This window comes from Peromyscus leucopus, chromosome 12, assembly GCF_004664715.2.
Source record: "Peromyscus leucopus breed LL Stock chromosome 12, UCI_PerLeu_2.1, whole genome shotgun sequence".
Taxonomy (NCBI): domain Eukaryota; kingdom Metazoa; phylum Chordata; class Mammalia; order Rodentia; family Cricetidae; genus Peromyscus; species Peromyscus leucopus.
Window position 1 is genome coordinate 63,167,122 of NC_051073.1, and position 71,102 is coordinate 63,238,223.

Sequence of the window (71,102 nt, forward strand, 5' to 3'; positions counted from 1 at the left end):
ATTCTAGGCATGGGAACAGAGTCAGCCAAGCAAAAGCATGTGATAACAAGACGTTGTTGGCAAAGCCAATCAGCCAATCCAAATGTCCGCTGCACAGGTTTAGCCACCCATCACAAGACACTCCTTCAGTGATATTTTTCCCAGAACCTGCTTGAGTTCCACATAACCACTCTGAGGAAGGTTTACCAGGGCTGGCCCCTCTAGGCTCCTAAACACACTGAGGCTCAGCAAGGTCAACCATTTACCCTCTGCCTCCATGAAATCAGAACTGGGCCCAGTAGGGAATGGAGTCATCCTGGCTGGTGGTGGCCCGAGGCCCAGGTCTGCCTTGTGCTCCTCATGTCTACCTTGTGCTCCCCAGGTCTGCCTGTGCTCCCCAGGTCCGTCCTGTGCTCCCCAGGTCTGCCTTGTGCTCCCCGGGTCCACCCTGTGCTTCCCAGATCTGCCTTGTGCTCCCCAGGTCTATCTTGTGCTCCTTTGTGCTCCCCAGGTCCTGCCTTGTGTTCCCCAGGTCTACCCTGTGCTCCCTGGGTCCACCCTGTGCTCCCCAGATCTGTCTTGTGCTCCCCAGGTCTGCCCTGCGCTCCCTGGGTCCGCCCTGTGCTCCCCAGATCTGCCTTGTGCTCCCCAGGTCTGCCCTGCACTCCCTGGGTCCGCCCTGTGCTCCCTGGGTTCACCCTGTGCTCCCTTCCTGGGTCCGCCCTGTGCTCCCCAGGTCTGCCCTGTGCTCCCAGGTCCGTCTCTGTGTGCTCCCAGGTCTGCCCTGTGCTCCCCAGATCTGCCTTGTGCTCCCCGGGTCTGCCTTGTGCTCCCCCAGGTCCGCCCTGTGCTCCCCGGGTCTGCCTTGTGCTCCCCAGGTCCGCCCTGTGCTCCCCAGGTCTGCCCTGTGCTCCCCAGGTCCGCCCTGTGCTCCCCAGGTCTGCCCTGTGCTCCCCAGGTCTGCCCTGTGCTCCCCAGGTCTGCCCTGTGCTCCCCAGGTCTGCCCTGTGCTCCCCCAGGTCCGCCTGTGCTCCCCAGGTCTGCCCTATGCTCCCCGGGTCCGCCCTGTGCTCCCCCAGGTCCGCCCTGTGCTCCCTGGGTCCGCCCTGTGCTCCCTGGGTCACCCTGTGCTCCCCGGGTCCGCCCTGTGCTCCCCAGGTCTGCCCTGTGCTCCCCAGGTCCGCCCTGTGCTCCCCGGGTCTGCCTTGTACTGCTTAGCTCCTGAGAGAGCAGCCAGCGCCCTGTAAATGAGGTGGCAGGAGAGAAGCAGGTCAAGCTTTGATCTTCGGAACGCTCTCTATGGGTGCTGCTCTGGTTCAGGGGTCATCAAGATCCTCACAGCTGGAAAGTCTCCCAGCTGTGCGACCTGGGGCAGCTGCTCCCCCGCTCGATTTCCGGGTTTGCTGGCCAGTCTCTTCCTGCTCTGAACCGTCGAGCTTTGAGGCGGGCTGGGTGGGTCTCTAATTCTGGAGGGTGCTGGCGCAGCGGGGACTTGGGGCTGGGACTGAAACAGCCCAGGAGCCAAAAGGAACAAGGAAGTAAGGAGATGGATGTCTCAAGCTCAGTTTCCATCTAGCTTGCTCTGAGAAAGGGGTGGGAAGTGAACCATGATGGTTTTCCGGGGAGTGGGGCGAAGGGTGACAGACAGGCTCGTCCCTGCTCCCGTCTGCTGGGAGGAGGAACACAAGAGGCTGTGTGCTCGCTCAGGTCCTCTGGGTACGCAGAAGAGCTAGATGAGGTGCCAGAGGTGGGGAGGAACACTCTGTGGACGGGTCCAGCGGGCCCCCACGGCCCACACAACCAGGAAGGGCCAAGGGAGCAGGACTAGGGCAGTGGCTGAAGTATGTAAAAACTGTCGTGAGTTCTAGACCTTCCTTCTATTACGCGGATTCCAAGAAAGCGCATGCCAGCAGCCAAGCCGCTTCTCAGCTGTGAGAGTTCCGTGCGGGAGTTTCCCCCAAGGACCATCTCTGCTCTCTCCACTGAGGTCATTCCAGGCAGAGCTGAAGCCACTACCCAGCCCCCCCAGGCAAGGCCTGTGTGCAGCGTCCAGCAGCCTACCTCGCCCCCCACCGCTGCCCATCCCCAGGTCCCTCCTGCCTGCTCCATCTGCCTGTGGGACCCCTGACTCTGCTCTCCCCTCCTGGACACGCCTCCCGCTTTCTCTGATCTTCTTTCTGCACCTCTGGCTTTTCGCCATTGCTAATCTGGCTGCCCCATGATAACCCCTCTAACCCAGAGCAGAGTGGACCTTCGTGAAGGGTTCATGGAGCATAAACTCTAACAGAGTCTGAAAGGCCTCCGTGGGAGGTAAGAGGAAGGCGCCAGGAGGGTATGCTCTCTGCCTAGGGACAGGGTCCGGTCTTGTCTCTCTGGGGCAACAATTTCCGATCTCGAGGTCCACTCTCGGCCAGCTTGTGAACTCCCGGACTGGCCAAACGCTTGTTGTTTCTTTTTCCTCTGTGTGGCTCTCTGAATCTTGGTTGCAGCTGCCCCTCCTGCAAGGATTAGCACCCCTGAGAGTGGTAAGGACTCCCCCTTTACAACTTCTGGGTATCTAAAAATAAGTTGGGTAGGCCTAACAAGCCTAGAGGGCAGAGAGTAAGGGACATGTCCCCAGGGCAGGGCACTCTGATGTGAGCTACTTATCCCTGGAGAACTCCACAGCCAGGTAAGCCTGCAGAGGGCTGCTCTGTCTGGGCACGGGCAGTGTTCTCCAGCTTCCAACCAGGGTGTAAACAGCAGGTTAGAGAAATGCGAAGCTAAGTGTTGACTTGCTTGGCTGTACGCAAGGGGAAGGCTGGCCGGCCAGCACTGGCGCCAGATCTCCGAGGCGTGCAGAGTGGGGTTTCTATGTCCAGGGCTTCTTCCCGTAGCCAGTCCTCTCGATCCCAACTCCTGTCTTTCCATCGCCACCACCAAAGGCAAAGTCTTCATGCTTGGTCTCAGCATCACCTAAGCTGGGGCAGGGCTGCCCCACCCTGACGTCGGCCCTCAGCCCTTCCCGAGCGTGGGGCAGCTTCCACACCAGCACCAGAGCCGGGAGGATGCGCTCCAGAACAGGCTGAAGGAATTACAGAAAATGAACACAAACTACAGGTGCCCTGGGCTAGCAAAAGAGCAGGTGTCTTGAAGGGATTTAGACGTGCAGGTGTGAGCCGCAGCCAAGTTTGGGGGTGAGGCGGGCAGGGTCCAGTTCCGCCTCCGCCACTGGAATCCAGAATGTCAGGGCAATCGGGAAGTGAGAGGGAGGGTGGTGTTGGGGGGGACCACCTTGCCAGGGGTGACGATGCAGCGCTGACAAATAAAACAGACCAGCACATGTCACATGTCAATTTCACATTCAGCGACAGAGCCCGCTGTTTCCAGTAAGTGCTCCTACAAAGTCTCAAACATGTGTGTGCGAAGACTGCTCAATGACACTCAGAAGAGCACAGCTCTCCTTCATTGTATCCGGTAACCCTCCTCAGCGACGGGAAGGGAACGTTTTCCAGCTCTGGGGACAAATGGCAGGAGGGGCCAGGAGCAGGTGACAGTGTGACCCTGGGACAGGCAGCTGCTCGCTGGGCAGTGTGGCCGTGGCCTGGAGCCTGCAGCCGATGTCCTGAGTGCCCTGTGGAAGGGAGGCGTGGGCACGGTGGTGAGAAAGAGAAAAGACAATGTCTCGTAGTCAGCTTGGCACAGGGGCAGAGGAGGAAGCCCTGAGGCAGGATGCCGGCACTTGAGGAGGTGCTGGAGCATCGCCCCCGACCTCCAGGGTGTCAGGATCTGTCTCGTGAAGGGGATGGGACCCGATCAGTCTTTTCTCTAGACCCCAAGGAAAAGGTGACACTCAGTGACGTCTGCTTCTCCTTTGGGTCTGCCCTCGCACCTGCACAGGTCTGCATACCATCTCCTCCTCACAGGTTGCTTTTCCTCAGAAACAAGTGTTACCTTTGTAACCAGCGTAAAGGGTCATGATGGTGAATGTGTGGAGATCCAAGAACAACTTGCAGGACATGGTTGTCTCCCCCACCATGGATGCTGGGGACCGAACTCAAGGCATCAGGCTTTCACAGAATGTGTTTTTACCCACTGACCCATCTCCGGCCCGGGACTGGCTAATTTTTTGTTGTTGTTGTTGTTGTTGAGTCCAGGAGATGGGGCTCTTCAGAGGCTCCCACCGGCTGGGAGGCAGAGGTGGGAAGATCTTCATCCATGATCCATGTCTGGCTTCTGTGAGGGAAGGGGACTGCAGGGCAGCCAGAAGCTAACTGTAGCTCCAGTCTGAGGACATTTCCATCAGGACGGTATCTGAGTGTTTACCCACAGAGACCCGGGTGGTGGTGTGGGGGTGTGGTGTGGGGGTGGTGTGTCACGTGACTAAGTGCTGCATAGCACACTCACTGTGCCCAGGCCTGCCCAGGCCTGCACAGACCGCCACAGGAGGCGCCGCATTGGGGAGGGTGGTAAAGGGGGAGTCACCTGCCATGCTCCCCCAGTGGGAGCTGTTAAATGGATGCTTGCGTCCACGATGGGTGCTACACCAAAGTGTCTCCCCCAGCCACACGGCATGTGAATTGAGCAAAGATATTGCTTATTAAAAGATAACATATGGGGCTGGAGAGATGGCTCAGAGGTTAAGAGCACTGACTGCTCTTCCGGAGGTTCTGAGTTCAATTCCCAGCAACCACATGGTGGCTCACAACCATCTGCAATGAGATCTGGTGCCCTCTACTGGCCTGCAGTCATACATGCTGTATACATAATAAATAATAAATAAATAAAATCTTTAAAATAAATAAATAAAAAAAAAAAAAAAGATAACCTATGGGAGCTGGAGAGATGGCTCAGAGGTTAAGAACACTGGCCGCTCTTCCAAAGGACCCAGGTTCAATTCCCAGCACCCACGTGGCAGCTCACAGAATGCAAACAAAACACCCATACAAATAAAATAACTAATAACTAGATTCTTTTTTAATTAAATATAACACAGGGGAGGCCTGGACATGGTGACGCACCTGTATTCCTTAGCTCTCCAAAGGCTGAGCAGGAGGATTATGAGTTTGAAGCTAGCTTGTGAAATCCCGCCTCAGAAGGAACCAACAAAACAAAACAAAACAAAATGAATGTGTGTTGTGGAGAAGACTGAGGTCAAGGGTCATGCAAACGGAGTGCCCGTGCTTTGCTGTCATCTGTATGCGCTTTCTAAGCGTCCGCTCTGCCTAGACAGGTCTGAATTGCCTGCAATCTCTGTCTCTGTCTCTGTCTCTGTCTCTCTCTCTCTGTGTGTGTGTGTGTGTGTGTGTGTGTTTTGCTGTTGTTGTTGTTTTGGTTTGGTTTTTCCAGACAGGGTTTCTCTGTGTAGTTTTGGTGCCTGTCCTGGAACTCACTCTGTAGCCCAGGCTGGCCTCGAACTCACAGAGATCCGCCTGCCTCTGCCTCCCGAGTGCTGGGATTAAAGTGTGAGCCACTACTGCCTGACTCTCCTCTCTCTCTTTAAAATAAATAAATAAATAAATAAATAAATGAAGTATATAAATATTACAGAAAATCTAACAGTAAAGGGAAGAATAAATATAACCCCCCCTTTTTTTTTTTTACAAAAAAATCTTTAATGTATTTCTGCTTCTAATTTTTAACATTCTTATGTATTTAACATGCCTTATGTTCTGTCAATGAGCTAGGTACCATTTACATTCTGTTGTTTTATTTGCTCTATTAAGCATTTTCAATATTACATATCTTTAAAATTAAAGATATTTGTGCGTTTGTGTGTGTGAGAGAGAGGGGGAAGGGAGGGAGGGAGAGAGGGAGAGAGGGAGGGAGGGAGAGAGAGAGAGAGAGAGAGAGAGAGAGAGAGAGAGAAGAGAGAGAGAGAGAGAGATCCCCTGCAGCTGGAGATGCAGGTAGTCATGAACCATCACAACCTGGCCAAACCTTGTCTGATCTCTGAAGCTAAGCAGGGTCAGGCCTGGTAGTGCTGGAATAAGAGACTAATTTCACCCCCTTTAAAAAAAATCTTGTGTGCTACGCCTACTCAACCCTCCTTTCTTCCCATCCTTCTGCAAACACACATCTTTTGCCACCACAAGAATTTTGTCCTTTGAAGAGGTGTTTTCTAAAATATTGGTCTTTGCTGGATTTAAGAAGAAAGAAATAAAGAAGGAAGGAAGGAAGAAGGAAGAAAGAAAGGAAGGAAGGAAGGAAGGAAGAAGGAAGAGAGAGAGAGAGAGAAGAAAGAAAAAGAAGGAAGAAAGAAAGGAAGGAAGGAAGAAGAGAGAGAGAAGAGAGAGAGAGAGAGAGAAGAGAGAGAGAGAGAGAGAGAGAGAGAGAGAGAGAAAGGAAGCAAGCCCGAGCCCGGTCTGAGATTCAGGACACAAAGGACACTATCCTGGGGAGTGCCGTGGCCTGTCAGCGTGTTCATCAATACACTGACTGATAAATCATAAGGCGAGAACACCCACGATCCATTCTTTAAAGACAACTGGGGAGGAAATGACCCGCTGGTTTTCTTACTCACTCAACAGAAAAAGATCAAAGAGTCAACAGGAGAGATCAAATATTTGCTTTGGGGCTTTCAAATGCACTGTAAGTGATTAACTGAATGATCGAGTAAACCTTTTGTCCCGTTTGATAAAGGAAATGGATTGTTTTTATTTCTTCTGCAGTGCTGGGTACTGAACCCGGGGCTCACGTGTGCTAAGCACACACTCTGCCCCTGGGCTACACTCCAACAGGGGGAATTCTAAATGCAGGTGTGAAATGGGGTTCAGGAGGACAGAGGGACTCCATCTATAATTATCAAAGAAATAAAGATAGATATATTGTTTTCTCAGGGGTTTCAAAGGAAGCTGTGGACTGCAATCTTCGAATTTATTTAATGTTTTAGGGTTTTGTTTTAACTTTATATGTGTGAGTTTGCACGCACGTATAAGTGCGCGGGTGCCCAAGGAAGCCAGCAGAGGGCGCCAGATCACCTGGAGTGGGCTTAACAGCAATTAGTTGTAAGTGGCATTGTGGATGCTGGGAACTGAACCCGGGTCCCCTGCAAGAGCAGCCAGGGCTCCTAACCACTGAGCCATCTCTCCAGTCCTGGTTTGGGGAGCTTTTTGGTGACAGAGTTTTGTTGTCTATTCCAAGCTGGCTTTGAAGTTGCAACAATCCTCCTGCCTCAGCCTCAGTGTTGAGATTAAGGTATGTGCCGCCACCACAAGCTAAAAACATTCTTTAAAAAAAAAGATTAATTTGTGTTACTTTTTATTAGTGTGCGTATGTGTGTGCACAAATATGTGTGAGTGTCCTCAAATGCCAGAAGAGTGTCAGATCCCACGGAACTGGTGTTCCGCGTGGTTGTGAGCTGCCTGCCATGGGTGCTGGGAACTGAATGTCCTCCAGGAAGCAGCAAGTGCCCTAACCACTGCGCTGTCCTGCCAGTCCCCAGACATTCTTACCGGTGAATACAGGAAGATGTCTTTTCAGGCACACTTTAAAACCAATCAGTGGCCCCACATGCTGACACCCAAGAGCCGCTTCTGCAATGCTGTAGCACTAAAGAGCACTAACTCGAGGCCACGATAACAAGTCAGCTCTGCAGACACACCATGCCAGCCGAGGAGAGGGGAACCTTGGACCCTGCTCGTCACTCACTGTCCAGCTGAAAGTACAAACTTGCACGATGAAGAAGCCTAACGCCTGGCAGAGAGGGGCCCTTGAACTTGGGCTGTGTGTTGCAGACCCAGTGTAACCAGCAGGAGCTCTGAAAAAGAACAGGCCGCCGCGGGTGGGGCCACTTGGGAAAGCGGCTTTGAGACTGGCTTCGTGTCTCCCGTCTAGCTGAAGGCCGCTCCTGCATCAGAAGTCATCAACACCTGCTTGATGGGTGAGTCCGCTTGGAGGTTCTCACACAGCCCGAGCCCAAGTTCCTGTCTTCCAAATCAAACTAGCATAAAAAATGCCTGTGCTTTGCTTTTCTTTTTTTCCAGAAAAGCAGAAGCAGTATAAGTGTGTGCGTGCATGCTTGTGTGTGTGTGTGTGGTGTTATATGTGTGTTTATATGTATGTGGGGTGTGTGTGTGTGTGTCATATGTATGTGTGGTGTGTGTGTGCGCATGTGTATGTCATATGTATGTGTGGTGTGTGTGTGTGTATGTGTGTGTCATATGGATGTGTGGTGTGTGTGTTATATGTATGTGTGTTGTGTGTGCATGTGTGTGTTATATGTATGTGTATTGTGTGTGAGTGTGTTATATGTGTTGTGTGTATCTCCGGTGCACGCCTCCTGCAGCATTGTGTATGGAGGTCAGAGTTAGTCCTCCCCTTGCAGGGTCTCTTGTTTGTACCAGGGCTGTGCACTGGGCCGTGAGCTTTGGGGCGATTCTCTTGTTTCCTCCTCCCACCCCCCATGGGAGGCTGGAAGTACAGATGTGGGCACAGCATCCATCTTTTTACTGAGTTCCCGGAATCTGAGCAAAGGTATTCAGACGTCCTCCACCAGGGCTTCTGCCCACTGAGAGCTCTCTCCCAGGCCTGGGATGGTGTTTGTTTGTTTTTTAGGGGGAGAGATTCACTTTATTCACAGGTAGGCAGGACCCAGCCTAACACCTGGAGATGGTGTGTGTGTGTGTGTGTGTGTGTGTGTGTGAGAGAGAGAGAGAGAGAGAGAGAGAGAGAGAGAGAGAGAGAGAGAGAGAGAGAGAGAGAGAATAGTCTTCTAAAACCTGTCACATGAGAATTTGAGTGATTTTTTTTTTTTTTTTTTTGGTTTTTCGAGACAGGGTTTCTCTGTGTGGCTTTGCACCTTTCCTGGAACTCACTTGGTAGCCCAGGCTGGCCTCGAACTCACAGAGATCCGCCTGCCTCTGCCTCCCAAGTGCTGGGATTAAAGGCGTGCGCCACCACTGCCCGGCTTTGTTGTTTATTTTTGAGATCATGTTTTAATTATAACATGGTCCCCCTCCCTCCAAACCTGACATACACCCCTTGCTACTCTCCTTCAAGTCCATGGCCTCTCTTTTCATCAGTTGCTATCGCATGCATATATGTATTGGCATGTACATATATATTCCCAAATACAACCTATTGAGTCCACATGAGGTTACTTGTATGCATGTTTTCAGAGCTGACCATTTGGCACGGGACAACCAACCGGTGTGCTCTCCCCCGGGAATGGCCACCTCCCCAGCTCTCAGCTTTGCTCAGTTGTCCGTGGTTCTTCGTGTGGAGCTGTGCAGGGCTGAGGAGGCCTCCCGGGCTTCTTCCCTGTGCTGTTTGTTGGAGTCCTTGTTCCGTGCACAGTCATGTTGGTGGGACTTTACGGGTGTAGCTTCCGCTGTTCCTAGGAGATTTCAGATCACATCAAAGACACTTCTTAATTGCCATACTCACTCTGAAGAGGACACTTACCTCCTTCAGCACCCAGAGGTGGAGCACATCTTCTGCTCGGCTAGGTAATGAGGTCCCACACACGCTCATGTCTGACGTACAGGACACCAGACTCCAGCTCCACTCTGTCACTGGTACTGTGCTGCCAAGGCTGTACCCACGACCCCTAGGGTGGGGCAAGGGCAAGGCATGGCGAGGAGCTCCGGGCCAGGGTTTCCAAGGGCCCCTGGCTCACCAGGAGAAGGGCTTCTCAAAGTTGTAGCTACTTGGACAGAAATATCATGGCACCGAGAAGGTCTTCTTGCAGGGAGAGAGGGTATATTTTGCCTTCACTTTCCTGTCCTTAATCAACACTTTTTTGACACAGTACAGTGGGGGTATCTTTACACACTTGTCCCAGATCTCCAGCCAGTTAGGCACATTCCTGTAAGTAACATGATGTTACCTCAAACCTTCTAAAGGCACACGAGACATCTCTCATTTCCACAAGTTTCTCTGGCCACCTATATTCTAGAGGTTGAACTTGAGGACCCTCTATTGGGAGTGGCTATACATTTCTCAAATTCGCCATCAAATGGGGCTTCACAAACATCATCTTTCACAGCCTGTAGCAGGCCCCCAGACCTTAGCATAACTGACTCCATGGTGGAAGGGCCATTCAGGCTGTAAGACTCAGCATGTAGACAGCACCACCTGGCAATCTAAAAACAAAGATCCAATCCACCAAAGTCATAGCTCTGGGAAAATATCGATGTACTAACCTCGCTTTTTAGCTTCTGTAGTTCTGCCTCTGGCTGACTGTTCTTGTTACTGAAGTATGTAACCCAGAACATGGTGTGTGTGTGTGTGTGTGTGTGTGTGTGTGTGTGTGCGTGTGCTTCAAAGTTCACCCTGAGAAAGGCTCAGGGCTACACTGGGATCCCGGACACCCACCGTAGCCACCAGCCAGCTAATACTTTCTATTGGCTTAAACCCGTGTCTGAGCAGTCTTCTCTGGTGACTGCCCCACAACAATCTGGAGGCCCCAGCAAGACACCAGAGACCAGACATAGACACACTGGGGTCCCGGAGCCCCTTGGAAGGAGGAAAAGTTAAGTGGTCGGGGGACTCCTGGGGGTGTGCAACCTGAAATGTTTCAGGTCCCTGGGGTTCCCTTGGGGGTGGGGGGGCGGGTCTGACACTTCCACCCCAAAAGGAAACAAATTAGAGAGTTGCCTGGTCTGTCACCTCCGGAGGTAAGTCTGGCTAAGGTGTCTTCTGTTTGGACACACAGGAGAGGTCAGATGTGGCTGCTGATCCGGTGTATGGGAACCACGTGAGACATCACTGGATTCCCCGTCTATTCAGGTATATGAATGTGTGATGGCCACCCCTGGTTGTCTTTACTGTGTGTGTGTGTGTGTGTGTGTGTGTCTGTCTGTCTGTCTGTCTGTCTGCCTGTCTATCTGTGTCTGTGTGTCTCTGTGTGTGTGTCTGTCTGTCTGTGTCTGTGTGTGTCTGTGTGTCTCTGTGTGCATGTGTCTGTCTGTCTGTCTTTCTATGAGTTCCTGTCAGTTCTGTTTGCCTGTATTAACCAATAGGTTTCTCTGGTGTGAGAACCCCTGGCTTAAGACCTGTGCCCTCTCCTGTTGGGGACCTGAATCCTTTTGTCTCTTCCAGGTTTCCCAGAGAAACCTCCCATAAAAAAAAGAAAAAAGAAAACACTGTCTGTCCCACACCAGGAGCAGGAGCACTTGCTTGTTTTATTGCTTGTTTCCTGTTCATGCTCAGGGTTGGCCCTTGTGTGGAGGTGGGGAGAGGCCAGACTTCTCACCCAGGGCCCTGTCATCTAAGTGGAATGGACACAGGGAGGAAGAAATAGCTTCCCAGGCAAGTGTAGGCAGAGTTTTTCTTCAGGACCACTGGCTCCCCAATAATCACACAGAGACTTATTATTAATTATAAATTAATTAATGCACAGCCAATAGCTTAGGCTTGTTACTAACTAGCTCTTACAACTTAAAGTAACCCATATTTCTTTTTTTTTTTTCAAATTACAGGGTTTTAAATTATTTATTTTTATTTTATGTGCAATGGTGTTGTGCCATGGGTGCCTGGTCCCCTGGAACTGGAATTACAGACAGTTGTGAGCTGCCATGTGGGTGCTGGGAATTGAGTACCAGGTCCTCTGGAAGAACAGTCAGTGCTCTTAACTACTGAACCATCTCTCCAGCCCAAATTAATCCATATTTCTTATCTACACTCTACTACGTGACAATACCTTTTGTCAGCATGGTGTGTTCATCTTGCTTCTCTCCACGTCCCCTGGCGACTCTGCCCTCCCTCTTCCCCATGCTCTCTTTTAGTCCCGCCTAAGCTTTTCCTACCTAGCTATTGGCCAGTCATCTCTTTGTTAAACCAATGAGAGTAATACATATCCACAGCGTACAAAAGGATTATTCCACAGCAGGTGAGCATTCCCTGGGCTCTGTGCCTATGCTGAGCAGCCCCAGAAGGAAAGTCCCCCTGGGCTGAACCTGAACTGAAGAAAAAGAGAAAGTCCCATTCTTTTCTCTTTCATGATTTATGCCTTCTTTTCAACCAATTGATCTGTAGAGTTGAAAACTCAAAACCCCACCATTATCTAAAAACAAACCTGGGTTGGGCAGCGGAAGGATTGATGCCAGATGGTGTAGCACAGGGTTAGACATCTGGAGGTCCACTCCAGCAGCTGTGGGGACATCTGGAGGTCCACTCCAGCAGCTGTGGGGACATCTGGAGGTCCACTCCAGCAGCTGTGGGGTGTCTGGGCCATGACCCCAGCTCTTAATGTCAGGTCTGTGCTCCCTCCAAGGGATCCACACCACCTACCCATGCTGGTCTGTCAATGGGGGTCCAGTTAGAAGCAAACATACCTCGAGGGCCCAGGCAGAAGTAGAATGGAAACTGTGAATATAATTTTAAATGTTCTATTAACCACATTAACTGTTTAAAAAAAAATAGGTGAAATCACTCTTAATAATTCTTCTTTATTAAAATAAATATTATCATTTCAATATAGTATTATTTCAATTATTATCATTTCAACACTCATGATATAAAAATCCTGAGTGAGACATCTTATGCTTTTCTCACAAGGTGTCTTTGAAATCCAAGTGTATTTCACTTACACCACTCGGTCTGGTCTAGTTATATCGGATCCAAGTGACAACAGCAGCGGCCAGACAGGACGAAGGAGACCTTTGCAGTGCCCGAAGAGCAGGCCCACAGCTGGAAACAGCTGGACGTGGTGCCCTGAGGACTGAGCATGTTCCCAGCTTGCTTAGCTATCTTCCCCCGGCGACCCAGGGTCAGGTGGAGGCTCCTCCCTTGGTCCCACTGGGACTTCTCAAAGGGCTGCCACTCTGGGGTACAAAAGGGCCCTGCCACCTTTCTCCAGTGGTCCCATCTCCTGGGGAGTATGCACCTCTCACCCCCAGGTTGTTCACTGTCTTCTCTGCAGCCCCTCGGTGTGAATTTGTTCAAAGTGAATCCATCTGTCCACCAAGCCAGGCTCTAGGTATAGGAGGCAAACGTGGTTCCCGCCCCTGGGGCGCTCCGTCTCAAGGGAGCTTCTCCCCACACCTCCCACCCCACCCCCGAGCCTTCTCCCTTCTCCCCTTCTTGCATTTTCTTCCTTCCTCTCCCAGGCCTCACGCCTGATCAGCCCCCCCTCCCCCAGAACAGCCATTCTACTTTAGGTTTAGTTTCTATTTCAGAGTTTGGCCTGGTCCCTCCTCATCCTGGGGAGGTTTCTGAGGTGTATGAGTCACTTGCCTCAAGGATCGCAGGGTGGCGAGATGATGGGGTCACCAAGAGGATAAGGAGGAAATCTGGACTGCATGTAAGGTCACAGTTCTGGAATGACCCACACCGAGCTTGTCCCAAGAACGACACTCCCCTAATGTGGGGAAGGACAGAAAGACCCCCCATCTCCCGTCAGCCTTTTGACTGAGGTCCAGGGTCGTGTGCTGGTGTCAATTTAATATCTGACAAGTACCACACACCCAGGGGAAGATAGTCAGCGGATATTGGAGCAGGGAGAAGCAGCAGGCGGAAGCTGCAGGCACACTACCAATGGTGTCGCTGTGGCTCCACGCGGCGGCTGGGTGAGGGGCTCTGCAGGGGCCAGTGGGCAGGGAGCGTGGCTTCCGCGGCCGGCCATCACCATAAGGACACATTCCCTCTGAGTCTGTCCGCGTCTTTACACTTTCCCAGTGGCTTGGCATGGCTCATGGTCAATAGCTAAAGATGTTGGAGGAGGTGGTGGGGACCTAAGCCAGGGCCTGGCACGGACTAAGCCCAGGCCGACATGCTGAGTCTCCTCCACCTCCTGGTAAACACTGTAGTTCTCTTAAAAGAGTTCAAGGGTTCACTGAGCCAGCGATCTTGCTGGGTCTATGGTACACGTGCAGCCTGGGGAGTCTGAGAAACCTGCCCTTGCCTCGTGTGTGAAGACAGAGTGTTCCAGGCAGCCACAGTCTGGAGACCCAGTGTTCCCAGCCATGACACCCGTGAGACAGCCGTGGGAAGGGACTTCAGACTACCAGGCCCTCTGCAGCCCTGTGAACCCCGTCACGTGTTTGTAGAGTGGTGTCCTCCTCCTCTTACCTCCCGGGCAGTGACAGGACAGAGAGGCATGCACAATCTTCCCTAACTGTTAGGGCCACTGGCCACTCCTCTCTGCCTCCTCCTCCTTCCCTCAGGTTCAGGCTTGCGTGGTAGTCTCAAGCCTCTCTCCTCTTCCTCCTGGTTTTCTCTCAAGCACTTACGTCCCCTAGCGTGATCTTCAGCATTAACCCCAACTTCATGACTACTTAAAAGCTCCGGACCAACACAGCCAACCCTGCACTTTCACATACCCTCAGCCCAGCCAAACACGGCGCCCTGGGGAAGCATGCGTTATCCCCAAGGAAGATGCACAGACAGGACACCCCAGTAGGAAAGCCCCAGCAGGGCACCCCCAAGCCAGGCATTGCCCAGCAGGGAACCTGTGGGAGCCCAGCTCCCACCTTTTCCAGGGTTCTTTTTTTTTTTTTTTTAAGATTTATTGATTGATTATGTATACAGTGTTCTGCCTACATGTATGCCTGCAGTCCAGAGGAGGGCACCAGATCTTATTATTACAGATGGTTGTGAGCCTCCATGTGGTTGCTGGGAATTGAACTCAGGACCTTTGGGGAAGCAGCCAGTGCTCTTAACCACTGAGCCATCTTTCCAGCCCTTTTCCAGGGTTCTTATGATGAGGAGAGATGGATAAGAAACTTTTAGATAGAAAGATAATGAAGAGGAAAAAGACAGAAACACAGGATAGCTTCAGGAGGACCTGGATCAAAACCCAATGGCCTCTTCTGTATTGGAGAAATTATTTTGGCCACTCCACGTAGTTAAAAGGATATTTATTTAATGGCATAACTCACAAATTAAGTGAAAGGTAGGTCGCAGGGTCTGGGGAGGTGTATCGCAGTCCAGCGGTGTTCTCCGGAGCTCTGCACAGTCCACCTTCACCATTCAGCGTCCTGGCACAGAGAGAGCGCACAGAGAGAGTGCTGGCCCATCCAGCTCTCGGGTCTCCAGGCCCCTCCCCTGGCCCTGCCTCATAGGCGTGACAGTTGCCAGAGTCTCAATGGGCGTTGGAACTTCCAGATCCAAGCTGGAATGGCTACCCACTACATCTCCCCCTTTTTGTCTAAATAAGAAGGTTCTAAACTAATACAAGACTATATACAAAGGAATGGTTATCAAATATTGTCCAGAAATAATGAGGGATAATGACCTAGATAAGATGGAACTACAACCAATGCAAACAATATCAAGCAAGAAACACTTGCTAAAATCCAGAGGAGTATAGAGCATAGGTAAACGGCATATTATAAAGATCATTCAAAGGTGTCCTATCCTAAAGAACCTGAATCTAATACTTAATATGTTCTATCTAAGATATTATATATACTAAGTTGTAACTATATATATATATATATATATATATATATATATATATATATATATTTCTATTCTTGTTTGAGGTATTATGTTTATGTAGCTCATTTAAAATTGTAATGGATAATTAAAAATAGATTAATAATTAGTCATCTATGATAATCATATTTGTAGCCATGTTAGTTAAGTCTTCTAGGTATACATAGATATATTTCAGATAGATAGGTAATCTTCAAACACTTCATAGACCTAGAGAATATGGCATTTAAATAACTTAAAATTCTGTTGACGTGAGACACAATTGCTCCTGGCTGCACCAATTTGATCCGGAGAGAATGTTGGGCTTCTAAGACATTTCCATTTGGAAGTTTATCTTCTTGGCACAAAATGGCCTACTGGGCAAAGAACTGCCCTTGCCTTGACGGCTGACAGTACGAATGCAATGCTGTCCTTTCTGGACAAGTGGGACACAAGAAAAGCGACCATTGTACTCTGCCAAGACAGGGTAAGATGGTCTTTCAGAAGTCCTGCTTCTAAAAATGGTCTGTCAGATACTCTAGGCCTGTAGCCAATTTGAATGCACCAACAATGCTGAGAAACATTAGGTGACTGTCCAGGCTGCCAGCTGTCTTGGTCTACTCTTGCAAGATTCCCGGAAGTTGCTTGCATCCATCTACCATTTCTCAGGTACCATTATGTTCCTTCTCAGGTCTTTGATGTGGTTAAAGACTAGATAGTTATAATTTCCTCAGTTATGATAAAAGATAAGTTAGATATAAAACCTTAAACTCACAAATATAAGATAGATAGGACATCTTCTTTAATATTGTAACTGTAATTCTTGCTCGATAATTGTTTTGTTATATGTAATTTTACCATGTTAAAGTTAAAACATTCATTCCTTTTTAAAAAAAGAAGAAAAGGGGAAGTGCTGTGGATATCACTCTATATAAATAAAACACTGATGGCCAGTGACCAGGCAGGAAGTATAGGCGGGACAAAGAGAGAGGAGAATTGGGGAAACAGGAAGAAGGAGGAGAGACACTGCAGCCACCGCTAGGACAAGCAGCATGTAAGACGCCGGTAAGCCACCAGCCACGTGGCAAGGTATAGATTTATAGAAATGGGTTAATTTAAGATATATGAACAGTTAACAAGAAGCCTGCCACAGCCATACAGTTTGTAAGCAATGTAAGTCTCTGTGTTTATTTGGTTGGGTCTGAGCTACTGTGGGACTGGCGGGTGACAAAGATTTGTCCTGACTGTGGGCAAGGCAAAAAAACTCTAGCTACACTTCTGCCTTTTCAAAGGGCTTTTTATAACAATGCCAAGGAGGGGGGCAAAAGACCTCCCCCTTGCTAGATCAAAGCAAGCCACACAGCCAAGTGCAGACCCTTCCAAACACGTGGTAACCACACCCGTGGTCAAATCATCCCCTTATGCAGTCCTGCTGGGTAAAGCAAGCTCAGATTCTCGGACCCTGAGTAAGTTCTCAGTAGGAAACCTCTGTGGGTCTCCACAGGAATCCCCAAGCAAGGTGCTCCTAGCACAGCTCTCCAGCTCCCTAGCTCAAGCTCGTGGGAGACCCTCCAGCACGGAATGCACTTCCCTTCGCCTCCCGGCTCAGCCCTCTCCTCTGCGTCTTGGTGTTTCTCGTGGATACCTGCCAAACAGCCATCCTTCAAAACCTGGCTCAAGGTCAAATTCATCATTTAAAGCACTGCCATGGTTGAATCCTGGCGGCTTGTCAGGACTGCATGGAGCACTGTTTTAAAAAGGTCTGGCTAAGGCTGTCGTCGTAGAACTGGCCACCACGCCTGCCGATCTGAGTTCATGCAATCCCTGGTAGGAGGAGAGAACAGACTCCCACCACAAATTCTGACCTCCACACGTGCACTGAGACATGTGCACCACCACACCACCACCCCAGAGAATAAACAAATAAATGTAGGACTGGAAAGCTGGCTCAGTGGTTAAGAGCATTTATTGTTCTTGCATCGGATACAGTTTCAGTCCTCAGCAACCTTTTGACAGCTAACTCCCAGTCTCTAGAGATCTGGCGCCATCTTCTGGCCTTTTAGGGTACTGCATGCATGTGGTGCACAGCCATGCATGCGCAAAAACACACACATTAAAATAAAGAAATCTTTAAAAATAATAATAATAATAAGTTTGACTGTCTCCAAAGAGACCAGCATCTCTGAGATGTGGAGCCCAGCAGTGGACTGTTTATCCTCAGGGTCAGGAACCACATGGAAGTATTTGAGGCAAGCTAGAAGAATCCCATTGCTCTAATTTAAGATGTTGCCATAGCTCAGTCTGGGAGGAAGGGACTGGACCTGCCTGGACTGAGTCTACCAGGTTGATCACAGTCCTCTTTCAAGTCAGACACTGGCAGTATCAGGGAAGGTGTGGGTGGTAGCCATGCAGGGCCACGGGGCCCTTCCGGGGGGCTCCTGGAGCTCACATGCTTGAGGAGGACATAGACAGCAGAGAACAAAGACATCTGAGTCCCGGTCTTAAAGGATGTACGTGCTTCTTCTCTTCCTTCCGGAAGAGGATGTGAGAAGAATGCTCAGCAAAGAGCAGAGGAATGCCCAGGGCTAGTGAAGGGCCGAGGAGGAAGGTTTGTTGGCAGCGTGCCACCTGAGCTGGACACAGTTACTTCTGCTTCCTGGGGCCCACGTGGAGTGTGAGAGCAGCCAACGGACTTACGATCTGGCTGCGGGCCTCTTCGGGTCCCTCTGCGGTATAGGGACAATCGCCTCAGGGTGAGGCTGAGGAAGGGGGCCTGAGACTGCTCCATCCACCCACCAACCCAGGCTCCGGAGGCCTTCAGAGAGGATAAACTAAAGAGAGGACACACACACACACACACGCACACGCACACGCACACACGCACACACACCTGTGCACCCGCACGCACACTGAACATGGATAACATCACCCCGTGGGATGGGGCTCTGGATAAAACACACAGCAGGAAGTGAGCAGATGGCCGGCATCCATCTCTTTCTGTTTCTTGACGGTAAATGCTATGTGACCAGCCACCGCATGCTCTGCCCACCAGGAGTGAGCTTTACCCCTCAAAGCTGACCCTAGGCATTTACCACAGCACCGAGGAAGGTAACCGATAGCTCAGATGAGGCGCCCAGAGGAGGCCCAGCAGCTCTGGGGCCCAGTGACCCCAGCTCCCTTCTGCCCACAGGAGCGAATGAGCCAAAGCGCAGTTACTCTTGACTGGTAGAAGGACCTGGAACAGAAACCAAGGGTCTGACTGAAGGCCACCCCGGGGTCCAGACCCGGCTTGCTCTCAGACTCATCAACTGTGTGACCCCTTGAAGATGTCTGGGGGCCCAGAATTTTGGTTTTCTTAACCAAGGGGGGGAGAAGGGCACTGGTATTTTAAGCTGCTGAGAGAATCCAGTCAATAGATGCAAAGTTCCGAGCGCAGGCAGTCGGAAGAGAGTACTCGTTCTTGGGGAGGGCAGTGGCCACCCCCTAGGGGACAAGTTGGGAAATTCCCAGGCTATTTTTAGTTATCCCAATGCCAGAGACGACAAGAACAGAGCCCAGGGACCCCACGACACAGTCATGCCTGAGAAGAAATGCCCGGCCGCCTACGTGTCAACGGAAGGTTGGGACGGTTTTTAGACAAACTGAATTTTCCAGGAACTCAACCATTGTGCAAACCGAGGGAGTTGTGTGTTTTGTTTGGCGCGTCACCAAGAGCTGTTGACTTCATGGAAAAATCTCACCCCTCCCTACGGCTCGGCCGATGTGGTAGGGAGGTGACGGTGCTGGTGCCAGGCGTCCACGTCGGATCAGCAGTCTCTTGGGCACACCCATCGGACCTTCTAACTGTTCTTCACCAGGGCTTCCCACACTCGAAGGTGCACTCCCGGGGGATCTCGTGGGAACACAAAGTTCCCGGTGGGAGGCTGGAGGTGGGACACGGCCCTGGGAGCTGCCCGGGTCTCCACAGCCCGGTGCAGCGCGGTAACAGGTACAAGACAGATTTCATCAAAGGTGCTGCTTCCTCTCTTCCTCCTCTGGGTGACAGGCGCCATCTTGGGTCCAGTTCCCCAGTCCAGCAGACAGACAGACAGAGCAAAGCTCAGGCGGTTGGTTGGTGGGGTGTGTCTCAGAAACACAAGCAGGTCCACACCAGGTCCACTCCTGCAAGATCCCACAGCGGAGGAGGTGGAGTTGTGAGACTGTCACAGCCTAGGCCTCGGCTGGTGTCCTCCCTCTGGAGTGGCCCTGGGGTGGCCTTCGGAGAGCTCTCAAACTGAAGCAGGCGGCTGAGGCATCTGCCGGTGTGGTAGTTTGAATGTAATTGCCGCCATAAGCATTATTAGGAAGTGTGGCTTTGTTAGAATAGGTGTGACCTTGTTGGAGGAAGTGTGTCACTGTGGGGGCGGGCTTTGAGGTCTCATGTGCTCAAGCCATGCCCAGTGACACAGTTCCCTTCCTGTTGCCTGCAGATCAAGATGTAAAACTCTCAGCTCCTTCTCCAGCACCACGTCTGCCTGCATGCTGCCATGCTTCCTGCCATGTTGATAACGGACTAAACCTCTGAACTGTAAGCCACCCCAATTAGATGTTTTCCTTTCTAAGAGCTGCTGTGGTCATGGTGTCTCTTCACAGCAAAAGAAACCCTAAGACAACCAACCACTGAAAATCAATGTCTAAAATTTCCTCCCACCCTGGGAACTCCAATTTGGGTCTCTTTGTGTGTGTGTGTGTGTGTGTGTGTGTGTGTGTGTGTGTGTGTGTGTGTGTGTGTGGTGTGAGGTGTGTGTGTATGGTGTGAGATGTGTGTGTGTGGTGTGAGGTATGAAGTGTGTATGTGTGTGGTATGAGGTGTATATGTGTGTGTGGTGTGAGGTGTGTGTGAGGTGTGTGTGAGGTGTGTGTGTATGTGTGTGTGGTGTGAGTTGTCTCTCTGTGTGTAATATGTATGCTGTTATGCCTGTGCAGACACAGAGGCCAGAGGAGGGGTTAGAATCTGCTCTATCATCCTCCACCTTATCTCCTTAAAACAAGGGCTCTCTCCAAACCTGGAGCTAGACCCTTGGCCAGCAGGACCTGGTCTACCCTCCCCACAGCACTGGGTTATGGACATATGTGTGAACATGCCCTTTTTTTATTTGTTTGTTTGTTTTCCGAGACAGGTTTTTCTGTGTAGCTTTGGAGCCTGTCCTGGAACTCACTCTGTAGACCAGGCTGGCCTCGAACTCACAGAGATCCACCTGCCTCTGCCTCCCGAGTGCTGGGATTAAAGGTGTGTGCCAGCGCCGCCCAGCACATGCCCATTTTTTTATGTGGGTGCTGGGACTCAATCCCCAGCCTTACACTTGCACAGCAAATGTCCCGCCCCTCTAGGGTCCCTTCTCCATGCCCGCTTTGGCTCTCTGACCTCAGCTGAGGGCCGTCAGCACTCAGGCAAGTGAGGGAAGGGGAGGGGTCAGATGGGGGCTGGGGCGGCACACCTGGCAGCCGCTAGTGTAGCATGAATCTTATAGAGAGTCTTATCAATAAAAATCAAACCTGAGCCAGGTATTGGGGTGAACTGGAAGACCAGAGAACCAGAACAAGCCACAGCTATCTCACCTGGCCAACTTCTCAGCTGATCCTGTTTCCTCAGACTGGAAGCTTCTGTGTCCTCATCCCAATGGCTCTCAGCTGAACTGCTGCTTGAAAGCCTGAAGCTTAACCAGCTAAAAGCTTCTAGTTTCTGGTCCTCACGCCTTATATACCTTTCTGCTTTCTACCACCACTCCCTGGGATTAAAGGCATGAGTCACCATGCTTGGCTGTATCCTTGAACACATGGATCTCTGCCTCTGGAATGCTAGGATTAAAGGTCTGTGCTACCACTGCCTATCCTCTATGTTTAATATTGTGGCTGTTCTGTCTCTGACCCCAGGTAAGTTTATTAGCATGCACAATATTTTGGGGAACACAATACCACCACACACTAGAGCCATTTACTAATTTTTAAAATAGTGTACGGGGACAGACTATGTCGTCCATGAAATCCCATCACAGCATAGTGAGGGTCTTTCCAAACAGGTGACATGGGACTTAACAACCTGAGAACCTCTGTGCAACCAATGGCAACAGCTTCTCGTAACAGAAGTGGGAGTTCACCAAAGGAGCAAGAATTCATCATATCCAGGCACTGGGTTAGGCATCTGGAGGCTCACTCAAGCCTCTGGGGGGGTGTTCAGACCGTGACCCCAGTTCTTGATGTTAAGTCTGAACCTCCCTCCAAGTGATCCACACCACCTACCCATGCTGGTCTGTCCGTGGTGGTCCAGTTAGCCACAAGGGGCCTAAAGCTCCAGGGAGAGGGGCTTTTCTCTGACAAGATAGATAAGTCTATGGCTCAGAATCACGGGGATCCCCTCTGATTTTCTCTCTATCTTCCCTTTGCTGGGCCCCAGGGGAAGAAGTGCACACAGTAGGGCAGAGACAGAAGCCATCACTTTGGGGCCAGACAGGTAGGAAGCCAAGCTGGACTCCAGTGAAGGACGGCGACAATGGAGCTGCCCAAGTTAGGGACCTCAGAAAGGTGTGTAGTCCAAGGCCAGTGCATGGCTCTTACCCATCAGAGGGGCTGGGACGGGAGCCCGCATCCCTGATTGGCCACTGGGTGGCACATGTGTGAGACAGAGCCAGAGAGATTAAGCAGACCTGGAAGTGAAGAGACATTGGAACCACAGTTCACAGAGGCTGAGAGGAGGCATGCATGGTCAGGGGTGTGGGAGACGGTTCAGTGATGGGGTGCTGGCCATGCCAGGGTAAAGACCCGAGAATGGACCCCAGATCTCATGTAAGACCCTGAGTGCGGGCTAGAGTGGCCTCCATGCCCGATGCCCTGAGCTCCATCCTGGGGACACACATGACGCAAGGAGACAGCTGACTTCAAGCTGTCCTCCACACTCATGCCATGGCGTGCCTACGTACACACACACATAGAGAACTCAATATAATTTTAACAGATTTTTAAAGCTGGGCACAGCTGTATGCAGCTATGATCCCAACACTGAGGAGGCAAAGATAAAGGAGTCCCTGGAGCTGAGTGACAGTCAGCCTAGCCACAGAGAAACCCTGTCCCAAAAACAAAAACAAATACACACACACACACACACACACACACACACGCAGCAGCTTGTAATTAATTCATACCAATGCCCTTACTTTATAAGATAATACATACATATGTGCACAGATAAAACTAACATCAAACTTCAAGTAGTTTTCTCACTGTACTCTGCTCACGGTCCCAATTCCACAACGGGGGTTACGACAGTCATAAGAAGAACAACAAAGGCAATACAGTGGACACCCATGCACCCCGAGCGGAGGGGTACCAGGACTTCCTGGGGAGTGACCGCATGCTCCGGAGCCCTCAGCATCCCAGCACATGGCGGGAGGTCACGTGGCTCAGAACATCCCTCCTTCGGAGCCTCCGAGACTGTTCACAGAAACAGGAAGGATTCTAACGTCCTTTCTCTTTACCGTAGACCCTCGCGGATCCCCATCTGTTACTAGATGCTGGGAAAACCCATTCCCTCCCAAGTTTCCCTGGGTTTAGTCCCCAAAGCACCCATGGCCCTAAGCAACAGGGTTTGGACTCTTTTTGGGGGAGGGGATTTCAAGCAGGGTTTCTCTGTGTAGTTTCTGTGCCTGTCCTGGAACTCACTCTGTAGACCAGGCTAGCCTCGAACTCACAGAGATCTGCCTGCCTCTGCTTCCCAAGTGCTGGGATTAAAGGCGTGCGCCGCCGCCGTCACCACCACCACCACCACCACCACCACCACCACCACCACCACCACCACCACCACCACCACCACCCGGCTTTAATTTTTTTTTTTTTCAAGACACAGTTTCTCTGTGAAACAGTCCTGGCTGTCCTGGAACTCACTCTTTAAATGGTTTTCTGGGCAATGACTTCATATAATCAAATGTAGCTCAAGAGTGCAGTGTCTCTGTTTTCGGATAGGTGGCGCTGCCGGCACAAAGGTGCAGCTGCTTAGGGGTTCTCAAGGTGGGTTGCAAATATCATTCAAGCAACCCTTGATGCACACAGAGCATCCAAATATAAGGTCTGGGAGCAAAGTCACCAACTAATACAACCAAAAACGAAGGGAGACTTGTCTAAGAGACGTTTTAGGAATGGAATACATTTAAAGAAAAACCTCACGATTTAGTCCTGGATCTCATCATTTCGTCCAAAACTTGTCAACCCTGGGACAGCCTTTGAGAAGCTCAGGAGCAATTCTCCAAGTCCAAAGTTCTGTAAAAATTAACCTGCTTCAAATTAAAAACACCTTTTGCCTCCAAAGTGCAAGGGGGCTCGTGCTAGATTTCTCTTTCCTTTGGGGAACACTAGGTCCTGTTAAGCAGATCCACCCAGCTTAAAGAGAGATTCTATCGTCTCTGTCTGTAAAATAAAGGGAACCCAGCAGCTTCAGGACCGAGGCCTGGCATTCACCAGGATAGGGGAAGCACCTTCAATCTATACCCCCCCCAAACAGGAAGAGATGGGGCTCGGGAACAAGCCAGTCCACACTGCGTGCGAGCTAGCAGGTAACCTCTGAAAGAGGGCCATCCCCACCCCCCTCACCTTCCTGATGTTCTTATCTACCAAGTCAGCAGTCAAGTTCTGGGGAGCCACCTGGCTGTGCACACGATGACTACAGAGCATTCACCATCTTGCTGTGGTGATGTCACCCTTTCCCAGGGGCACAGACTCTCTATTCAGCTTGTGTTCTGTCAGCAGGGCTGAAAGATTGCCCAGCAAATCCTGAGTTGATTCCCCAGGTTGGTAAACCCAGATCCACTTCCGGGACACACAGAGATGCTGCACAAGCTAGCAGATCGATTAGGCGGAAAACAGCAGGAAGGCCTGGAGTTTAGGAAACACGGCAAGAACAGTGTACTGCATTCCTGATCTCACACACACACACACACACACACACACACACACACACACACTGAGCTGCAGCTGCTCTGGCATCCTGCCCTGCAAAAGCCTTTCTGAAACACACTCTTAGTGAGAGTCTTACATCCTGGCAACTCACACAGCAGTCTTTTTTTTTTTCTTCTTCTTCTTCTTCTTAAATGCAGTTGAAAATTGATCTATATGATATTTCTGGATGTAACAAAAGAACATTCTGTTGCCAAAAAGGGCGGGGGAGTTAAGGGAAAATGGGAACAATAGAACTCAGCTTGGTGTAGAACAGCTGACTTTTGATGTTAAGCTGCCGATTCCTAGGAACAGGCAGGATTCGTTCAGTGGGTGCTTTTCTGTGGCCCATGCATTAGACAACATGCTCCATCTTCCTGGTCTCTGGTCCCACAGCCATCTTCTCCAGGTAAAGTAGCTCTTCCCTTCAGAAGCTCAGAAAGGTGAGATAACATTTTTATTATTTTATGCCTATGGGGGTTTCCCCTGCATCCTCTGTCTGTACACCATGTATCTCCCTCATGCCTGCAGAGGCCAGAAGAGGGGATCGGATACCCTGGAACTGGAGTTACAGACGGTTGGGAGCTGCCATGTGGGTGCTGGGAATTGAATCTGGGTCTTCTGGAAGAGCAGCCAGTGCCCTCTCTCCCTTTTTAAAGATTTTATTTGTTTATTAAGAGTGTCACTAGGTAGCCTTGACTGGTCTGGACCTTAGTATGTAGACCAGGCTGGCCTCAAAATGCACTGCCTCTACCTCCTGAGTACTGAGATTGAAGTTATGTGCCACCATACCCAGCTTCCTTTCTAAAATTATTCCTGTGTGTCCATGTGTGAGTGTATGCACATGAGTACAGGTGCCTGTGGAGACCAGGAGAGTTTTGGATACACTGGAGCTAGAGTCACAAACAGTTGTAAGTCACTGTATGTGGGGTTGGGGACCTAACTCGGGTCCTCTGCCAGACCACTATAAACTCTTAAACTACTGAGCTGTAAAGGTCTTATAATAAAAAACCCAGTTCCAGATATTGGTAAATGCTGAAAGATTAGAGAGACAAAGGAACAGGCTGTAACACAAATCTTAGAAGGTCTTATTAATAAAAACAAACCCGAGGCCAGGTATTGGGGTGAACACTAGAAGATCGGAGAGACAGAACAAGCCACAGCTACCTTACTTCACCAATTCCTCAGCTGATCCTGTTTCCTCAGACTGGAAGCCTCTGAGCTCTCATCAGGAATATATCTCAGCTGAACTGCTGCTAAAAGTCTAAAAGCTTAACCAGTTCTAGTTCCTGGTCCTCACGCCTTATATACCTTTCTGCTTCCTGCCCTCACTTCCTGGGATTAAAGGCGTGTGTTACCACACCTGGCTGTGTCCAGTGTGGCTTTGAACTGACAGAGATCCAGACGGATCTCTGCCTCCTGAGTGCTAGGATTAAAAGTGTGTGCCACCACTGCCTGACCTCTATGTCTAATCTAGTGGCTTGTTCTGTTCTCTGATCTTGGGGGAAATTTTATACACAATATATCACCATGGAGCCGCCTCTCCAGGCCAGGTTAAATGCCTTTATTTTGGGTTTTTGGAGACAGGGTTTTTCTGGGTAACCCTGGCTGTCCTTGAACTCACTCTGTAGACCAGGCTTGTCTCAAATTCACAAAGATCCACCTGCCTCTGCCTCCCGAGTGCTGCTGGGATAAAAGGCGTGCGCCACCACCGCCCAGTGGTTAAATGACTTTTTTGAGATGAAGAAGAGCTGGAAAAAGACGCTGGGCCAGGTCTAGAGAGTTGGCTTAGCGGGTCAAGAGCACTCGTTCTTGTGAAGGACCCGGGTTCGACTCACAGCATACACATGGAGACTCACCACTTCCACAGGCACCAGGCATGCACACACATCTGTGCAGGCAAAGCACTCGTGTGAATAAAATAAATCTTCAAAACAAAACGCTGTGCCTAACACTGCTTACTTCTCTCCATTTATGATATGGCTGACAAATATTTTTAGAGTTTGAAATTTTTATTCTATTTTATAAGCAACAATCCCCCCATACCCCCCATATAGGCAAGGGCTGTAGAAAATGTGTTAACTTTAGATTCTAGGCATTTTGACCTAGAATCCATCTTCTCCATAACTCCTTATGACATCATATAGCTGGATGTTTCTCTGGTCCTGCCCAGTTCTGCAGTCAAGATGAATCTCTCCCACCCATGTCCCGAAGCTGCTTGGTCCCAAGTAAACACACAGAGGCTTATATTATCTACAAACTATATGGTCAGGCTTCTTGTTAGCTAGTTCTTAAAACTTACCTCAACCCATTTCTATTAATCTGTGTTGCCACATGGCCGTGGCATGACCGGTCGGCTGGCATCTTGTTGCTCCTTGGGCAGCTGGCAAAACATCTGCCCCACTCTTTCTTCTCCCCTCTCTCCAGTTGGAATGTCCCGCCTAACCTTATTCTGCCTCACCATTGGACAAACGCTTTATTTATCAACCAATCAGAGCAACTCATAGTCACAGTGTACAGAGAGACATCCCACAGCAACATCATTTTAACTGAAATAATATAATCAGGATTTGCATGACAGAAGGACCACAGAATGTAGCATGGGGCTGCCTAGAGTCTGAGGCCTGATAGAGATAGCTCTCTCATTCGGGTGAAGGCACTTAACCCCCTCCCCCAACACAGACACACAGATGCACACAGACACACAGAGGCACAGACACACAGATGTACGTATAGAGACACAGACACACACACCACAGACACACAGATGCACGCATACACAAACACACAGAGACATAGACACAGACACACAGATGCATGTATAAACACACACAGACACACACACACAAACACACACAGACATACAGATGCATGTATAAACACAGAGACACAGACACACACAAACACACACAGACACACAGATGCATGTATAAACACACAGAGACACAGACACACACACACACACAGACACAGACACAGAGATGCATGCACACACAAATACACAGAGACACAGACACACACACCACAGACACACACAGATGCACACACAAACACACACAGACACACACACACAGAGGCACAGACACACAGACCATCTACTTGCCACTGTTTCCTCTCTTCAAAGGGTGAAGAACACAGTCAGCCTGGGAAAACATCTGCCTGAGGTCTGCAGCTGGTTACTTCAGCATCCTGCAGCTGTACCAGCTGGGCACAAGCCACCAGTCAGTCCCTTTCTCAATAACAGTATGGTGGGGTCTGAGACTCCATCCTTCAGAGCTTCCACCCACTGCGGTCTAGAGCCCCAGTGACTCTGAACGCTCCTGTGTGGTTGTTTTTAAATAGGTTCTTGTCATGTAACAGGAGCTGATCTTGAACTTGGTTCTGCCCTGAGTGCAGCGGCACCACCATGCCTTGTCCTGCTGCCTTTAATGAATCCCAGCTGTCAGTTTACTTTCCATGATTTATCTTTTTAAAGTATATACAATCTGTAGAATTCAAAAGGGGCTGCCTGGATCTAGTAGCTTCCTAAAAAATCAACAAGAAACTGATTAATAATCTCACTTTTTAAAAGATCCAAGGCTGGGCGGTAGTGGCACATGCCTTTAATCTCTGCGAGTTCGAGGCCGGCCTGGTCTACAGAGCGAGTTCCAGGACAGCCAAGACTACACAAAGAAACCCTGTCTCAAAAACCAAAAATAAATAAAGCCAACGATATTAATAGGTATGTCATAGAAACAGAACATGAATGGCTTTCCTGTGTGTGTGTGTGTGTGTGTGTGTGTGTGTGAGAGAGAGAGAGAGAGAGAGAGAGAGAGAGAGAGAGAGAGAGAGAGAGAGACATGGGAAGGTCAGAGATCAGCTTTCAGGAGTCAGTTCTCTCCTTCCATGGTGGGTTCCAGGAATCACTCAGGTCTGCACAGTGAACGTCTTTAACCCCTGAATCATCCAGCTGGCTGCTCCTTTCTGTCTGTTTTTGAGACAGGAGCTCAGGATGCAGCCCAGCCTAGGCTGACCGGGAACCCGTGACGATTCTCCTGCCTTGGCCTCCTGAATGCTCAACTACAGGTATTCAGCACCATCCTGGCTCAGCTTACTTCCCACTGATGAGAATTCGAACCCAGGCTCACATGCTTGTGCATTGAGCACTCTTATCACATCCCCCCCCCCAGTCAAATCTCTTAAAAACATGTCCTTTCTTATTTTTATGTGAGTATTTTGCCTGTGCGCATGTGTGTGCACTGCAGGTGTGTGTGGTGACCACACAGGTCAGGTGTCAGATGCCCTGCGGGTGCTGGGAACTGAACCCGGGTCCTCTGCTGGAGCGGTGAATAGTTCTAACCACTGAGCCTTCGCTGCAGCCACCCACTCACTTTTTAAAAGTCTACTCACTCCTAAGTGAGAGACGGAAATGAGAACTAGCACCACCATTTGCCACAAGGCAGTCTGGGAAGGATCAGGAAGTTGTTGACCACATGGCCAGCTCTTGTTGCTGGTGTGACCACTGAACAATTCCGCAGCCTCCATCATCACCCTGGAGCTCGCTGCTCACCCAGTGCACTGCCAGTGGAGAACAGCCCACACATGCACCCAGTGCACTGCCAGTGGAGAACAGCCCACACATACACCCAATGCACTGCCAGTGGAGAACAGCCCATCCATGCATACACCCAGTGCACTGCCAGTGGAGAACAGCCCACACATACACCCAGTGCACTGCCAGTGGCTGTGACTGCTAAGAACTGCAAAGAGATGAACCAAATTCCTATGAAATTTGTCAAAAAAATTCAAGTTTAAGAAAAGGGGAAGCCGGGCGGTGGTGGCGCACGCCTTTAATCCCAGTACTTGGGAGGCAGAGCCAGGCGGATCTCTGAGTTCGAGGCCAGCCTGGGCTACCAAGTGAGTCCCAGGAAAGGCGCAAAGCTACACAGAGAAACCCTGTCTCGAAAAAAAAAAAACCCAAAAAAAAGGGGGGGATTTGTGGGGGTTGGCTAAAGAGATGGCTCGGTGGTTAAGAGCACTGGCTGCTCTTCCAGAGGTCCTGAGTTCAATTCCCAGCACCCACATGGTGGCTCAGAGCCATCTATAATGGGATCTGATGTCCTCTTCTGGTGTGCAGGTGTACATGCAGATAGAGCATCATATTCATAAAATAAATAAATCTCAAAAGAAAAAAACGGGGGGGGGGATGCCCAAGAACAGAAGATCAAGGCAGCTAGGGCAAGGAGGACCGGGCAGCAGGCAGCTGGGGGGGGGGGGTACCCTACTGTGTACTCTCCAGTACCTTCTGAATTCAGAACTATGTAAATACATTATTCAAAGAGACAAACTTCAGAAGCTTGGACCTAGTGAGGCCCTGGATGTTGTTATCCCTTCCTGACCTAGCTCCAGGTAACTGAGTTATCAGACTGTCTCCTGAAGTGTGTCCTGCACTACAGAAACCCGCGGAACAAAATCCCCAGAAGACTGTGACATTCCCAGACCAGATGAAGCAAGCTGGGCCGGCCACTGCGAAGGTACAGGAATAGGCTCTCCCAGGCTGCAGTTCCTCTCTCTGCCTATAGGTGGCGGTAAAAGGCTGCTTGCTCTGGACAGCAGAACCCCGTGGAGCCCGGCAGGCACAAGCAAAGACGTTCAGGCATGCGCGTGTAACATAAAATAGAAACGGAATTTATTTCTCTGGAAGAAGCAGGTATCCGTAGCTGGGGGCAACAACTTTGGCAACAGAGGCTGATGGGAACACATCGAACAGCAACAGGAAGAGCAGGGGTCAAACAGGAAAATACTGGTGCCCCTGGGGTCTCCTTCCGATCCCGGGGCCTTGCGGGGCCCTTTCTCTGCTTCCGAGCCACTTTGAGGCTGTTTCCGGGTACAAGATCCTAAGAGCAGCCAAGCCCACAAGTTCACAGTGAAGCCACAGGTCACATTCTGTCCAGTACTCCAAATGCCTACAGGGGCGCCCTGGAAAAGGGCCCAGCCCTTGGGAGGGCCTGCTGGATGCCGGCCTACCCTTCTGCGTGGCCAACACATCCTTCTTGCCCAAGTCAAGCCGTGCTTCCTCCGTCTAGTTCCCCCAGGGCAGAGCCTGGGGCACACTCGAACCACCAGCCCAGCCTTGATCTGGAGCCAGAGGCAGGTCACACGCGGGGCCTGCCAGGCGGCGGCCCGTCTTGCCTTCACAAGGCTCCTTCCCACCTCTTGGCTGGGGCCCGGAGGGCTGAACCAAGGTGTGCAGAACAGCGCTGGGTGGGTGAGTGAGGTGGGCGAGGTGGGGCTCCCGGCCCCCGGCTGCCTGGGTCTCACGGTGTCCACTGGGAGCAGCCCGCAGAGGTGGGTCCTCCAGGCCGGAGACAGGGCATCTCCCCACCCTTGTCCCACAGACAGGTTCAAGTGGTTCCTTTAGGGCAGACCGCCGCTCTCCGGACGACTGTCAGCGTCTGAAAGATGGGAAATGACCCAAAAAAAAAAAGTTCATCCATCGACAGAGGTTAAAGAGCTTATGGGAAAGTCTGGGTCACTACAGGGAATGACTGCCTTCAGGTACCACGCAAAAACCCGGCAGTTCTGGGCAAGAGTTTTAGAACTTACTCTCGAGTGTCTTTTTTGATCAACTCTGACTTAAGAAACAGTAATGCTGTGTCCTGGGGTATCTCAGGACAACAGGAAGTCCCAGCTCCGCGGGATGCAAATGAGGGACAACCAGCAGCCAGACACTTCAGCGGAGTGACCGGACCGCGCAGTGTGGGGGAAGGGCCACAGCCCTCTGCCGGTGTTTCTGATGGGTTCTGATTCGAGTGCAGAGTCACACTGTGTAAGAGCAGCACAGACTGGCAGAGCCGAGACGCCTGCCTCCCAGTGCCCAGTGGCATTTTGCTTCCTGGGAAGATACGGGCTTCACTCCCGCCCATTTCACCCCTTTGGGGCTTGATAAAGGTTTCAATTAATCTTAATCTGTGTGCTTTATTTTATATGAGTACACATATATAGACTTTTAGTCAAGCAATGAGGTCTTCTTTGGATGTTTATTCCTCCAAAAACATTAACATACATGGAGACGGATGTGAGAGGGTGGGTATGTGTGTGTGGCTGCGGGCTTGCACCTGCCACAGAGGGTGTGGAGAAGTCCGAGGACAAGCCCAGGTGGTGGTCCTCGCCTTTCTTCTTGGGACAGGGTCTCTGTGATTTGTTGGCTACTGCATGCCAGGCTAGCTGGCTCCTCATCTTCTGGGGCTCTCCCGTAAGAGCAATGGCTCAAGTTACATGCCCGTATTTTACACAGGTGTGGAGATTCGAACTCAGGTCCTCAAGTTTACACAGCAAGCACCTGATTCGCTGAGGGACGTTCTCCCAGGACAAACTGGCACGTTAGACAGAAATATGATAAAGGAGGTAAAACTACTTGGTTAAATAGCCATCGTGACGCTTGTGGGCAGCTAGGCATTCGGGAAGCCGGCCTGCACCGACCAGGTGCCCAGGTGACTCCTCCATTCTTCCATTCTTGAGAAAAGCCCGCCTCTGGGGCCCTGCACCTGCCCTCTCCCCTACCAGCTGGGGACTCCCTGCCTATGTGTGCCCTTCATAGGGTAGATAGGCTTTTCCTAACACCCCGAGGACAGCCCTCCTGGCAGAGGGAGATGGGGCGGAGGATGGGACTCACTCACTTGTGGTGGGCAGGGCCACAGGAACCCAGAAGGTGGCAGCCAGCCTGCTCCAGATTCCAGTCAAACATCTCCAGCACTTTGTGGCACTCCACCCGCGGCCGGAGACCCAGCCCAAAGAGCTGTTCCACCTGAGGAGCAGAGGGTAGTGGTGCCATGGGACACCCGGGGCGGAGGGCAAGGGGTCCCGGACCAGAGTCGGGGCACAGGGGCTTAAGAGTCAGCAGGGAGGGTCAGGTTCAGCAGAACCAGCTTTCGGGGCCCCTGAATGCCAGGGCAGGCGGGCAATGATGGTACCTTCAGATACTGGGCAGCCCTCTGCACGCTCCAGCTGTGGCTCTGCAGGGCCGCCTGGCACTCCTCTGTGGTCACCCCATGCACCATGGCCTGCAGCTGGGCACACCCGCCCATCAGCACCACTCGGGCCCACTCCTCCGGGTCCCTCAGGCCCCTGCCCTTCCCCCCCTTGAAGTGGGCCCGGCACTCACCATCTGGATCTTGTCTGCAGGCCGGGCAGCCTCTTGCCCATCCCCTGGGCAGCCCCTCTGCGGCAGCCGGGCGGTGGCCCTCGGGGCCGGGGGCCGAGCCCCCGGGTTGCTGTTATTGGTGGAGAAGTTGGCCTTTGGGTCTGGGGCAGCCTGAGGCATGGGTCGGACCGTGGCAGTGGGGGCGGCGGGGGCGGGGGTACTGGGTGGGGGCAGCAGGATGGGGGGCCCAGGCTCTTCGGGGCTCTGGGCCTCCCGAAGGAAGCGCTGGTAGCGCTCCAGGTAGGCAGGGCGCTCGGGCAGCAGGTAGTAGTGGGTGCTGCTGACCTTCCTGCCATCGCGGACAATGGGCAGGATGCAGGGGCCGGCCCGCGGGCCAGGGGCCTGGATCACTTGGGGCGTGGCATACTTAGGGTCGGAGGCGAAGCTCTGGGTGGTGGGCATGGGCTTTCCAGGCGAGCTGGAGAGCCGGTGCGGTAATGGCGAGCTGCCAGGAGGCACCAGGGGGCTCGGGGTCCTTGAACCTTGAGGGGACAGGGGTTCCCGGGGAGGCACTCGGGGAGGGGAGGCAGGTCCAGGCCACCGGCTCGCCTCTTCCTCACCCGGGGGAGCCGGAGAGAGCTCCACGCGTGGGCGTGTGGGCCGAGGGGGGATAGGCACCCGGGGTGGCACCTGGGGCTTGTCATCGCCTCCGGGGGTGGGGGAAGGGGTCAGCGGGCCAGCGGGGACCTGGAGCTGCCGCATACACTCCTGCTGCAGCGCCTGGAAAATCTCCGCCGTCTGGGCCAGGCTGGGTGGCTTGGCGACGCCACACTGCGGGGGAAGGAACAGGTTGTCCTCCAGGGCAGGGGGCGGCTGCGCCTGCGCCTGCGCCTGCTCGGGCACAAAGGCGTAGTTGGTCTCGCCCTGGCTCGGCCCGGCAGGGAGCCCTGCGCCCACGAGCGTGCTGTTGATGGAGCAGACCTCAAAGTCATCCTCATCTTGGGCCACCTCGTCGTAGGCAGGGGGCGGGGGCAGCGGGCGAGCGTCCCAGTCTACCACGGGCGTGGGGTGTAAGGGCCGGGGCAGTGCCCGCGTCGGGCTCTGGGGGGGCGTCTTGTCCAGCAGGGAGCAGGCATCCATGGCCAACTGTGCCAGGGAGGGCGCACAGGGCCGCGGGGCTGGGCCGCGGGCTCCTCCCCGAAGTCGATGAGCGTGACCTCGCCGCCGCCGCCGCCGCCACCGCCGCGGGCCGCCTTGGTGCCCGGCACGCGGGCCGAGGGCTTCGCCAGCCACAGCCCCCGGGGCAGGGCGGGCTTCCTCAGGCCCAGCCTCTTGAAGTCGCTGGACAGGGGGTCTTGGTCCTCACTCACAGGGTCGTATGTCGGCTCTGTGATAAAAAGGGAGACCCCGATGGGGAGATGGTGTCAGGTGTGAACGGGCAACGAGGGGAGGTAGGATGCGCAAAAGGACACCAAGAATTCCCCACCAACTCCGCACTGCCAACTCCTGCAGGTTCGCCTCTGCACCCGAGAGCACACCTGTCCCTGCTCAAACCGGACAGAGCCAGCTCTCTGCCCTCAATGCAGGCTGGAGGGACCCCGACCCTACCTAAGCGAGAGCAGGCCATACCCCACTCACGCCAGTCTCTGACATTCCCTCCCTAACGCGAGCCCTGAATTCCTTGCTCCGGGCCCCCGGTTAGTAACCCCTCACCCCAACTCTACGGTGGCACACTGTGAGAGCAGGCGCTGGCCAACGGGAGCTCCCCTCAAAGGACAGCGCTCCTGAGAGCCTCCGCCACATCCCAGACACCGCCTCTGCAGGTCTGAAAGAGCGTAAGGCTGGCCGAGCCACAGCAGGGCAAGGTCAAGGGGGGACCCCAGGACCACACGTCTCTGAGGGTAGGGATGGGGGAGGCAGGCATGCCGGGCCAGTTCAGCAGCAGAAGCTCACAGCACACACCCGCCTCCCCTTCACACACAGCCAGCCAGCCTGCTGGCCGCTGGGGCTCTGTACCTTCCAGAAGAGGAGAAGTGAGAGGAGAGGGGGGGCGGGGGCGGGGGCCGAGGCATCCTGAGCAGCCCCACTTACTCTGAGTGAAGATGGCGGGCTGAGGTGGGCGAGGTGGAGGCTCCCCTGTAAGAAAGGCCATGCGGACAGGGGAGGCAGAAAGGAGGTGACCAAGCAGGACAGACATGGGGCGGGGAGACAGAGCCCGACAGAGGGAAGAGTTGAGATGAGAAGGGGGGGGTGGGGAGAGGGAGGGAGGGAGGGAGAGAGAGGTGAACAGGAGTGAGCGAATGCACAGAACCCAACTGGAGCTGGGCGGTGGGAGGGGATGGGGAGGCAGGATGGAACCATCGTTCCAGAGTGACAGGCACGGCCCGGGACCTGGGAGGTGGATGGGGCCCCTGGCTGAGAGATGGAGCCCAGAGTGGGGTGCAGGGGGTTGGCCTGGCAGAGAGGAGCATGATTAAGGCAAGTGAGGGGAGCCAGGATCTGAACAGGCCGGTGAGGAAGGAGGTGGAGGAAGCAGAGTCTGCAGGGCCAGTGTAGACCAACCCAAGGATCCCCACCTCGGCGGCGGCGGCGGCGGATGCAGCGGATACAGCTGCCTCTCCTCTCCTACCCCACGCCTAGCCAGAGCCAGGGAACCAGCTGTCCCTCCTGCTGCTCTGACCCAACTGTCCCCAGAGAAGAACAGCAGGGCTCGGGGGGGGGACCAAGGCAGGGACCTCTCCTCGGCAGCCAGCGAGGTGGGAACACCAAGGAGTGGAAGTTAGGGCTCTTACTTTTCACCCTTCCCAGATGCTGGGCGGGTTGGGAGGTGCTCAGCTCCACACTCAGCAGGTCAGGAGGGTCCATGGGGTTTCCCAGATACAGTCTGTTGGGAGAGAACCAGGTCAGAAGGTGGAGAGGGGGGCGGGCGGGCAGAGACGCCCTGGCAGAGGGATGTGGGGCCCATTCCCTAAGGCCAGGCCAGAAACAACAGCAGCAAAAAACCTTGCCAAGTGGTCAGGGGACAATGCAAAGACGAAGGCGGATTTGAGAGGAAGCCGAGCCACAAGCTCCCAGACTCCTGGGTCCGGGGTATCGACTGTCCGTCCCTTCAACCCGAGGTGGCTCCCGAGGGGAATGCACACCTGACCCAGGCTGAGAAGCCTGTGCCTTACAGGGGCACACCGGCTGGCATACTCTTGTTCTTCAGACCCTCCTGGGAGACGGGAGAGAAGCACCTGCTGCTAGCCCCTAAGAGGGTGGGCAGGAAGCAGCTTCCTGCTGAACCACAGGAAACAGGGAGGAGGCAGAGCTGCCGGGTAGGCTCCCCACTCACCCCAGCCCCTACGCCAACCGCCAACTAACCGCTAACCGTCAGGATCTGGGATCTGGGACTTAGTCACCAAAGCTGATTAAAGCCTGGAAGAATGAGGCTGGGCTGGCTAAGGCACAGAGCGGGAGTGGGACAGAGGGTGCAGGCCTCTGCAGGGAGGGCCTGGCCTCCCCTCCCCTCCCCTCCCCGCACTTTCACAGGCCCTTACCTGGTTCCTGTGAGACAGAGGACCCAAGGAGGCCCTCTCTAAGGGCCTGATGTTCTGGAGTGTGGGGTATTGGGAGAGGAAAGGCCTAGTTCACCACACTCTCAGGAGGAGGCCGCTGGAGAAAGGGCCACAGAAGCATGGAGGGAGCCCTAGCAGGAGAGCTGACAGCCTACCTGGGGTGGGCAAGGTACCGTGAAGTGCCTAATTCTGTATTTTCCCCAGATGGCTCCCGGTGGTCTCGTTCCCTAAATGAGACTGTGAATCCCTCCCCCGACACACACACACACACACACACAAGCAGAGTGAGCTCTGGGGACAGACTGGAGGCACACTGCTCCCTAAGTTCCCCCAGGCCTGTGCCCACTTCTGGGCAACAAACTCACTCCTGCCTGGACCTGTACAGACATGAGACCTGACCTCACAGGTTCAGGGCTCCAGAACTCTGGAAGCCCCTGAAGGAAAACGCTGCTTGGAGGCAGGTGTGTCTCCCCGTGTGCCAGAAGGCAGTGCCTCCTCTGTTGGGTGACAGGGGACTTTTTTAGAAGTGGTGCCTCCTCTGATGGATGACCGGACTTTTTAGCAAGCAACAAACGAGTCCATCCTTGGGATTTCCTGAGCCTGGTTTTACTTACAACGGAAAACTACGCACAGACAGACACTCGGCCCCACAGATGTGACAGGGCAGTGCTGGGCAAGAGAGAAAGCTGGAGGCCCAGCAAGGCGCGCCCTGCACACACCCCACCCCCCCCCCCCCCCCCGAGCACCCCTGGCACGCACAGCCACTCTGGGCCCTCCTCCAGCACCGACACCTTGTCCCACCCCAGCTCCAGAGCCTACTCTCGTCTGGTAGGTGGCCTTCTGGCACAAAAGCAGGCTGACGGAGAAAAGAGGTAAGATGTGCAGAGCCCCGGGAGGATGGTACGGTTGAGGACCCGCAGCGGGGAGCGAGGGCAGGCAGCGAGAATGCAGAAAGGATCTCTGCTCACGCGCGTCTCAGACACCTGCACATCTATTCTCAGGTAAAAGCCGCAACACACTGTGCGGGGCCGTGAGGTCTGCAGCGTGCAGCTCCCCTCTGCAGAGACGGCATGCAGCGCCGGACCTGACCCGCACGCCCTCTGACCCAGAGGACAGGAGGAGGCGATCACACTGCACAATGGCAGAGGAGAAACACCACACTCCAGACATGTCTGTGGTTCAAGTGCCACACCAGAGGCAGGGTCCCTGAGGACAAATGATAAATAAGGCCCAGGGATGGGAAAAGCTCGCCTCTGTGCCCCTGCGGCCGGCAGCCTGTCATGAGCGAGAAAATTAACTGACGATGGGAAGGGCTGTGCGCATGTGCATGGCCGGAGGGCCAGCATCTGTATACGCCTGGGTCAGGAAACCGGAGTATGTGTAAGCATCAACGTGTGGTGACATCTTTCTGCAGGTGACCCGCGGCCAAGGGTCAGAGGCTGCCTCACTGCCCCAAAGCTCTCCACTACAGGAAAAACTGGGACCCCACTTGGTTGGAAAGGCCAACAAGGTAAGGCCTTAACCACTCCTGGCCTTGGGAATGACTTTGGGGATGCTCTTTGCCGGCTCCTAGTGCTGCTTGCTTTGAGCAAGCCCTTTAATTCAGAGCCTACTTACATACAGCCTTTACCTCTTCAGTAACGGACAGCGCCGTCTTTGGGAATCTATGAGAGCTTGTGTGTGGTGTGGTGGGGGGACACTCATCTCAGGAACCCAGGACCAGATCAGGTCGGTGTCTCTGTCCAGGTACTTACTCATCAATCTTGTCAGGGAATCCCCAGCAGTGGCGGGGATCACTGTCGCCGTGCCCCGTGTGGATAAAGCTGTTCTGTAGAGGCTGGCTGATGTCCTGGGCCGACAGGCCGGCCACGGAGGTCACCACATTTCGAGGGAAGGGTCCCACACACAGCGTCCGGGTGTTCTGACCACGCCACCAGTAGTTCTCAGCCCTGTGTGACAGAAATAACACAGTGAACACCAGGTATGGAAGAGGAAGTGACCCCAGGCAAAGGGACCCTTCTCATCCCAAGGTCCCTCCCTACTCATGGAAGCTGGCTACCTTGGCAAAAGGTAAGCACTGAAGATAAGACCTCAAGCTCAGTCCACCCACCAGTCTACTCTGTCCGACAGCAACCCCATAAGCTGCCACTCCCTGAGGAGGGCCTGGCTGTTTGCTCAGCCTTACCCTAAGCTCCTCTGGGTAGGTCAGGTAGCTTTTCCTACAGTCTACAAATAAGGAAACAGATTCCAGCGAGTGTCGCACATGACTAGCCTATTTACCAGCATGATCGCAGCAGACCCAGTATCCAAACCAACTGAGTCTGCAAAAGCAATTCACTCTCACGATACACCTGTTTCCTTCCTCCAGTGGGGGCCTGCCTTGGTCCCGGGGCCACTAGGTTCACTCTTCAGCAGGGTTCTAGAAATTTTAGGTGATACATGGGCCAAAGGGAGCCCCATGAGTTTGGGAGCATGCCTTCCAACTACTATTCAGCCCTCCCATGCAGACCTTCAAGATGTCGGAGTACATGGAGACCCAGGTCTTCTCTTCTCTGGGGCCTGGCACCACCTGTGGGCAAGGCTGTGGGGATCCAGCCTTGCCACCTCCCCATCTTCTCAGGATGAGGCCTACTCTCTCGTCTCACGAGAGGGGTCTAGGAGGGAAACTCAGATTTCCTGGTGTGGCAAATCTTGAGGATCTCGGTCCCTCACTCCTTAGACAAGACAGGAGCAAACCTGTGTCTGATCCGGTCTAAGCCCAGGCTGAGGCCCACAAAGCAAGCCAGCAGCCGGAAAGAGCAGAGCTCTCTCTCTCTCTCTGGACACTCCACATGCCCCGCAGCTGACCGCTGGGGTCCCTGCATCTGCTGCTCACACCAGAAGATGTGGACAGTCTGGGGTAAGGCCTCGGTGCTAACGGTCACGCTGCTGGGACATACCCACACCACCACTGCCTGCCCTGCCCTGTCCCCCACCTTTACATCATCTGTCCCACAGCCAGAAGGGCCTCCCGTGGAACAGCCACAGCAGAGGGGCTGGGGGGGGGGCTGGGCAGGGCCACGGCGGCCTTCTGGTCACTGAGGCTGCCCCGCTGGCTCACCACCAGCCACAGCAACCCTGTGATCACTCCCTGCCTGCAGGCTAGGAAGGGCAGGGAAGGAAGGAGGAGGACAACACCCTGAGAAGGAACAATCTCCTCCGAAAATAGCAGAGTCACTCCAAGGGGAGAAAGGCTCCTCGACACACAGAGCTGCCCATGAAAAGCACAGGGCGGCCATGCCTGCCCAGCACCCAGGGCTGTTCTCCCAACACCAGCGGCTCCTCCACGGGGCAGCCCCTCCCTTCCCTGGCTGCCAGCCCTCAACTCTGCTCTGCCCACCTCCTGAGGTGGGTGCGCTCTTTAACTCAGAGAGGCCCCAGCAGAGCTGGGAATGTTACCCAAACATTCTGCTCACAACACACACAACCCTACCTTGTCCCTTCTGAGGGCAAAGACCGGGTGCCTTCCACCCCTCCAACCACAGGAAGTGGGGGCTGGAGGGCAGGCCAGGCCAAGAACCTACAAACGGGTTTCAAAACCTCTGCCCCGCCCAATACCACTTCTGAAAAAAAACACACAAAAGGGCAGTCAGCCGTCCTACCTCCAAGTAAGACCCTTGAGATAGGCCCATCATCATCTGTATCCCCAAGTCTGTCTTTATGTTTATTTTTAGGGGTTTTTGTTTGTTTGTTTGTTTATTTTTGGACAGGGTCTCTCTATGTAATCCTAACTGTCCTAGAATTCACTTTGTAGACCAGGCTGGCCTCAAACTCACAGAGATCCTTCTATCTCTGTCTCCCAAGTGCTGGGTGGGGGGAGGGTAAAGGTATGCGCCACCATGCTCCACATACCTCCCAAAGCTCGGCTCACACAATACCGAGGTGTCCTCTCTCTGCCCCGTACCCTGAGAAGGACTGAGCTTACGGGAATCTGAGAACTGCATCCTAGAGTTGGAACTAGGAAGCATGCTGAAGACAGCTTCAGAAAAGAGAAAGACAAGGAAGACAGGCCAGAGGCAGAGGAAGAGAGCGCCGCACGGACAAACCCAACCCAAAGAGGCCCTCAAAGCCCATGCACCTGGAGACATGGAGACCAATGGGGGCAAACAAACAGAGCAATCCGGGGGTGAGAAGGCAGAGGAAAGCAGCCCCGGTAACCACAGACACACAGGCCCACTCCTAAGGCTTGCTGGCTGCTGCTGCGGCCTCGTGCCCCCCCGCCCCCCCCCCCCCCCCCCCCCCCACCACACCTCCCACCTCCCGAGCAGTTCCAGGGACCAAGCTGGAGCTGGCAACTCAGAGGGACGCCTTCTAGGAGCTGAACCATGGGCGGTGGCAGTACCAGCAGCTGAAGCCATCGGGGGCAGGAGAGCCTGGGTCGGAGGAGCAGGGCAGGGGGCCCCCAGGACAACCCCAGGAAGAGACGCTCCCCTGGCCCCTGGCTCCTCCCGCGGCCTGCTCTGCTCTCCCTGACCCAGGGCACCGCTTTCAGGGACACACAGGAAGCTCCTGTGTTACCCCCAGGGAACACAGGCTCCAAGTGGACGCAGGAGACAGTCTGGGGAAGAAGACCTGAGGCCATACGGGGGGGGGGGGCACAGAGGGAGCTTTCGGCTCCTGGACGTGGGAACGGTTACAGGCCAACTTCTGGTGCGAAGGCTCCGCCGGGGACCTCCAAGGAGGCCCCTACCCACCCTCAAGTCTTCCTGTCTCCAGCCTACTTCCAGAGCGCTGTCTCTTAGGCCCCTCACTCGCCCTCAGGTCCAGACCCCCATGTGGGTCCTCCCTGCCTCCAGGTCTCTCCTCGCAGCTCTTTTCTTTCCTGTATCACTGCAATCTCCCGTCCTCTGTACCTGCTGGATGTGACATCACTCTTGTCCCGACACGAGGGAGCCCTGGCCTGTGGCAGTGGGACAGGGGCCACCGTGGACACAGGCACACCTAACATACCCAGCTCCAGGGCCCATTCCACTGGCTCAGGCTGGGACTCACCCCACTCAGCAAGCCCAGGAAAGCACAAGACAAACCTGAAGGACCCCCGCCGCCAGTGGAGGCGGCACCTTACCCATTCTGAGTCAGCAGAAGGGAACACAGGGAACCTCCCTTTGCCACACTTTTCTTCCTGCTCCTCAACACTCACCACAGTGCTGAAGCACAGACGCCCCCCTCCCTCCCCTGACCAGTCCCTCAGACACTCTGGGGATCAGCTGACTGGAGGAAGGACCAGCAGAGGGTAGGGCCCGGCCCGGGGAAGGTTCTGGAACTAGAAACATGAGGGATGCAGGTAGGAGGCTGAGTCAAGGGATGTGGCTGACAGGCGTTTCAAGGTGGTCAGACACATAGCAGTCCTCACCAGGAAGGCCTGGAATGGAGTGGGGGCGGGAGGTCCAGGCAGTGGAGGGAGGGAGTCCCGTGACTGGGAAACCCTGGGGAGGTTCAGCAGGAGGGACGGAAAGTTGCCAAAAGGGCTAGGCGGGGCAGGGGAGGAGGCTGCTTGGGGTCTGAGGCACCAGGGTGAGCAGCTAAATTTCCACACTCCTGGGCATGGCAGCTCACACTCACAACCCAGTACCTGGGAGGTAGAGGCAGGAGGATAAGGCACTTAAGGCCAGCCTGAGCTACATGAACCCTTCTCTCAAGAAACTGGGAGTCAGGGAAAGAATCCTATGTGGAGTCACCCGAGGGAGAAGAAGAGAGGCACTCGGAGAATTCTGGTGCTGGCCTCCAGCTCTGAGGCCAGCCTGGGCTGCAGCCTGGTCCTCCGCACAATGGCAGTTTGGCCCTCATACGGCCAGAGCTGGAGCCCAGCGGGAAAGGGCGGCGGCGGCGGCGGCCGGGTGGGGTTAGGCAGGGAAAATCTGTCCACGCAGCTCTCAGCAGTGTGAGGTCCGTCAGTCACTTCAACTCTGCCCGCCCCTGCCTTCATGCTGCCAAGGGACTCCTGGAGGCAGCAGGGGCCCGTTTATAGAGCCCTCCAACTGTGCCCTCTAAGAGATGACCCCAGTGTAGACCACAACCCTACCGTCCCTCGATGACGGTGATGACGTCATTCATCTGGATGTGCAGCTTGTCCGGCTCCTCAAAGTCCTGAAGGGCCCGCATGTCAGTAGGCTGAGCCTGGGGGGCAGAAACGGGCCACTGTCCGGTCCAGGCTCGGCCTCCCACTACCCCCAGCCACTGTGGGCAGATCTGGCCCCTCACCTCCAGCAGGAAGTCCCGAAGGGCCACAAACGTGGGTCTGTCCTCTGGCTTGTGGGCCCAGCACTGGACCATGACGTTGTAGATGTCCTGGGGGCAGTCCTCAGGCCGGGGCAGGCGTTCCCCTTCCTTGTCAATCTTATGCAGGATCTGCCAGCCAGGGTGGTGGTGGGGGAGGGGGGTGTTGGGGGGGGTGTTAGGGGAGCAGAGCACTCACCTCTGCACTTTCTACCTGCCCCGACCTGACCTACAGCTCAAGATGCTGCCCGACATGCCCGTCCACCATGGCACAAGTTCTGGGGAGGCTCTGTCCCCAGAGTCTGGGACCTTTATTTCCAGCCCCCACGCTCCACCCCATATTCCTCTCCTGTGACATTCTCTCGGCAACCCTTGTCTTGGCTAAGCTCTCAGAAAAGAATCCGTTCCAACAAGGTCAGGCTGGGAACCAGGGAGGGCTTACTCCCCCACACCCCACGGAGAGCCCACCCCGGTCCCCTCACCAGCCCGGTCCCCTCACCTGGCTGCCATTGAGGCCAATCCAGGGCTCCTGGCCGTACGTGAACATCTCCCACAGTGTGACCCCAAACATCCAGGTGTCACTGGCATGAGAGAAGGTCCGTGTCTTCAGGCTCTCAGGGGCACACCTAACAGAAGATAAGGTTTTTGGGGACCCCTACCAGTTACCCCCTTTAGCTACCTCTGGCACCAGGAAACCCTATGATCTAAGCAAAAGATCAGCCCAACCAGGGCCCAAGGCAGGCCAGGTACCACCACACTAGTCACAGCCCTCAAGGGGCAGCACAACCATCCCTGTCTGCCGCCAGCTTGACCTAACACATCTACTGACCATTCTTGTCCGGCTACTCTCCAGACGTTTGAAACTGAACAGTGAGTCCTCCTCCAGGAAGCCTTTTAGTTCCCTACCAAGTACCACGCCCTTTGGGTCTCACGAGCAGTTACCCTAGTACCTTCCAGTATCCCCCCTGGAGAGTTCCTTGGATGGACGTGCAAACATGTAAGTACACAAAAAAGGCACCCCCGGCCCAGAACAGGTAAGGGCAGGCCAGGGCAGACACAGTCCTGTGGTGGGAACCAGAGTCCCCACAAGTCTGGGGGTCTACTGAGACTGGGGTGGAGCCCAGGCCCTACAGGCCAGCAGCACCTGCCCCTCACCAGGCAAAGGGCACCTTGCGATGTTCTTGCATGACGTAGTGGTCATCGTTCTGGGGCAGAGCCCGCATTAGTCCGAAGTCCCCGATCTTGACCAGGTCACGGGTAGCCAACAGCAGATTCCGAGCAGCGAGGTCCCGGTGAATGAAGCGCTTCGACTCCAGGTAGCCCATGCCCTCGGCCACCTGCACGGCGTAGCGGCTCAGAGTCCCCAAGAGGAAATGACCTTGGTGTTTCCGTAGTCGGTCCAACAGAGATCCCAGAGGTGCGAGTTCTGTCACCTGAGGTCAGCCATAGGACAGAGAATGAATGAATGTGTAGATCTCGACCCCACTCTGAGAGCCAAGAGTTCCAGTCCTTTCTGGAGGTCTGCCATGGCCATACTCAACGCTCCTTCCTGACCTGTCTGCTGAGAGCCACGAGTTCCACAGCTTGCTAGGCCTGTCCCTCCAGGCATCCCAGGAACTTGAGACCCCCAAAGGGGCTCAGACTAGAAATTCCAAAGACCAACTCCAGTTAACAAGCACCAGAAAATCTAAAATGACAGTGCTGGGCAGGACCCTGGGGAACCCCTTGGCCACACGTGGTGGGAGGCCACAGCAGGCAGGAGGAAGAGCACTCCTGGAGGCCCAGAACCTGCAAGTTGCTCTCTGACACCACGCCCCCCCCAAACACCCCCAGCACTCACCATCTTCATGGGCGGTGTGAGCACCACACCGTACAGGCGAATGAGGTTCCGGTGGTCAAGTGTATGCATGGCATTGACCTCCCGGATGAAGTCGTCCATGGCCTCTGGCTGGCTCAGCACATCGGGCTTGAGGCACTTTACCGCCACGCTCACCTGCCGGCCGGAGCAGGAGGAGCAGGGAGTTAGTTAGGCCTTCCACGGTCCCCAACAATGAGCTAACGGCTCCTCAGTGCAAAGATCCTTGTCTCGGACCTGTTCACCTGAGTGGGTGAACATGTCACCAGTTTACATACTCCGCTCCTGGCATGGGGACAGCAGCTGACTGGCCTCTAAAGGTCATTAAATGCAGGCCTCCTCTTTCTAGGAAAATTCCCAAGTTAGCAGTGACAGTGAATCACGAGAGAGAGATGCGCAGGCCGGGCGGTGGCGGCGCAAGCCTTTAATCCCAGCACTCGGGAGGCAGAGGCAGGCGGATCTCTGTGAGTTTGAGGCCAGCCTGGTCTACAGAGCGAGATCCAGGACAAGCACCAAAAGCACACAGAGAAACCCTGTCTCGAAACCCCGCCCCCCCTCCAAAAAAAAAAGATGAGCAGTCTGGAGACAGAGCAGTAATTTGATTAACTAATGTATCCACAGAACTGCAGGTTGCCACAGCAGCCTCCCTGGGGAAAGGGGGTGTATCTTCAATGAACCACCCAAACACCTGCGAGGGGAGGGGAGGGGAGGGGAGGGGGGAAAGCAGCGCCAGGCTCTGCTTCAGTCCGCAGTCTGGGACCGCAGACCACCGGTTTCCCATTTTTTTCAGTGGCCAATCTTTCACCGTAAGCAAACTATTTTTAGACTTGAAAAAAGAAACCACCGTGCTTGGGTAAAAACCTGAACGTGGCCGGGCCGGGAGGTGAGTCAGCGGTCTCCTGCAGCAGGGGATGGGATGGGATGGGCCCGGCCCAGAGCTCACCGTCCTCCCCGCAGGGGCATCCCATTCGCCCCTGCGCACCACGCCAAAGGAGCCGTCCCCCAGCTTCTCCAGGAGGCGCAGGTCCTTCTCACTGATGAGGCAGGTGAGGCTCTGTAGGGTCCCCTCCCCCGCCAGGCCCCCCGGTGTGGGCGAGGGCTTCCGGAAGGTGCTCTGAGACTGATGGGGCGGGAACTCGGCCTCCAGACGCTTTCCACTGAACACCTGTTGGAAAGCAGCCAGGAGCCAGATGGAACTCAGGGCCCCAGGGGCACTGGTCCCACCCCACCGGCGGCCTCAGACGGCTCCTGGCCTGGCCAAGCTGCCCAGGAGCGGCCTGCAAAAGGCCCATGCTGCCTCCAGTGTGTACCCACAGCTGAAGCCTCGGGGCAGGGGTCAAAAACAGATACCAATACAGCTGGTGGCCGCAGTGGCCCTGACTGGTCTGTGAGGACGGACAGACACAGCACAAAGCCCTCTAGGTACACCCCAACCCCCCACCCTCGGTCTCCAGCTCCTCCTCCGCCCTCCCCTTCCCTTCCTGAACCTCTTATCCATCCCAGAGTCTTGCCCCAGTACACAAAAAGAGGGTAGGAGCCCGAGGGGCCCTCCAAACACCTCCCTGTCCATTTTTAGCCCTGGCCCCTTCTCTGGGTTAACCATTTGGTGCTGTCTGTCTCTGCTCTCCCTGGGGAGCCGGCTGCCCTTCATCCTGCCCTGGGGAGAAGATAATTTTAGTCTGAGGTTGAACCATGAGTGTGTGGTGTGTGTGTGTGTGTGTGTGTGTGTGTGTGTGTGTGTGTGTGTGTGTGTGTGTGGTGCAGATGAAGCCAGTCTTGGCTGGAGAAGGGCCTGGGAAGACAGCTGGGCTTCTGGAGGGGTGCCTAGAGGCAGGGGCTGAGAAGGAAGGAAGACGAGAGGGTCTCTAAGGCCTATTTTTGAGAAGGAAGTGCCAAAGGTCAAGAGACAGGAAAAGGACCGTGAGCAGACCTGGCCATGGTAGTCTGGCCTGTCCACCTCTGCTGGGCATCCAGAGCTCTAGCTCCAGGCTACACGCTCTTCTCACCTCCCTAAGAGTTAGTTGGCCGGCCTTCCCTGCGTGTGCTAAGGGGCAACTCGAATCTGAGGACCTTTCTGGACTCTGTTCCTTCTTCCCAGTAACTAGACTTCCTAATATTTGCTAATAACACTCAGCTTACAAGATCTACCTCAGCCACTGCAGCTAGGAGGGATCCTTCCCACAGTCCTGCAGGGTAAACTGTGTAATGAGGCCAGTACTGGTTTCCTGAAGACATGACCGTTTGGAGAGGGTCACTGATCACCCAGAGACCTACTAGGAATCGGGGATAGATCCAAAAATCCCACACTGCTTTTCTCTTCTACCGTCAATCAGCCCGACACACTCATCCTTCACTAAAACCTGGGCAAAGGCCCAGGCCTGTGTCCCCAGAAAAGGCCACAGGCTCTCAAGAGACAGCCCCTTTGCCAAACTGCAGCCAGGAAATTTCTACTGCCCAATCCCTGACCGGCTGCTCTGTCCTGCTCACCCCCCACCCCAGTTCTGAGGCCAGGAGTGGGGCGGGAGGCCCCGGCTGCCCTGCTTCCTCTCTCATTGTCTTCCAGACAATGGGCAAAGTTCCACTGAGTCACACCAGGGACTCACAACACCACAGACCTAAATTAGGATGGGTGGGGGAGCTGTGGGGAAGGAAGCTGTCAGCAGAACCAGATGACCAGAGGAACCTGGAGACCAGAGAACGTGGGGGACATGGGGCAGGCATGGCAGAGCCGAGATGTCCAGACGGTCCCGGCCACCCACCCTGGACGCTGGCCGGACTGCCAAAGGAAGGAGTGTTGTCAGTCAGTCCCCGCTCCCGCACACAGAGAGGCTGGGAAACCCTCACTGCACACAGGCTCCTCACGTGTCCGTCTGTGGCGCAGACAGACACTTAGCCAGGCAGCCCCACAAGGGCCCGCCAGATAAAAGCCTGGAGGAGGGCGGGTTGGACAAAGTGTGAGGGAACTGGTGAGATTCTACCTGCTGGGGGACAGGAGAAGGTTCCTAGGCTGCCGGGCAGGGTGAAGCCTTTGGGGTGCCCCCTCCACTCCCACACACAGCTTGCTCACACACCTTGCTCATCCACGACTTGCGTTTGCACACGGCCTTCCTCCTCTTCACGGCCTCCCACAGACGCCTCTGACCTGCAAGGAACGACAGTGAGCCGGGGCTGTCGGAGAACCCACACTCGCCCCCAGAGACTGCTGTCCGCCTGGCAGGCGGCTTCCTCCGTCCCTAGGGTAGGCCCACCACCAGATACCGCTCAACACCACACCACCAACTAACTCAGTCAGCTGCTCCACCAACCAGGAATTTCGTTCACCCAATCCATCTCTGCACTCTACTTCCGGAGGATTCTCCAACTGGGGGGAGGTATTTGTTCATCATGGTGGCCAATTACCTCTCCAACTCTCCAGACACATCAGGTAAAGAAATAGACAGAATTTCCTCCACTCTAAGGCTTACCCCATAAAATCTCCTTACGCTACTGACATGAGACAGTGTGCTGGCTGGTTTCATGTCCCCACGACACAAGCTAGAGTTATCAAAGGACCTCCATTGAGAAAATGCCTCCTGAAGATCCAGCTGTGGGGGATTCGCTTAGTAAGTGATTGATGGTTGGAGGGGCACCCCTGGGCTGGTGGTCCTTGGTTCTGTGTGAAAGCAGGCTGAGCAAGCCATGGCGAACAAGCCAGTAAGCGGCACCATGGCCTCTGCATCAGCTTCTGCCTCCAAGATCCTGTCCTGTGAGCTCCCGTCCTGACTTCCTTCAGTGATGAACAGTCATGTGGAAGCGGAAGCCTAATAAACCCCTTCCTCCACAAGCTGCTTTGGTCACGGTGCTTCATCACGGCAATGGTAACACTAAGACAGAAATCAACTATCCAGGCCAAAAGTGGCATAAGTTAGTGTCATTTTATTAGCTTATAAAACATTTGGCTATTTTGAGTCAAACACATTAAGGTTTCTTTCTTTCTTCCCCCCACATCCCCTCCACCCCGAGACAGGGTTTCTCTGTGTAGGTTTTGGTGCCTGTCCTGGATCTCACTCAGTAGACCAGGCTGGCCTCGAACTCACGGAGACCCACCTGGCTCTGCCTCCCGAGTGCCAGGGATTAAAGATGTGCGCCACCACCGCCCGGCCTCACATTAACGTTTTTGATTATGTTTTTTGAGACAGTCTAGAGTAGCCCAGGCTGGCTGAATTTGTTATGTAGTTGACGGCTGAGCTACTGACCCTCCTGCCTCCACCTCCGGAGTGCTAGAATACTGGTGTCTGCCACTACACCCGTGTTAGCGGGGCCGGGAATTAAACCCGGCACTTCGCTCTCCGCAAGTGAGTCCATCGCAGCCCGAGGAGTCCCAATGTTCCACAGAGAACTCCAGGACTTCTAACTGGGCAACTGGTAGTTTTAGATTAGAAAGAACGAAAGATAAAGTTTCTGTGTGTTAGCAAGCCATCTGAGAGGTGTTCTTTAAAAGATTTTTAATTTTTATTTAGGTATTGCGTGTGTCCGTGGCTATGTGTGTGCCTTGCGTGAGCGGGTGCCCATGGAGACCAGAAGAGGTGTCAGACCCCCCGAGCTGGCGTTACAGGCAGGGACAAGCTCCCTGACTTTTCACAGCACACGCTTTCGAGCACGGAGCCACCTCTCCGGCCCCAGCTAAGAGCTCCTGTCTTACACCTTCCTCCTGGTAGATCTTGGATGGACCCCACTGGTGTTCAGAACGAAACAGAGGAGACTCCATTCTACACTTACAAAAGAGTCACAGGAAATACATCCCACGCGTATCTGATCACACACAAGGGGGAAGGGCTGGGAAGCAGACCCGGCAGCAAAGGCCTGCAAACCCAGCTACCGGGGAGGCAGAGGCAGGAGGAGCAGGTTCATGGTCTGCTGAGGCTACAGAACAGGTTCAAGGCTACCCTGGGTAACTTACTGCGATTCTGTCTCAAAAAAACACAAAGTACAGAAAGGACTAGAGCTAAAGTTCAGTAGTGGAGCGCTTGTGAAAGGTCCTCGGTTCGACTCCCAGTACCTCTTTGAAAAAAAAAAAAGGGGTGGGGAGGTAGGGAGTCTGGCGATGTGCTCACTGGCAGAGTGCCTGGGTAGCACAGGCAAGACTAAATTCAATACTCAGCCCTGGGGGAAAAGCCAGAGAAGGTGTATGGAATTAATCCTGAGCGGCCATTCTCCTCTAATTCCAACTCACACACTGACAACTACAAACCATCTCTGCTGACACCTCCCACTCATCTCAGGGGCCATGACAAAGAGATTCTTCTTTGTGCTGGACCACGCTAAAGACACACAAGGCAAATGGCCAGAGGCTAAAACAAGGCCCACAGGCTACCTACCAGGCCGGCCCATGCCAATCTTTTCCAGATCTTCGTTCTTGACATACTCAAAGTGGGACAGGCGGGTGATGTTGAGGTCATCACGGAGCCTCAGGAAATACTGCTGTAGCTGCACCTCGGACAGCAGCTCCAACAGCCAGCCTGTCCCCTCCTCCGGCTGCATGCTGCTGCTCCCCAGCCTCTGTGGGAAAGGAAAAACAGCTGAGGGGCCAGGGGATGTGAGCCGACGGTAAGAGACCTGCACATCAATGCCCTTGGTTCGCCCACGTTCGAGTGAACTCAGAGCACTTGCTCCCTAACCCAGCTGAGATGGGGCACTGAGAGGAGCCCAGACCAGAGCAGTCAGGAAGAAAGTCTTCTTCCCAAATCTGTGCTCTCTGGTTGAGGGAACCGAGATCAACCTCTACACTCAGGGACCTCGGGGAATCACAGACCCTTTGAAACACAGATTAATAGTATCAGCCATCTTACTCCTAAATTTTCATTTAAAAGTTGGGGTGGAGTACAGTGGCCCTTTGAGATCCGTCCACTGGACCCCTCATCAGACAGACCCCACAGAAAGATCTCAACCCAGTTCTCATTGCCTGACGTCACCAGGCCTTCCCCACTGATTCACAGGCAACATCCAGGTGCCTAAAGGGCCGTAAGAAGAAGACAAGAGTGGGAAACGTGGACCAGAGAGGGTTTTCAGACACCCAGTAAACGGTACCAGATGTCTGAATTTGTATGACATCCTATCCTCAAAAACATTTTTGGGATGGTAATGTTTGCACACGGTAAATAATCAAAACGCATAGGGGGCCTCGTTCCCTCTCTGGCTGCGCAGCTGCCTAGCTCCCAGTCCCCAAAGCCAGCTCCCAGTCCCCAAAGCCAGCTGTCGATGTCTTCTTTGATTTTTCGACACAGGGTTTCTCTGTGTCACAGCTCTGGCTGTCCTGGAACTCGATTCATAGACCAGGCTGACCTCGAACTCACAGAGATCCGCCTGCCTCTGTCTCCCGAGTGCTGGGATTAAAGGCGTGCGCCACCACTGCCTATGTATCCTTTTAAGTGAAAATACTCATGTTACCCATACGACTGTTTCTCATTTTTCACTTAACAGTTCATCTTCTCGACTTTTAAATTTGAATGACGCAGAACAGTACAACTTTGAAATATGTGTGAGTACACACACAGTCCATAACATACTGGCAAAATAAAATGTACCTGCAGGCTACAAGCAGCCAATGCTGAGGGACCTGTCTGGTCTATACTCTCCTGGGTCCAGAGGAAAAGGCCAAGAGCACCTTCAAAGCTAAATCGCCAAACCCATCCCTGTCCAAGACACCTGACAGTGAAGAGCTCTCCCAGACCACTCTAGCCTCACCTCAGTTCCTGAGGAAGAAGATATGGAAAAGGCCAGCTTGTCTAGTGAGGGGCCAGGTGACCTGCTCCTGAACATGGCGCACTCTCAACACAGATGTGGTATGTGAAATGGGCCCAGCAAGAGCCTCCTGCCCCCACAGTTCCCCGGGGTCCTGCCGACAGAGTACCAGGAGCTCAGACTTTCCCTGCAGCTCAGGGCAGCAGGAAGAGAAACCGATGGTCAGGACAAGCCCTCAGTTCAAAGCCTGGCTCTTCCACCGAGAGAGAAAGGCCAGGCAGCCAGCTGGGCGGGTGGGTGGCCTCCAAACTTTAAGCTGTAACCCTTTATTTGGACGGCTCTCTAAGGGCTGTACCCTCATACAGAGGATATTTTTGTTTGTCACGGTGGGGGGAGGGGGCTGGTGACATTTAGCAGGTAGTAAGGGGATAAGAGCATGAGTTATTCTACAACACACAGGACAGACCTGAACACGCAGATTCCACACAACTAAGTTCACACAGGTGAAAAACGTTAGGATGACCCAAACCTAGACACAGATTCCATTGTACATTTAAACATGAAAATGCTTTTTTGTTTTAATGGGGCCTGATTTTCCTGGAACTGTGGGAACTGTTTACTGGGTAAACTGAGGGAAAGTCTACTATTTGGAATATAGCAAAAATGCCCGCTATCTGGATAAAAAACAGTGAGGATTATCTCAAGATGTCTCTCAGCGGCTCTCCTGGGTTTGGCCTCTTTGGCCCCTCCTAATTCATGACAGAATACACAAAGTGTCACAAACGATGTCCCTCCTCTCTCTCCACGTAGTACAGTTGGCACCGTGTTTACCGGCTCTACGTATATACTTAATATGTAACATTTCTATTGATTTTATTTGTGAAGGGAAACAAAAACAATATATTAATACTTCAAAACTATCGTTATGGGGCTGGAGAGATAGCTCAGTGGTTAAGAGCACTCATTGTTCTTCCAGAGGACCTGGGTTCAATTCCCAGCACCCACATGGCAGCTCAAACTCATCTGTAACTCCAGTTCGAGGTTTTCTGACCCCCTCTTCTGGCCTCCTCTGGCACTGTGCACACACGATGCACAGACATACAATGCAGGCAAAACACCCATGTACATAAAATAATAATATACATAAAATAATAAAACAAAAAACCTAGAGTTACTATGGCAGCTCTAAACATTTAGCCGCGCTGACTCGTTCATCCTCAGCCAAACCACCCGCCTGCAGACAAAGTGTGGCGAGGAAGCGGAGCTGCACCATGGCGTTCCAGTAAAACCCAGAGGTGCAGTGAAGGATCACTGGACCGGGCGGGCTCCAACGTCCACTGCCTCGGCCCCGGAGCAAAGTGGCCCCACTGGCTATGTGGCAGGGCCTCAAGATGAGGGGCAACAGGCCCCCGTCAGGAGAAACAGCCATGGGTCCTCCTCTCCTCCCATACCCTCAAACCCTGGGACTCCAGACCCCCCCATTCCCTTCTCTAGACTCCAGGTAACGGCTAAAGTCACACCCTGAACAGTCAGGGAGGGCTCAGCAAAACTCAGAGGCCCTCCTGAAGCTACTTAGAAGGCACAGTCCCCCTTCCTTGACAGACCAGCCAACACACCTCTCTGCTCAGCAGGACACCCCCCTCCCTGGTCCCCAACCCAGGGACAGAGCAGCTGGGAGGGAGGGAGGGGGGAGGGAGGGCATGAAGCCTAGGAAGTACACTGGCATCCTGGCAAAGACAAAGGAGTCAGGTGGGGGGGTGTCTAGTCCCGTTTCTACTGCTGAGCCCAGTGTGACCTCCCCTAAGTCCCCTTCCTGCCCAAGTTCCTTTGTCCATGAAGCACGGGGCATTAGCGCAGTGACTCCCAGCTCAGACGGTCTCCAATTCTGTGTGTGGAGAATCTGCACCAGCTGTGCATGACACACACACACACACACACACACACACACACACACACACCCACACGCCCAAGACCGAAGGCAGCAGCACTTCAGCCTACACTCCCATCAAGCCTCGGGAAGGTGTCCCTCAGCCCTGTGCTGCTAACCATCCCCACAGCCAGTCCAACGCCCGCCCCCAGCCCCCCACTCACTGTGTACAGACGTCGCCGAAGCCTGGCCAGGAGAGGAAAGGAGAGCTCGAGGCCAGGGAACCGACGGGCTGCCGGCATCTCCACCAACTGAAGCCCCCCTTGAGCAAGTCAAGGGAGCTATGGCCTAGATGTGAAGTGGGCGGGCAAGGGCCTCCGCTTCAGAGTGTTCTGCTCTGCCCGGAAAGGAAACTGACTGGCCAGGCAGTGGGGGAACCTGTCCTAGAAATCCCCCAAATCCCACACACAAGTGGGGAATGGGAAGAAGGATGGAGGGGTGGCTGCGCTCCGCAGCTGGTCGCAGGCAGGGTCCCCTGTCCTGCCTCCTCTCCTGTGCAGAGCTCAGAGCTCTAGTCCTACCCCTCGGCTTCCCCCACTGCCTGCTTGCCCGCCTGTCCTCCTTCTTCCCTCCCTCCCTGTCTCCCTCCCTCCCTCCCTCCCAGCTGAGCGGCTCTGACACTGGCTGAAAAAAGACCTTTCTGAATCCCTGCCAGGAGGACAGCAGGAATGGGGGGGGGGACACTCTCCCTCCTAGCATGGCCCCACTGACTCCCCACACACAAGGCTCCCCGTCTCTGGCTTCCACTGCCAACCCTCACGGTTGCAGACCACTCCTGGGATTTCAACGTGGGGGCTCTTACCAAACAGCACATATAAGAAGATGATACACGCCCCCCAGAAGGGCTTTTCTGGGTCTATGGGGATCTGAATGTAGCCTGAATTGGGGGCTTGGACTCAGTCTTTCCTGGATCCTGCAGACAGATCCTTCAAAGACACCCCCCCACCACCACGTCCCAACCTTGGCTGGGTGTCTCCTGGCTCAGACCCTACTGTGGCCCTGTTACCCTGGTGCCCGACGGAAATAGGAGGCCGGCGGCCGGCCAGAGCGGGGCAGCCCAACCGAGAGAGGGGGGTGGTGAGAATCTCCACCCCTCCCTTGGGACTGAGTGCCTTGTGTACTGCCCACAACAACCAGGGTGCCTACTCCCCAGCTTAGCTGGCAAAGATCCAGCTAACGACAAATAAACAAACATGTCCCAAGCCCTCCACTGAGATACTCCTACCCCAAGGCTGTAGGAGCTCAGGCTGCAGGATCTATCTTGTCCAGCAGCACCGCACACATATTAACAGCCTTAGCTCAAGGGACCCGGAGGCACTCCATCAAGCACCCCGGGGGGCCCCCATATTCCTACAGCTGACAGATGGTCCTTTTGCCCCTCAAGGGTGCCAGCTGCTCTACACCCCCTCGCCACAGCTCCCAGATACACCTGACAGCTGCAGGAAGTCCTCTTCTGCTCCCCAGATCCCAGCACGCCCCCCCCCCCGCATGTGTAAGGATCCCCTGTTTCTTGTACACTGTTCTCTTGTCCCTTCCCAGCTGGCTGCCAGCTCAGGGAGCCACAGCTGGCTCACGGGAGAGGCAGCTGAGGGAGAGAGTTTGGGGAGTCAGCATCCCAGACGCTTTCCAGGATCTCTTCCAGTGTTTGAACTCCCTAGCTAGAAAGACAGCCATTTCCTATGCTTGTGGGGTTGGGGGGTACCCCCAGCACTAGCCCTCCCCCACTGCAGTCAATCCTACAGAGATTGTGGATTGCCAGGCACAGCCTCTCTCTTCAGGCTTAGCAAATGATCAGGGTGAGAACTGAGGTCAGAGCTAACGTGCAAGGCAAGGTCAGGCTGAGGATACACGGACACTGCCTCTCTCCACAGGTTGGCTGACCACACCCTCAGACTGGAGAAGGCTACAGCCCATCCTTCTCCGTAAGACACCACCTGAAGCGGACCTGGGTCTGTCGGTAAATTAAACAGGTTTATTTCCTCTACCGCAAGCTGAGGCTGATCAGAATGGCCAATGTAAAAACTCTAGCCACCCCAGAAAGGCATGCCCCAAATCCACCAGAGCCCCATGCCTGACCCTTTCCTTGGGTGTCTAAGTAAGAACACTTGGTAGCTTACCCAGAATCCAGCTATGGGAGACTCGAAGAGGGGCAACGTAGATACATTGCAGGGTCGGAGCCAGATCAGTTCCTGGACCTCTTCTTCCTCGCCTGGGAAAACAGCCCTGACCTTTCTGTCTCAACTCCCAGGCACATTCCCCTTCTCCTGCCAGCTACCGCCCTCTCCCGGCTAGGAAAGAAAGTGCTTCATCTCCAAGGGGGAGGAAGCAGCCCCGCGAGAAACCGTGCCATTTCCCAAAGCACACAGGGATATCAGGATTGATACCCATACTCAACGGGCCAATACACGGGACCGCCCAAAACACAGCTTCTTCCCATAAAAGAGTGTACCCCTAGGCTCCATACCCGCCATGCAGAGAGCCCAAAGGGTAGCTTATTTGGGCCCCTGGGGATCCATGCTCACTATAGTCTGATACCAACATCAATAATTCACCACCACCATCACCTCAGACATATCTGTCACACACACACACACACACACACACACACACACACACACACACACACACACCTCTGCACCCAGCCTCCTAGCCCTAGGGATCTGGGAGGCGGAGGGGAAAACGGAGAGAAAAAAAAAAGGACAGGCACCCTGGACTCTTCCGAAGCTCTTGCTGCAGAAGCAGAGCTGGGCCCACAAATCACAGGCAGATGGGGCCTGCGCTCCAGGTATCTCGCCATCCCCGTTACCTGCGGTCCCTCCTCGCCCCCAGCCAGGCGCTGGTAAGCAGATCTCTCCCCCATCGGACCCCAAGTCCCACCGTTGGGGCAGGGAGGGAAGCGGTGCTCTCCGCAGCCCCCGCCCCTCCAGCGGCACGGGCGGTGGCGGCGGCGGCGGCACCCGCAGCGTCACTCACTCCCCTGCGTCCAGGGGGGGCGGGCCGCCAGCATCCTTCAGGAGGGGAGGGGCTGCTAAAGCGCCTCGGCAGGAAAGGCTCCAACCCTGGCACCTGCGTGAATTCCCAGGGCTCGGGTTCACAGCCAGCAGGTTGTCACAGCCTCCAGTTGGGCCTGTGGGCAGCCCCCTCCCCGCAGCCTCCTTCCCAGTTTCTAGTCGTCTCTGTGTACAGTTGCCCCTCGGGCAGCTAACCAGCAAGCAGGGGCAGCCGCGACCCTTAGGGAGCCAGTGCAGAGGCTCCACCCTCTCTGACTTCAGAGCCACGGCTCCTCTGAACTTCAGGACGCCTCCAGGACTCAAGTTCCCGAGCCACCCATCAGGATCTTGGGGATCCAAACACTCCGGGATTCAATAATACGGGGGTCACCTAAGAAGCCACAGAAGCCTGTCTCCTACTTCACCGAGCCCTTCCCAGCAATCTCGGGGATTCAAACATCTTCCACCTGCCTCTACGCCCAAGTCTACTCCACACCAAGAACGCTTGATGACGCCCACCAGCTGGGCACACCGACAAGTTCTAAACCCCCGAACCCACTCCTCATCCAGTCATGGAACTCACATCCCCGTCCATCTATCTGTCTGTTCATCCGCCTCCCCTCCCCACACCCCACACCCCACAGGCAGGCTGACTGCCCCCGACTCAGGCCATCCCACTGCCCTTAGCTCTCCGGACAGCACGGGACCTGGGCACGCTAAGCAGACCAGACCAGTGCGCAGGGGCCAGACTTGTGACTTCAGAGTTGGAGAGCCAGAGCTGGGAAAGGTTGCTCTCTGAGCCCTGGGGGTGACGTTATAGCCAGCCAGCTAGAAAATGCCAGTTCTCCCTCCAACCCAGGTCCCCAAGGTAACACACTCGTGCGCGCGCGCACGCATACACCCCCTCATTCCTATGGCATCCGAGGCATCCTCTGACTCCTTCCAACCATGTATTTAGAGCTCACAAGAGCTCAGGGCACTCTCCTCCTCCCTCCTCCCTAGGATGGGACAGAGAGAAGAGAGATGTTTAGATACCCCTGCAATCAGTCCCAAGGCAAAGGAAAGAGAGCCTAGGAGGGCATTTGTGAGTTCCCAGCAGGCTTGCTCCTCCTCACACAGCCCATCTTGGAGCAGCTATGGCAGGAGGGGAATCTGCCAGGCCCCGGGTTCTCGTCTACGTGGAAGCTCCTTGGTATCTTACCATAGCGATGGCAGAAACTAGTCTTGGGAATGAAAAGTGGCAGCTCCAGGGGACGGAACAGCCACCAGAGTCCAAAGTCAGCAGGCTGCTGACACAGCAAGGCTGAGGACACCTTGCCCATCCCTTTTCGCCCAGGCAGGCTGAATGCAGGTCTGATTCAAAACCATTCTCATTCCTGCTCTCCATCTCATCTCCCAACACTCTACTGTCCCGGGCTCCACAGAAGCCAAACACCTCTGAGGGCTGGGGAATCCAGTCCACACAGGCACCCTTACCTCGCTTCACTCTCCCTTTATATCACCACACCACAACGAAAAGGAGCCAGCCCACCTGCCCAGCCTCTCCAACAGCGCCAGGGAAATCACAAATCCACACTGAGAACCAGACGTGACAACCAACTTCCTGCCGAGAGGATTTTGGGGTTTTCCCCCCAAAAAAAACCACCTACCAGATTCTTGGCTATATATGCCAACCCCACAACCAAGTGTCCCCTCTCCCCTCTTCCTCTCCAGTAAGCACAGGAGGAGTAACAACATATTGGGAAAGAAATGGAGGCCCACGGCTCCTCCCCTAGCCCCAGCCACGGGCTTCTCTGGCCTCCCATATGAAACTCACCAGGTCAGATCTGCTCTGCTCACCTCACCTCTATGTACGCAGGGCCCAAGCTTCTGGACCAAGGCCAGGCCGGTTCCCCTCAAGACCTCAGCCCAGAGGGGACTGGACCAAGCAACCCCACACCTTCAGGTCAGCGTGGTATGACATCACTGCTCCGAGGAGGCAGCTGGCCAGAGGCCAAGGAAGAGAAGGGAGTGATTCAGACACACACCACGACTGTCCACACCCTCTCCATCTCCAGGACAAGGGGCCCACTCACTCCCAAAGTGCTGGCCAGCTGAGGGCCTGCGGTTGGCCAGGCTGAGTGATTTTCCCTAAGGATATTGGGCCCACAGACCAAGGCTAGCCTGGAACCTCTCCATCTTCCTTCTTTTCCTTTTTTTTCCCAAGACAGGGTTCCCCTGTGTAGCCCTGGCTGTCCTCGAACTCACAGGGATCCACCTGCCTCTATCTCCCCAAATGCTGGGATCAAAGGCGTGCGCCACCACTGCCCAGCCCATCTTCCTTCTTTATTTTTAAAAAATATTTCACTTGAAATCTAATTAATGAAATAATGTTTAAAGGAAAATTAGAGAATATTTTAAAGCATACTCAGTATTAGGAGGTGCATTTCTAACTTTTAAGACAGACTGTCTTTATAATTACTTCATCCTTTTTGAATAACATTCATTCTCCCAACTCTTCCCTGTATTTCTTTTTTTTTTTTTTCGATGTTATTTTATTTTTTAGAACCCACTAAATCCAATTAGCGCTGCCCACATACTCTTGGGTCTGAGGCCATCCACAGAAGCATGGGCAACCAACCAGCGGCCACACCCCAGCGGAAAAAGACCCTCCCTCCCGATCAGCTGCTATTATTACTCTCCTTCTTAACTGTACTTCTGAAGATCTGAGACCTCGCCCTTCCTTCTTTTCTAAGAATGACTAATTTCCTCATCCCTAGGTCCCACTGCCCCCTGCCTTCACTGCGAAGCGCCTGCAGCTCTCAACTCCTCCTCCGTCAGAATTAACACAGTACTTCCAGCAGGATGCTGCAGGCTACCGTGAGCGGCACGGCCCAACCGAGCGAGGCTCCACCCCTGCTAACTCCCGCTGGGCATGCCCACCACTCCTCCTGACAGCAGCAACTGCAAGACCTGCCCAGCATCCCAGGGGCAAGCAGCACAAACCAGCCCCGGGCAGAAACCACACCCCCACCAGCAGCCATGACTCCTCCTTCCCCCAGGCCACCATCCAATCACACACTTCAGCCTCCTCAGCACCACCCCGCCCACCCCCACCCCGTACCAAAGGGATCCCACATTGAAAAGTTCTCCTTTGTGATACTCAGTCTCTTCAAGATGAACCCCTACGTATCTTTAAGACCCCAATCAAATGCTGTCATTTCTCTAAGCCCCAAATGGCTGCTCTACCAAGCCCCTTTGTTTTATTGAAGGAATGCATATCAATAAGAGAAGAAAAACATGTGAAGAGCCCAGAATATTTTTAAAAATGATCCATCATGGGTCTGGATAGATGGACGGCTCAGTGGTTAAAAGTGCTGGCTGCTCTTCCAAAGGACCATCGTCCAATTCCAAGCACCTACATGGTGCTTACAATTGCTTGTAATTCCAGTTCCAGGGGATCTGACACCCTCTTCTGGTCTCTGTGGGCACTGCACTCATGTGATGCACTGTGCAGAGATCTATGTGCAGGCAATTCACCCATGCACATAAAATAGTATCCACCATATTCCAGTCCTTACAGAGTTAGTATCTGTGTAACTCTTTGGTTAGTACACAATTCTTCCGAGATAGCCATTTGCACAGGCTTCTAATGTGGTTAGTGTACCTGGTAAAAATAGCCAGACTCCAGCAAGAGACATGGTCAAGAGAGCTAAAAAGGACGTTGGCCTTCGGACAGACAATGGAGAAAGATGGGCTCTTTCCCCACGAGCTGCTGCACCTGGATGCCCAGTGGACACCGAGGACAAGTCTGGTCACCACCTCCCTCTCTCCCTGCCTTGGCTTTCCCTGCCCCCCCCTCCACACGATGTAGCCCTGGCTGGCCTTGAACTCTGCCTGTCTCGACCTTCCAAGCGCTGGGATTTACAGTGTGTTACCACCGAGCCCTGTTCCTCCTCCTCACCGTTTTCAATCCAGAGAAGAGAACTCCTTCATGGGAAGAGGGGCTGTCAGTCATTTCAATACCTCTGCCCTAGACCCACTGAACTACTTTGCTGCTAACATAGCCATTTCAGACCCAAGGACACTCAGCCAGAAGAGAGTCTGAACCAGTCTTCACAGAAGAGTCTTCTTACCAGACTGCAGGGAAGCAGATTGGGGTTCAGAATGCCACGTGGTCAACCCTGTGGAAGCCTCTATCTATCAGGCATCCCAGTCTTACTGGGGGACTGGAAAGGGGAGAACATAAGAGTGTCAGGGGGAGACAGTAAGGTACGGAAGCATCAGACATGGAAGCACTCCCATGGTGAACCCCCTCCAACTGAGGGGGAGAGAAGAATCTACATCCTCAGCCTGCACTGCACACCCACCGGTTGCTCTTGATTATGAAGTAATGGGCTGTGTGCTCCACCAGCTAAAGAGAAGCACATCAACCCTGCTGTCCACAGGTTTCCTAGATCCTACAGTGCCCCTACGGTCACTACCCTAGCAGTGTGTGACCAGGGAGATCCCTACAGCTGCCAGGCCCCAGTCCATATGTCACACACACACACACACCGCTGCCCCAGGGCTCGGATACCAACCTGCAGACCTCTCACCCACTGTCCTGTCCAGGCACCCTCGTGGCACCAAGACCCAGCACTGGCTCCAGGGGGAAGGGGGGCGGGGTCAGAGGACAAAGCCGTCAGCCACCGCCAGCTCTTCCAGGGCTGGGCAGGGCCACCCAGCTGGCCACCCTGCCTACTTCTGGCTCTAGCTTTGCCCACCCCACTCCTTCAGCAACAGCCCAGAGCTGAAGAGGCCTATTGTTGGGCCCTCGCAGAGTACCGGGTAAGGCAGAGGACAGCAGCAAAGCTGCACCAGAGCCGTGCACCATGGAACGCTCACCGTGGAATGCTCACCATGCACCGTGGAATTGCTCACCGTGCAGCGTGCACCGCCCACACCTTCAGACCAAAGCCCCAGCAACCCCAATGCAGGAGCAGAAGCCACTGCAGGCTTGAGGCCCCAGGAGAGTCTGGGAGTTGGAGAAGCATCCGAGTACTTCAAATCCCACTGCATCCTGCCTGTCTGATCACAGGCAAACTGAGATTCTGAATGGGCAAGGGATGTGTCTGGTCCAAAGGATGAAAGGAGTCTTCAGGGGTGGCTACCAAGAGAAGAGGTGAGGGAGAATGTAAGAGGCAGCGCCGGAAAAGAGGTGTGGAGGGAAGGGCTAAAAATGCTCAAGGGCAAGGTTGTCACTAGTTAACCTGGTGTAAGAACTAACAGACCTCTTTTTTGTTTGTTTTTCTTTTTCAAAACAGGGTTTCTCTGTGTAGTTTTGATGCCTGTCCTGGATCTCACAGAGATCTGCCTGGGAGTGCTGGGATTAAAGGCCACCGCCAGGATTAACAATACCTCTTGTCTACCTTCCCAACACAAGCCACCAGGTGACCGGCCTGCCCTCCACTACCCTCCACTACCCCACAGAGTCCCTTCCCGACCCAAAGAGAAACACACTAGGTCTCTGTACAGTATCCCAGGAGGCATAACTGACAACAGGGAGAACCACATCTCCAACAAGGAGAGCACACAGAAAATGCCAAGGTGACGGCTCCCTTCTCTGCCTGCTCCAGAAACCTGGGGCCGCCATGCTGGCAAAAGACAAGTGATGTCTTCTGGACTCCGACCAGACCAAGAACGATGGAAAAACACCTAAACTAAGGCTTCCAATAAACGGCCTGCTCAAGTCACCATAGAAAACTGTCAACAAGCCACCCTCAACAAGCTACCCAATACCAGAGTCCCCACAAACTTCTTCCTCAATTAGAAGCAGACAACAAAAATGTACCAAAGAACCAAGGAAAGCCTCTGTGTGGGAGAAAACAAAACGCACACAAAAAAGCAACTAGGAAAAAAAAAAAAAAAAAAAAAACACAAGCTCTGCAGAAGAAAGCTCCAGACAGATAACTCGCAGGAATATGCTCAAACTGATAAAGTGTATCCACAAAATAAGAACAAGATTTTGTTGTTTTTTAAACCAGGGAAACAAAGTATCAAAAACAATTGGGCTATGGAGATGGCTCAACCGTTAAGGCGCATGCCCGCCTCTCAGCCTGGCTACCTAAGTCTGACCCCAGCAAAGACAGAGGAAGAAGTATCAACTTCACAAGTTATCCTCTGACCTTCCCATACTGCCTGTGGCCGTGTGTGTGTGTGGGGGGGGGGAGGCCGGGGAGGTGGTGATGCACACCTTTAATCCCAGCACTCGGGAGGCAGAGGCAGAGGCAGGCGGGTCTCTGTGAGTTCGAGGCCAGCCTGGTCTACAGAGCCAGATCCAGGACAGGCACCAAAACTACACAGAGAAACCCTGTCTCGAAAAAAACAAAACAAAAGAAAGCAAGCAGACAGTGGGCTAGGGAGATGTCCGAAAAGTGCAAGGACCTGAACCTGCACAAAGAGTCTGAATCTCCCAGAACCCACTTAAAACCAGGCAAGGGGGCAAACTCCCAGTGTTCCTACTGCAAACTGGGAGTAGACGGGGCATCCTTGGACACTGTGGGCACACACAGCATGGCACAAAAAGAAAACACTGTCTCAAAGTGAGGTAGAAGACTAGGGTTATTCTTTAATCTTCACACATGGACTATGGCACATGCATGCATGTCCACACTCTCACTCACACACATACATGAAAAAAAAAAGAAGAAAAATAAAGCAAACCAAAGAGTCAACAACAGATACCGTCCCAAATAACAGGCAGGCTCACAGCAGGCATTCCTAAGTACAGATCACTGTATCTTAAATCTAATGTACTCAAAGTCACAAATGTAGGTCCTAACTTCACAGATACAAGGTTGACTCCAAGAAATTTTCTGCATTTTTTTTTTCCTTTTTTGGTTTTTCAACACTGTTTCTCTGTGTAGCCCTGGCTGTCCTAGAACTTTCTCTGTAGACCAGGCTGGCTTCCAACTCAGAGATCCGCCTGCCTCTGCCTCCCGAGTGCTGGGATTAAAGGCTGAGTGAATTTCTAACAAGCTCCTGAGAGATGCCGTAGCCACTGGTCCATTAACTACCATCTGAAAGCAAGGCTCTCTAAGCTCTGGAGCAGGGGGTTGTCTAGCTGTGCATTAAAATCACCTGGGTGCTAGAAAATGTCACCACTGGGGCTCCATTCCCTAGGATTCTAACCAAATTGGTCTAAGTAGTCTTGAAGACTCTTCCAATGGATGTGAACTTGGGCTGAGAATCACAGCTCTAGACAAAACCTGTAATTGTGCCAATCATTTGTCCTGGCCAAACCAATCCATTTCCAAATACTGCATCCTTTGTTGACATGGCACACTTTCTTTTTAAATGTACATTAGTGTTTTGCCTGCATGTATGTCTGTATAAAGATGCCAGGTCCCCTAGAATTGGAATTACAGACAGTTGTGAGCTGCCACATGGGTGCTGGGATTTGAACCTGGGTCCTCTGGGAGAACAGTCAGTGCTCTCAACTGCTGAGCCACCTCTCCAGCCCACACATGGCACACTTTTAAAAATACTCTACACATCGTGAAAATAAGCATACGCTTACAGACCTACTCATTCAGATAATTCTAAATGCTAAAGTCTCATTAACATCAGTGGAGAACTCATATCAACATGCAGAGAAAATGATTCTGAGAATTTCCCCCTTGTTACATTCCCACATTTCTCCTGAATTTTCCAGATAACTTTTTAAAATGTAGATGTCTAAGTCTCAGGGAGTCCCGGCTTTCTGGGAAGAAGACAGCTTTCAGTGAGCCCTGGATTATCTAATGAGACAGTACAGTTTCAACAGCTCTTCATGCGCACAAAAGACCGGAATGGCTTTAAACTTCAACACTCTTATGGTTTGGATGGCAAGTGTTCCCAGAAAGGCTCCTGAGTTCAAGGCCTGGTCACCAGCTTGTGGAGCTACGGAGAGGTGGCTGGATCATGAGGTATCTGACCTAGTCAGTGAATTAATCATGTGACGGGGTCATAATGTGAGGACATTGGCTAGAGATGGGTCTGGCTAGAGGAATGAGGTCACTGCCCCTTCCTGCCTATCTTCCTACCTCCATGAAGTTGGAAGTAAAGCTCTGCCATGCCAGACTGCCTCACTAGAGGCCAAGAAGCCATGGAGCCAGCCAAGCCCAGACTGAATCCATCACTGAAAGTGTTTCCTCTCTCAGCTGCTTTCCTTGGGTATTTATCACAGTGATAGCGACTAACGTAAGTGCAAACGATGAAACCTAAAATACAATGGCTCACACCCTCAAGATATGGAAGGGAAGCAGTTTCTGACCTAGATCTCTTTAGCCACGTAACCACCAATGGAGTAAGCGTAGGCCGATGTGGTCTCCATCAATGGCTCATGTTCGTTCCTTCCTCTTCAGGACGCTAGAGGATGTGTGCTACCAAAACCATCAAGAGGAGGAAGTATGGTTTCAACAGGAAATGTCACCCACGGGCTCTAGTGTTCCAGCACACCGTCCCCAGGCAGTGGGGCTGTCTGGGGACCTTTAGGAGAGAGGGCTTGGCTAGAGAAAATGGGAGAATCACAGTCCCGACTCCAGTCCCAGTGGTCCCAACTTCCTGCCGTAAGTCCCTGCTACTACGAAGGAGATGCCTGCCCCACCCCCACCCCACCGTGCCTTCCCCACTCCCAGGACCAGCTGTATCTCCTGAACAACTGCAGCAGTCAGCCAGGCAGTGGTGGCGCTCCCCTTTGATCCCAGCACTGTGGAGGCAGAGGCAGGCAGGTGGATCTGAGTCTGAAGCCAGTCTGGTCTACAGAGTGAGTTCACCATTGTGGGGCATTGCCAGATGCCCTGTGTCGGTCAACGATTACTGGGTTTTGTGTTTGATTTGCTAACGTGAATTACATAGAATTGTGTGTGTCTATACGACACAGAGAAACCCAACAACCATTCTGATTAAAACTCTCACCAACAGGCACAAAAGAAGAGTTTTCAAACTGATGTATTTTGTACATGAAAAAAAAAAAAACCACAATTACTAGCACACTCAACGGAGAAGGACTTAATGATTTCCTCGGGGATCAGCACTGAGGTGTCTATTCTTCCACACCAGATGATACAGTCATTATGACCACGCAAGAAAAGGAAACAGACTACAAGCACAGAGATCAGAAAGGAAAAATAAAACTGCCTTTGCTAGCTGATGACATGAAGACTACCAAGAAAATGCTGTGGACTCTCCAAGAAAGCGAAAAGCTGCTAGAACTCAGTCAGTTTGGGGAGGTTTCAGGACCCAGGCTCTGCATTAACAGTCACCATGTGTGGTACCCATCTGGAGTGTCAGCACGGAGGCAGGCCCGAGAACTGAAAGCCAACCTGAGTTTCATTTCTGGATCCAACAAGGGGCAGCAGATAACCTAATCCAGACAGTTGCCTGACCATCACACGGGCACCAGATTGGTTCAAAGTCATCCTCAGCTATAGAGAGAGTCTGAAGTCAGTCTGGGATACATAAGATCCTGTCTAAAGATTTAAAAAAAAAAAAAAAAGTGTAGCAAGATGGCCCACTGGGTAAGGGCATTCGCTGCCAAAACTGACCACTTGAGCTGGATTCCTGGACCCGCATCGTGGAAGGACACTGACTCCCAAAGGTTTTCTCTAGCTTCCACATGTATGAACACACACATTAATAAATGTAAATAAAATTCAATTAAAAACAGCAAAGAGAGAGGATGAGAAAGGGAGAAAGGGGGGGAAAGCGATTAAAATTCAGGCCACAAACTACAAGAAAACATCTGCAAAATTATGCATCTGATAAAACATTTATATTCTGAATATATTCTTAAATTCTTTAAAATACGAGGAAAAAAACCCCAACAACCGCACATTGGGTAAGTAATATGACTAGATACTCCATCAAATGAGCACATGAAGAGACGCCACTATTAGTCACGAAGGGAATGCTAACTCAGGCCATATCAGATTCACACCATAGACCTCCTAGATGTCTAAAGATACCACCATACAATGCGTGGTAGGTTTATAAAACTGTCCAACCACTTTGAAAAACAGTCTGTCCAGTAGGTTCGGGGTGGGGGGGGTGTTTGTTCTCTGAGCTGGGGTCCTGCTAAATTGCTCAGGCTGGCTTTTAGCCCCTGGGCTCAAAAAGTAAGTCTCCTGCCCCAAGTAGCTGGGGTTACAGGTACATACCACCATGGCCAGCTAGTTAGTTAGTTTTTGTTTGGTTGGTTTTTTTTGTTTTTTTTTTTTGTTTGTTTGTTTTTTGAGACAGAGTTTCTCTATGTAACAGTCCTGGCTGTCCTGGAACTCAATTTGTAGACCAGGCTGGCCTCGAACTCACCGAGATTCACCTGCCTCTGCCTCCCAAGTGCTGGGATTAAAGGCATGCACCACCACCACCCAACTAGTTATTTATTTTTAATATTATTTTCTCATTTGTTTCAATTTTTTAAATTTATTTTTAACTGGTTTGTAAAAATGCAAATATGGTAGTTATTAATGGAGTTAATGTGGTAAGTCTTGAAGTCCCTTGAAGGTTAAACGTCCACCTACAATATAATGCAAGCATTCCAGGCCTAAGAACTGACCTGGGATAATAAAGCATACATCCACACAAAGACTAACACATCATCCAAAGAGGTTCTATCTGTAATACTAAATCTGAAACCTACCCCTCACAGGTACATGGATATAAAGACGGTACCCATTCGAGACTGCTGAGCAATGACAGGGAATGAACTAATGATACATGTAACAATACGAGTAAGTTTTGAAATAATGATGCTGAACCAAAGAAGCCTGACTCTAAAAGGTCACTATTTGATTTCCATTCCCACAAATGCTAGGTACTGCCAGCTCAGAGAGTGCCCAAGAGCAGACCAGTCGCTCTCCTTCTGTTCATGCAAAGTTCGGGAAAGTCAACCTAAAGTTAAGTGTGCAGACGTAGGCTCACACATATGCTGAGAGCTGAATTCTCTCCACTGAAGCCAGTGAGGCAGAACCACTCTGGTCATTCCAGGAGCACGTGGCACCATGGAGACACAGCAGCTAAACTTCCGGTGTCAGGCTGTTTGAGGCAGTGTGACAGGCACGGGATGAAGCCGACAGACAGGTTGGGCTTGCCAGAGCCGGCAAACTGGCTCCTCCACCAGTTCCTAGCCACCACCATCCCTCCTTCTGCCCCCACAGGGGAACCCTATCTCCACCCAGGCTGGTTCAGAACCGAGGTATGGGAGTCATCTGACTCACAGGCACACACACGGTGGGCTGGGGCAGAGAGATGCCCGGCTAAAGCTCTGAGACAGCGACTCTGGATTCATCCCCACTGGTAGGGCAGAGATGCCAAGACCTCTTGACAGGGCTAGGGACAGACAGACTGTAAGCTGTCAAGTAAGCCCACCTGGACCAGGAAGGGGCTGGAGGCTTCCTGTGTCAAAAAGAAACCAAATCTAGCCACTGGCCCTAGCCCCTGTCGGCTCCACCTCTAGGCTTAGCCAAGAACAACCCCGGGGGCTGGGTAGGGGTGTGAAGAGACCTTAATAGGATACCACAGCCTCCTATCTGCCACCTTTCCAGGCGAGGTCAAGGCCTGGGGTACGGAGGAGGCAGCGGCCGCTGGTACACTCCATTCAGAGATGAAGACCTCACCAGTTGCTCTCGGCTTCTCGACCCACCCTTGGCTTTGGGCCCATAGCATAATCAACCGTGTCAAAACCGTGTGGCAGGCGCAGGTCAGGCTCGTGCCCGAGTCACTACTGGCTGCCACCCTCACGTGACCCACAGGACTACAAGATAAGGCACTGATAAGGCAACACTGCTCGCTTCCCTTTTCTGGAGGGCTTGGGGCTACCGATGCGAGTTGCGCAACATCCAACTGTTGTACAGAGGCACACCTACCTCCGCCGGCCGACAGACGGAGGGGACGACGTCTACCCCGCCACTTTAGCCCTGGGGCTACCCTACCCTCCCTTCCCTCCCTCCGCCACTCAAACGGTCTCACATCCAGTCTAGACTTGAAAAATGTGACTCCTCCACTACAGCAGCTGCTAGACACAATCGTGGGGCGGGAGAGGGGGAGAGGGAGAGGAAGGGGAGGGAGGGGAGGAGGAAGAAGGATGCTCCCCCGATTGCTCAACCTGAGAGTAACAAGCGCCCGTTTGGAGCCCACATAATCCGGTGCTTCTAAACACATCAACTCCAGCTGGGACCACAGCTGACCTTTCCTTACCTGAGTTTCCAGCTGCCCCGAGACAGACAACAGCTTCGAGGATGCTCAGACTTGAGGTAGCAGAGAGGATCCTGCAGGCCAGTGCCTGCCCTCTGGCAATGGCTTCCAAAGGTCAGGTTCACAGCGGTCTTCTGCTCCCCAAGCCCCTACAACCTCCCCAAGCCCCTACCCCCTCCTGCATTCCTCTTGGCCCCGGAGGACTCCTGATGCCAGCCAGCGAGGGAGCTTGCAGATTACCACCTCCTCCGCCGTCTGCGCCTGCGGGTCCTGTGTCCCTCTTGGAATTCCTCTCGCCCTGGGGACCCTTTACCGTTCAGATACGTTTCCTGAACAGCCCACGCGACCTGGCCCTCCTGCACCCCGGGCAGCCAATTTGCTTCCTGCACCCCCAAGCGCCCCTCTCCTTCAGGCCCCCGGGGCCCCACGGGCCTGGCCCTTCCCAGCACCTCGAGTCTGTCCCCACTTGCGGGGGATGCTCCCAGGACCACCGCCTCCCTGCCTAGGTGCCCGCCGCTCTCCCAGCTGCGCCCGTCCGAACTTCCGAGCTCCTCCGTGTGCGGGCAGGAGCCGTCGGCCAACTCGGGCAGCTCCTCGGGCTGCCGCAGAAGCCTGCGTGGGCTGCCCTCCCCGCGCTCCTGCACCCCGGCACGGGCCTCGCCGCGCTCCTGCACTGCGGGGCCGCCTCCCCCCTTCTCCTGCTGCTGCCTGCGGGGCCCCAGGCCCTCCTCCTGCGCCACCGGCCCGCCGCCGCCGCCGCCGCCGCCGCCGGCCGAGCCCGTCCAGCGCGCCGGGCGCCTCCAGTCCGCGGCGTCGGGCGGCCCCCACACCACCCCCAGGCTGGGCTCGTGACCGCGGCCGCCCCGCTCCTGCACCCCCAGCCCCACGCCGCCCTCCTCCTGCACGGCCGGACCCACCCCGCCCTGCTCCTCCACGCCGAGCTTCAGCCCGCGGAGAAGCTGCGGGCCCCAGCTGAGCCGCCCGACGCGCGCCGGCTGCTGCTCCGGCAACGCGGGGCTCAGGCCGCCGCGCTCCTCCTGCGCCCCCCGCCGGCGACCCCCGGAGCCCGCCGCGCCGCGCACGCGCCTGCCCCCCAGAGGCCGCGCGCTCCCGCCCCTCCAGATGGTGCTGCCCTGCGCGCCCCCGCCCCGCGGCTTCCGCCTCGGCCCCGAGAGGGCTGCGGGGGCCCGGCGTCCCGCCCCCCGCCTCCGGCACTCGACCTCGGCCACCCGGGCGCCGCGCCGCAGGTGCTGCGGCCCCGCGAGCCGGCGGCCCTCCAGCCGGGTTCCCAGAGCCCGCGCGCGCCTGCGCCGCCCCGGGGGGGTGGGGCCCACGGGAGTCGCTCCGCCCTCTTAAAGGGTCCTGGCCCTTTATGGCACACACGCACAGTCACAGGCACAGGCACACGCGCGCGCGATACTGAACGAAAGGTGAAGCTCAAAATGAAGAGGTTGAAGTCCTAGAATAAAAGTCTGAATTTAGCGGGAGGGAAGGGGAGGGGGAGAAAAAAAAGACAGATTGAGACAGGGGCTCACGATGCAGCCCAAGCTGGCTTCGAACTTGTGACGCTCCTTGGCTGCTGCCTCTTGAGTGTTTGAAATTCTAAGTGGCGTTTCAGCGGCTGCGCGTTTACCCTATGGGAGTGAAAATTCACTTCTACCTGTTCCTCAGTTGTTTCTGCTTTAATCTAGCAGCCAGGCAGGAGAAAACAAAAACAAAAAAACTGGACCATTACCTGCATTCTTTCCCTGGGACCAAAGGACAAGGGAGCCTTGGGTAGAAACTGCCCCCAGGCAATGCCATCATCCTCCCTTCCCCCTCCTCCCTCTTGGGTCCTCTCTTGCCTTGCATGTGCATAGCCCTCCTCTCCCCAGAAGAAAAAAAAAACAGAGTGGGATTCCCAATGCCAATGCAGTGTGATCCTAACCCAAATGGAAGCAGGCCTAGACAGTAAGACCTAGAACCCACAGGCTCAGTGCCACTGAACCCCATGATTGTCTCCACCTCATCTATAAAGTGGGCATAATAAGAAAACTAGGATGAAGGGTCAGCCATCAGGGCAGGGGTAAGCAGCTGTCCCTTTGTGTGGGGGACACCCCTTGACTTTCCACTCCTTTTACAGCATTCTAAATTCTCAAGAAAAGCTGGCCCTAAATGATTAAGATGTGGACAGATAACCATACTTTAGGTTTACAAATTCCACATTCGGTGACCCTCAGATAAAGGCAAAATATGTAAGGCCACTCCTTATTCAGCCCTGTGTTTCACCTAACAAAAAGCATCAAAATGCTGTGAGTTTGAACTTGCAGAAACGCAGTATGTCTAAAGAATTACAGGAACTAAACCCCAGGCAGTCAAGGTCGTTCCATAGCAAGAGGAGAGACAGAGAAAGAGACAGAGACAGAGACAGACAGACTCTTTTTTTTTTTTCCTAAGATTTATTTATTTATTTTATACAGAGAGGCACAGATCTCATTACGATTTTGACCATGTTTGCTTTGACTCAGACTCTGAGAACAGTCAGTGAACCTCGGCCCTCTTTTCTCTTTAACAATGTTTTCTTATAAAAGCTCTTTTGTGCTGGTCAGGGGTAGTGCACATCCTTGATCCCAGCACTTAGAAGGCAGAGGCAGGTGGATTTCTGAGTTCAAGGCCAGCCTGATCTACAGAGAGTTTCAGGACAAACAGGGCTATATAGATAAACCTTATCTCCAAAAACCACACAACAACAATAATAATAATAGCTCTTTTGCGCACTTAATCATTTTGGGGGGACAGCAGTTCCACTCATCTGATCAGAGGGTAAGCATTTTAATAAGCTTGATTTTTCTCCCCATCAGCCCTCGACTCTGAGTGTTGACGGCTTTCAGGCTGATGGGCTTGGTCCTGCTCTGTACTTATTTGTCCAGCATGGAGATCAAAGGTTATAGCCAAGGAGGTGGACAGTTTGCACAACCGGAAAGGAGATGAGGTCCACGTAAGCCAGTCAGGGCCTAATCTGCGTGGATTTGGGTCATGGTGGCTTGCTCCGTGAGGTGGACAGAGAAACATGCTGAATCATTTAATCTCAGCTCATTTGGTGGAGACTTGCCCTGGAGCTGAGGGGTGAATATTCTGTATCTCAGCTAGGGTCTTCCCCCTTGTTGGGGGGGAAAAAAAAAGAATTCAATGAGTTAGGTAGAAGGAAGCAGAGGGATTCTGT

General features: G+C 53.6%; 1 protein-coding gene across 1 annotated transcript; it reads right to left on the minus strand.

Moving 5' to 3' along the window:
• Positions 1-29,925: 29,925 nt before the first annotated feature.
• On the minus strand, positions 29,926-53,262 carry Tnk2 (tyrosine kinase non receptor 2). The gene is given in 17 exon segments (XM_028860055.2): positions 29,926-30,713; positions 31,934-32,065; positions 32,232-32,327; positions 32,423-33,585; positions 33,588-33,788; positions 34,493-34,537; positions 35,194-35,285; positions 37,713-37,907; positions 42,020-42,114; positions 42,199-42,345; positions 42,713-42,839; positions 43,369-43,646; positions 44,054-44,206; positions 45,012-45,233; positions 47,140-47,210; positions 49,426-49,606; positions 52,880-53,262. Coding segments are annotated over 16 exon segments (3,276 nt in total). The 5' UTR covers positions 52,958-53,262; the 3' UTR covers positions 29,926-30,713.
• Positions 53,263-71,102: the final 17,840 nt, after the last annotated feature.